Genomic DNA, 60948 nt, shown 5'->3' on the forward strand with positions numbered 1-60948 from the left:
TGTTTTTACTAAAATTCAACTGAGAAAAGTCATCCACATTTGACCTATTAGTCATTTCAGATGGACTTGTCTTTATTGTTACAATTTAAATCTGAAATATTCCTGTAGGCTCATTATTTAAATCCTTGCTCTTCCCGGTGGTACTACGTGTGTGGGTGTGGGTGTGCTATTGATTCTCTGGAAGGTGATTCCTATTTAGATGAAGTAGCTCATTGGAGATGGACCTGTGTAGGGCTTGTCTTGTCCCCAGGCTCCTCTCTTGCCTCCTTGGCTACCGTGAATTGAGCATTTTTATCCTCCCTTGCATTGCCTGCCACAATGCTCGGTCTCACCGCGTATAAGTCTAGTAGCAAAAAGGGCAAAGGACAAGTGACCATGCATTAAAATAAATCCTCGTGCTATGGGGTCAGCCAGATGGCTCAGCAGATAAAGGTGCTTGCCTCCAAGCCTGAGAACCAGAGCTTAATCCCTGAGGTCCACATAGTATCGGGAGAAAACATTCACAAGTTGTCCTCTGATTTCCACACATCTGTATATGTGTTTTGTTGTTGAGACAAGGTTGCACCTAGCCCAGGCTGTTCTCTACAACTTGCTAGGAGCAAAGAATGACTATGAACCCCTGATCTTCTTGCCTCTGCCTCCCAAGTGCTGGGTTTACAGACAGGTGCCAACCCACGCTCAGCTAATTTCATTGTTTTTTTTTTATTTTATTTTTTTTGCAGATTGTTGAAGTGTGCAAATACAGAAAAGTGTATGTCACAATTACAATTTGAAATATCACAAAGTGACCATATGTAACCAGCCCCAAGATAGCATTCCCAGCACCAAAGCTTCTAGTGCACTTTTCAGCCCACAAGTGTGTGCTCACACCAATAAACACATATTTCTGAATCTGTCTCTTTCTTTTGGAGAAACACAAGAAAGATGTCTGGAGAGAGCCTTCAGTGGTTATGAGCGTCTACTGTTCTTACAGAGGACCTCAGTTTGGTTCTCAACACCCACATCGGGCAGTTCACAACCGCCTATAACTCCAGTTCCAGAGACCTCATGCCCTCTACTGGCTTCTTCGGGCACCTGCATGCACATGGTTCACATAAACACACACACACACACACACAAATAAAAAAGAAATACAAGGAAGATAACCAGGAACTAACAAATTTTGCCATCTGTGGAAGAAGGCTGGGCAGGCAGGAATGCAACAGAAGGGATTCAGACTCACGTTTTTCATGGTTGGAGATGCTTCCTTTTGTGAGGGTAGTGTGTGTCAGTCAGACAGGGTCTCATGTAAACCAGGCTGGGGCCTCAAACAGAGATCTGCCTGTTTCTGCTAGGACTAAATGAACACACCTCCACCTGGCCCGCGTTGCTTTGGTTTCTCTGTTCTGAAATGGTTTCGTGGAGCCCAGGCTGGCCTGGAACTCGCGGTGGAGCTGAGGGTGACTCTGAACTTGGGATTCTCCTGCCTCTACCTCCAGAGTGCTGGGATTGCAGGTGTATTCCACACCTGGCCTTGCTTTTTCACTTGGTGTATGAATGGTCTGCAGTGGGATGCATGTGTGTGGTGTGTGTGAACGGTGCCGTGTGCGCGCGTGTAGATGTGCACAGACTACAGCATTCATGCAGAGGTCAGAGTTGCCCTAACTTCAGGCATTGGTCTTCACCTTCCACAATGTTGGAGACAGGGTCATCCTGTCCACTGCTTTAGCTGGGCTGTGAGATTATGGCTTGTCTGTCTTCAGCGCCCCCCCTTGCTGTAGCAGTAGTTGGGTAATTCAGGTGCAAGTGCTGCTGCATCTCCCCAGCTTGTATGTGGGTGCTGGGGCTCTGAACTCACCTGCTCAGGTTTGGATATCAGGCTCCCTTACTTTCGGAGCCATCCCCCTGGCTCTTGTTTTCACTTTTTATTTTATTTGTGATTTTTTTGTTTTTTGAGACAGCGTTTCTCTGTATAGCTTTGGAGCCTGACAGCCTTGTCTGTCCTGGGACTTGCTAGATCCAGGCTGGCCTCAAACTCAGAGGGATCCACCTTCTCTGCCTCCCAAGGGTGGGATTAAAGGCACGTGCTACTACACCTGGCTGTTTTCATCTTTTAGCCTTTAACATTTCAAGAACTGAATTTTTTTCTTATTCATTTATTTATTTTAATGCATATGGGTGTTTAGCCTGCACGTATATGTGCACGTGTGTGTGCCTGGTGTCCTCACAGGCCCGAGGAGGGCATCAGACCCCCCCAGAACTGAAATTACAAATGTGAATCACCATGTGGGTGCTGAGATGAGAACCTGGATCCTCTGGGAAGAAGAGACAGTGCGCTTAACCATTGAACCTTTGATCTATCCCCTAAGAACCGAAATGTAATCAGTAGGGAAAGAAAGAAAACAAATGAACCTCCCTAAGATGGGTTTCTAGCTACCTGGGGTGACACTTTGTTTGAGACAAGGCTTCCTGTTAATAGTTACAAAATAGTGCCCAAATCCAGACTCCAGACTGCATCCCACCATCTCCATCCCCAGGTTAAGTAGAGGTTTACTCCCTTCCCCCCCACAAACACACACCCTGTCCCAAAGTGATCAAACTGTTTTGCGCTAAGGTTCTCACAGGAGACAACTGACCCCTCAGCCTTTTCTTTCCCCAAAGCACTCTGGCCTTCACCCTACAGTGATGAACACACCAGCCCCAAGGCCTCCTTAAGCAGTCCTTTGCCTTTTATCGCCCTCTGCTGGTGGAAATGGATTATGCCGATTGGGAATGTAGTTGGAGCTACGCTAAATTTGGCTGTCTGATCCGTTTAAATGTCTTCATCCAATCTATGGAATCAAACCCCAGACTCCTTCTTTGTCTTTCCTAACACTGTTTCTTGTGTTCTTCCAAAACTCCTTTAAAAGTTTATGTATTATTGGCCTGTGTATTTGCCTGGTTGCTCTTTGGTTTATCTCTCACTCTGAAGTGTAAACCTGAGGGCCTCCCCATACATTGGATCTCCTTCAACACAAACACGGTGGTGCTCAGTGATACCTTTCCCCTTTCATCTGCAGGTGTGTGTTCTTCACTGTGTCGCCAGTACGGGGGCTCCGTAAACCCATCAGGAATTAAAACATCGAACTTTTAAAATGAAAATTTGTTCTTATTGGTGTGTGTGTGTGTGTGTGTGTGTGTGTGTGTGTGTGTGTGTGTGTGTGTGTGTGTGTGTGTGTGTGTGTGTGTGTGTGCATGGCACACTGTATACATGGAGGACTGTAGTGGGACCTTTCATCAGGACTGTCGGCTCCGCAATACGGAGACTTTTTTTTGTTTTGTTTTTTGTTTTTTGTTTTTCGAGACAGGGTTTCTCTGGCTTTGGAGGCTGTCCTGGAACTAGCTCTTGTAGACCAGGCTGGTCTCACAGAGATCTGTCTGCCTCTGCCTACCGAGTGCTGGGACTAAAGGCGTGTGCCACCACTGCCTGGCGAGATTTATTTTTAATATGAAAACTTGGCCGGGCGTTGGTGGTGCACGCCTTTAATCCCAGCACTCGGGAGGCAGAGGCAGGCGTGTCTCTGTGAGTTCGAGGCCTGTCTTCAGAGCAAGTGCCAGGATAGGCTCCAAAGCTACACAGAGAAACCCTGTCTCAAAAAACAAAAAACAAAACAAAACAAAACAAAACAAAAAACTTGGCCATAGCTTAGGCTTGTTTCTAACTAACTCTTATAATTTAAATTAACCCATTTCTATTAATTTACTTCCTGTCTCCTGGCTTTATTACCTCTTTCTTGCCCATCCTGCTTGCTCTGTCTCCTGGCATCTCTACCGTTTCCCCAGTATCCTCTCTGCCCGGAAATCCTGCCTAGCTATTGGATATTTAGACCCCCCCCCCCCCCCCGCCACGGTTTTTTCTGTGGCTTTGGAGGCTGTCCTGGAACTAGCTCTTGTAGACCAGGCTGGCCTAGAACCCACAGAAATCCACCTGCCTCTGCCTCCAAGTATTGGGATTACAGTCCTGTGCCGCTGCCGCCACCACCACCACCACCAGGTCCCATATTTTTATTAAGCCAATTGGGGTGACATATCTTCACAGGGTACAAAAAAATTATTCCACAACAGAGGACAGAGGACAACTTTCAGGAGTCAGTTCTCTCCTTCTACTGTGAGTTCCAGGGATCCATTTCAGGTCCACTGGCTTGTGAGGTAAACACCTTTACTGGCTGAGCCAGCTTGCTGGACTAAATTAATTTTTTCTTTTTGAGACAGAGTCTCATGTAGTTCACACTGGCCTCAAACTCGGTTGCTGTATAGCCAAAGGTAACCTTGAACTTCTGGTCGTCCTGCCTCCACCTCCAGGGTGCTGGGATTAGTGGTGTGTGACTTCTGATCTCCACAGTTACACACACATGAGCCTGCACCTTCTTACACACGTGCACCCTCCCATGAATGAAAACAATGGACGACAATGGGATGTAATGAGTCAGAGAGACTTCTCATTAGTCAGGAAGGCTTGGCCGATAGTTAGGCTTGTTTTTAACTAGCTCGTATAACTTAAATTAACCCATTTCTATTCATCTCCATTCAAGCTGCCCATCAGCTTCTTCCGTGTCTCCTGGCATCTCCTGTGCACTTAGATTCTCCTCTCCCTTTCTCTCCCTGGAAATCCCACCCACACCTCCTGCCCAGCTACTGGATGGACGTTCAACTTTCTATTACAACCATCACAGCAAACACATCTTCACACAGTGTACAAATATCCCACAACAGTGGGAAGTGAGAAATAAAACTCCAAGGGAGGAGGCTGGGGGTGCAGCTCAGTAGGGATGTGTGGGTTTTAGCATGCTGAAGGCCCTGAGTTCTATCCCTTAGCACCTTTTAAAAACAAAACCGGTTGAGCATGGAGGGGGTGCATTCCCGCGATCCCGGCACTTCAGAGATCAAGGCTGGAGGATTGGCACCAGCTCCAGGTGCTACATCTGAGTTCTAGGTTAGTCTGGGCGGGTGAGATCTTGTTTCAAAAAAAAAAAAAAAAAAAAATCCAGACCGAAACCAAACTAAAAGTCCGGGCGGGCGGAGAGGTGGCTCACTAGGTAAAGACACCAGCCGCCACTCCTAAAGATAATTCGGTCCTCAGTACCCACCCACACGAAGGGATAGGAAAACTGACTCCCGGAATAGTCTTCTGACCTCTGCCCGGTGCCCCTCCCTAGGTAGGGAGATTAAAAAATAAATGTAATAAAAGAAACCCACCCCCAAACCAGACCAAAACAAAACCCAAGTCCACAGAAATCCCGGAACTCTGTCAGTTCCTTCAAGAGTTAACAGGCGAGCCGGAAAGGCGGAGGGGGCGTGGCGAACCCGGGGTGCGGCGGAGCAGGGAGGCGTGGTTAGGACGGGAAGGACGCGAGGGGCGCGGCAAAAGAAGGGACTTTCTAGGGGCTGGGGCGGGGCGGGAGTGGGCGGGGCGAGGGCGTGAGGAGGGCGGAGTTGACCGGAAGCGGGGGCGGAGTCCCAGGAAGTGATGCCCCCGGCTGCGCCGCGGAGACTTTTGCTGTGCCGGCGGGCGGACGGCGAGCGGGCGACCTTTAGCGGGCGATGGACAACGGCGCGGTGTACAGTCCCACCACCGAGGCGGCCCCGGGCGCCGGCAGGGGCGCGCGCAGCGGCCTGGCCGCCTACTTCTTCCTGGGCCGGCTCCCGTGGTCGCGGCGCGTTCTCAAAGTCTCGCAGCTGGTGAGGCCAACGGCGGCGGAGGAGGAGCGGGCGCCGGGTCGGGGTCGGGGCTGGGGCCGGGGTCGGGACCGGGGCCAGGGCCGGGGCGGGGACCTGTGGGCTGCGGAGGAAGCCTCCAGGCTGCTGCTCGGCGGGCGTCCTCGTTCGGAAGCAGCCGTCTCCACACCCCAGTTCCTTCCCCCTGCGCTGGGGAAGGGGCGTTGCCGCCCGCCGCCCCCCGCCCGGGGCCCCTTCGTCGCTCGTCGGTCTTCCTCTCCCGGAGCCACCCTACGCTCTTCCCTTCCCTGCTCTCAGCCAGCACTCTTGGATTATCGTCCTGAGTGCTTGTGTTTTAGACAACGAGGTGCTTTCTGCCTATCTTTTCTGGCTTTTGCGGTTTTCCGGGTGCTAGCCCAGTTTAACTTGCCTGGCAGTTCGTGTTTGGGTTCGAGGTGGAGCCCAAGGGCATCTTTCTGGTTCGTGTGTGCGGGTGAGAGAGAGGACTAACTAGATCGCGGCATGCTTCCTTTATTTTTTTGCAATTAAGTTCCGTAAGCTTGGGCGTGGAAACATAGACACCTTTGATATTTAAATTACTGCGTTTCAGGGTCCTGACTCAGCTGCCAACGGATATTACTTTTTTTTTCCAAGAAGACAATTTTAGGGAAAACCAGATTGTTTAGAATGTTTATGGTTTTTGCTTTGTTTTGTGAAGCTTTTTTTTTAAATTTTTTTCTTTGTAAAAACAGCCCATGGGTTTCCTTGGGAAGATTTAAAATTCCTAAAACGCTGATAATCAGAACTTAACATTCTTGGAACTCAGTTGACCTACTTTCCTGGAGTAGAAAAACAGCCCTTAGAAAGCTGGCGCTGCGTTTTGTTGCTAGAGGAAGCTAGGGATGAGGAAATCATTTGGAGACAAGTTAGATAAGTGGCGTGTGCAACCCTAGACGATCTGGTCCTGTGTGGCCCTCCACACACTCTTGAAATGTCCACAGTGGGCACTTTTAGGTTGTTAGGCCCTGGGGTTCCCTCCTGTCACTGCTCCTTTACAGAAACAGTTCCTTTTACGGGGGCGGGTGTGTTTTGCCCCCTCCTTCACATCCCCTCCCCCTCTACCCTTTTCTCCCTCGCTCCTTGTCTCCCTCTCCCCCTCTAGCCCTTTCCCCTTCCCCCTCTCTTTCTCTTTTTCCCACTCCATCTCTCCCACTCTTTCTTCACAGGGTCTCAGTAGTTCAGATTAGCTGCAAACTAGTTACAGTGTTGTAGAGATGACCTTGAGCTTCTGATCCTCCTGCCTCTACTCAGTGCTGGGATTACAGGTGTGCTCCACCATGCAGTTCACATGGTGCGGATGTAGACCCCAGAGCTGTGTGCATGCTAGGCAAGCACTCTACCAATTGAACTATACCCATAGACCCAGATTCACTTTCTTTTGCTCTTCCTCTGTGTAGTCCTCACATATTTCCTAGATACCTGCTGTGCTTCTCTGCAAAACAACAACAACAACAACAACAACAAACAAAACAAAAAACAAAAACCACACTGTTTCTAAAGAGACTTTTTGAACGGAGAGAAATTTGCCTTATAACTTTGCTACTCCAAGGAAACCATCCCTATTGGGCTGCTGCTTATTAAATCTCTTATTTGCAGTTGCTTTTATTTTTCTTTCCATTAAGAAACGCTAAAGCCAAAGTAAAAATTCTCATTGCTTTATTATAACTCAGCAGGTCTTAGTTCTTTGTCTTCAGAAGAGAACCAGCCAGAAGTTTCGCTGGTCCTTTACAGTTGGACCAAAGTGGTCAGTTTGCCTTGAAAAGGTTTTTAGTTGTTCTGTGTATTTGCCATCATTCCTAAGGAGAAAGAGGAATAGAATGAAACACTATCTCTATGAAATTCATTTGTTATGGGAAACTTGTCATGTTACAGGCATGCTTTCTTTAACATGGAATTTTAAAACACATTTTCATTTTCATGGTTGCCTTTTGTTTCTGCTTTTTCTGTTTTAATAATGTCTTACCTGGTAACAAAAATATACTATAGTTATTCAAAAAGTCTTAAGAAAGTTATAGATGAGAGCTGTAGGCAAGACTTTCCTTGCCTTATACTCTGTCATTCTCAGTGTCTTTAGTCCATTAAAGTCTATAGAATTGCAGAGCTCTGATAAGAACACGGGGTGATCGGAAGAGGAGGCACAGTGTGTTAACTTCCAAACCCTGAGAAATGTATGTGTGTGATTTGTTATTCTGGGCCTATAAATCTTAAGAAGCCTGCTGTGAAACATGGGACTTGGGGGATTCTCCATCAGAGCTATGGGAGGTGGGGCTGGGTCACCTCTAGGTTCTTTCCATCTGTAGATCTCCCAGGCTGCTCCAGACTTGCTGTTACCAAGCTAAATATCTAGGGGCACAGGGTGAACCTGCAAGCAGGGGAGATTAGGATAAAGTGCAGAGCTTGCCTAGCTCTCGGAATTGTGCTGCTATGCTTGTCACTCAGATCTGACATGTGTTTTGTCAAAGGCTTGTCAAAAATTTAAAGGCAGGTCTCTCGTTTTCATACCTTTCCAGAGCTGAGCCATGAGTGAGTGGTTGAAACATTGTTGTCAGGAGCTACTGGGATCTTTTTTTTTTTTTTTCCTGAGGTAGAGTTTCTTTGTATAGGCTGTCCTGGTACTAGCTCTGTGTTCCAGGCTGACCTCGATCTCATAGAGATCCGACTGCTTATGCCTCCTGGGTGCTGGGACTAAAGATGTATACTACTACCAGTGGGCTAGAATCTTAAATTTTACGAAACTGGACTTCTGTTTTTTTTCTATTTATAGATTTGCCCTTATGTTCCTATTTTATTTGTTACCTTTTAAATGTTAGATGATGAATTTATTCAGGTTTTAATGTTTAAATGACTACATGAACCAGTCTATGATCTCATTTTTAACTTAAATTTATTGTGTTTGTGTGTATGGTATGTGTGGGTGGGTATACATGCCATGGCATGTGTGTAGAGGTCAGAGGACATCTTTGTGGACTTGGTTCTTTCTCTCCTTCCACCGTTATTTGGGTTCTAGGGTTGAACTCAGGTCATCAGGCTTGCATAGCAAGTGCTTTTACTCTGTGACATCATGTTGTCCTCACAGTCTGAAAAGTTTTTTAAAATGGATTCATATAATCTCTTTGTAGATTATATGAATGACTGTAAAACATTTACTTTGGCTAGCATAATGCTATTAAGCTGAATTGCTATCCAAATGAATGAATATTTCTTAGAGTTTATATTCTTTTAATATTATGTGTATTTTTTCCTGCACGTGTGGCTGCGTACCTGATGTCTCCAGAAACAACCTGGGGGTATCTGATCCTCTGGAACTAGAGTGGTTGTGAGCTGCATGAACTATATTGTTTGTGTGTGTGCCCACATGTGCTGTGTGTGTGGAGGGCAGGGGTCAACTCTGGGTATGTGCCTCAAGGAGACCAGCGTCTCCTTGAACTTGAAGTGTGCTGGTTGGACTGTACTGACTGGCCTGTCCCTGCTTCCCCATATTCTGGACCCAGGTGGTGTGTGTTGCTGCACCCTCCTTTTTCTCTTCTCTTTTTTTTGGGGGGGGCAAAGTCTCAAGTAGCCCTGACCTGCCTTAAGCCCCCATGAAACTGGGGGACAGTCTTAAATCCTCCCTCTGCCTCCTGAGTGCTGGGATTGTGGTGGTTCACATTCAGCTTCCAGATCCTTTTTTAAAATGTGGGTTCTAGGGAATCAAACTCAGGTCTTTGTAATTAGTCTGTGGTTTTTCTTGAGACAGGTTCTCATGTAGCCCTGTTTAAATGATCGGCCTTACTCAGAAAGTAGCTGAAGGTGTCCCTGAATTCAGGATCCTTCTTCCTGTACCTCCCAAATGCTGGATTGTAGGGTGTACCACCATGCCCAGCTTTTGTTTTGTTTGAGAGAGGATCTCACAGTGTAACCCAGGTTAGCCTGTGGCTTGCTGTATGGCTCAGGCTCACAGTGTCCTCCCACTTTGGCCTCCTGAGTGCTGGGATTATAGGTATGTCCACAGTTCCTGACTTCAGTGATATGTCTTTGTTGTTGTTGTTGTTCTGGAAAGATCTGTAGACCAGGCTGGCCTTGAACTCACAGAGATCCACCTGTTTTTGCCTCCTGAGTGCTGGGATTAAAGTTGTGCGCCACCACCCCCACCCCCCCTGCGAGCGTGCGTGCATGCGTGCGTGTTTTGTGAGGCTATGTGCAAATGAGTGAAGGTACCTGCAGAGGCCAGAGATGTCAGATACCCTGAGGCTGGGGTTGCAGGTGATTTTAGGCCATCCTGCATGGGTGCTGGGAAACTGAACTCAGATCCTTAGCAAGAGCAGTAAGTGCTCTTAACCCCTGAGCCATCTTTCCAGCTTCTTAAGTCAGTTTTTAATGGTGTGCTCTTTTCTAAGTACATGTAATTTTATAGAGGATGATGCCTTCTAACTAATGCCAAGCAGTTTTTCAGATGTTTAAGGGGATAGACTTTCATACCGTGTGGGACTAGCTCAAGTTCATCTGTAAACTCAGATGGGAAACTGCTCTCAAGATGATCCCCACTCTAAGCGCTCTGTTTCCCCATCATGTCCAGGTAGACACACTCAGAGAGCTGGATGCATCATCACTGTGTTCAGTGCTCACTAATAGTCTCTAGTATGATAAGTTCTTCCTGTAAATAGTGTGTTTACCAAGAAAACAGCATGGAGCCTTTTATCGAATTATTTCTTTGTGTGTAGGGGACTCTTGCTTCCTGCCCTTGACTACTTGTGAAATACTGGTGACCACTACTTCTTGAAATTATTTTTCTTTACTTAATACAGAAAGTATCTGTTTACCAAAACAAAATATGACTAAAATAAAATACCCCCCATCAGAGTCTCTTAGGTATTACTGTTGGATAAATTGTTTGAAGTCTTTTTACTTGCTTTAAAAGTTTCCCTTTTTATTTTAAAACCAAAACCAACATATCCTGACTTATTTACTCCGTGCTCTTCAGCTCTTTTTTTTGTTTTTTGTTTTGTTTGTTTTTTGAGATAGGGTTTCTCTGTGTAACAGCCCTGGCTGTCCTGGACTCACTTTGTAGGCTGGCCTTGAACTCACTGAGATCCACCTGCCTCTGCCTCTGCTGGGACTAAATACATGCACCACTATCACCCAGTTTACCTTCTACTCTTGAACTGGGGAACTCCCTCAATTCCCAGAGTCCTGTGTTTCTCATCACATAGGCACACCTACTCCTTTTGAATACCTTACCATTCCCAACCAGTTAGGGCAGTACCCCTTTGGACTCACCCAGCATGTTCTTGCCCTCATGAGTCTGTCCTTTCTCCTTCGACTGTGAATGTCCTCTCCTGCCCATGTGTGTCTCAACCCTGGTTTGAGTCTTATGTGTCCATCCAGCCTTCTGTAACTACTCTGGGTATTTCCACGAGGACTGCTCAGGTGTGTGGTGTAAAAGCACTGCTGCTCATTGTTTCTTGTGCATTGATCATATTGTGCATTAGTCATATTGTGCATTGGTCATATTGTGCATTGATCATATTGCTCTGCCATTGGCTGCTCATACACAGCCCAACATGTGGGTCATGTTGCTCTGTCATCCCATGCGCATACACACACCCATTGTTGCTGCATATTAAAGCACACTCTGCACTAGAGGGGGAATAATGCTGAAGGTGATTATAAAAGAACTGTTCTTGTCCTTTAAAACCGAAGTGTTCAGCCTGGATGTTAAACCCATTTATTTGGCGATGGCCAGGTGGAGTCTGCCTGTTGTCAGCAAGACTGATTTTTGCTAGTACATAGAGCAGGGCTGCTGGTGGCCTGGGACCCTCTGCTTCTGGGGAGCAGTCCTGCCCTTCTTCAGACAGGCAGCCTGTGTCTGTGCTGTAGGCCAGGCGTCACTGTCTTGCAGCTCTCACAGGAGTGTGTCAAGAGCAGCCAGACAGAACCCTCAATTGAAAGTTTTCTCTCTCTAAGCCAAGAATTACCTGCAAGTCTTGGTCTTCCTGCCTCTGTTTCTCAAGTGCTGGGATTACAGGAGTACCCACCACAGCTGGCTTCAACTGGCTTTCATACACAGGTGCATTTTTATTTTATGTGTATGAATTTTTTGTCTGCATATATTGTCTGTATTTTTTGCATGCTTGGTACCCAGGGCAGCCAGAAGGGGTGTTGGATCCCTTGGAACTGGAGTTAAAGGCAGTCGTGAGCCTCAGTATGGGTGCTGAGAATTGAACCTGGGTCCTCTGAAAGAGCAGCCTGTACTCTTAACTGCTGAGGCATCATCTTTCCAGCCTCGTGGAGATATGTTTTTCAGGTACTTCCTAGACTCTTAAACTTGGATAAACTTTTTAACTTTTTTTTTTGGGGGGGGGGGAGGCTTCGAGACAGGGTTCCCCTGTGGCTTTGGAGGCTGTCCTAGAACTAGCTCTTGTAGACCAGGCTGGTCTCAAACTCACAGAGATCCGCCTGCCTCTGCCTCCTGAGTGCTGGGAAACTTGGATAAACTTTAACATACTCAAATACAGCAAGTAAGACCTTAGGCGTTTAGGGTGCAGTGGACTCTCATCCTGAAATTCATACGGTTGCCCCCAGCACAGAAGGTTAAGGAAACAGTGAGGTGTGGTTTGTCTCAGTGTGTCCCTCCATATCCTGTGATGTAATGGTAGGGAATGCCTCCATCCGAATTGTTTGGCATGGGGGTCTGCTTTATGTCTGGCTCACTTCACAGGAAACCAGAGCAAAGAGATCTATTTTTGTTCTGGCATAAAATCTTTTTAGTTGTGAGGTGGGAAGTTTCCCTTGGTACACATGTGAAGGTCAGAGGATAGCTCTTGGGTGTTGGTTCTTTTCTACCATCTTAGTTCTGGAATTGAACTCCGGTTATTAGGCCTGCCGAGGACTGGCTGAGCCATCTCTTCAGGCTCCTAGCTATAACCTTTTAAGGTTGAACTAACTAACTAATTTTCTAGTGTTGTGTAGTGAATGAAGGGTCTCATGCATGGTAGCTATAGCCTCCCTCAGCCACCGAGATTTGGTTTTTATACTTTGTACAGTTATCTGGAGATTGAACTAGGCTGGACATTTTGTGCCTTAGCTTCCTTTAGCTGTGGAAGGATGTCTGCATTGTTTCTAGTTTGGGGCTGTCTGAGTAAGTCATCGTGAAGTTCCTGTACTTGTTTTTCCTCAAGGTAGGTTTTCATTTCTCTGGAGTGTACAGAAGTGCTTAGCTTTGAAGATGCTGCTAGTTTCCCTAGTGCTGTCTGTTGACGTTGGTGATGAAAGTGTGGGTGAGAGGTTCACTGCACTGAGAAAGGCAGCCCTTGATTTTCATTTCTCTTTTCTTTTCCAAGCTACTGTGTTTCTTTTCCTTTCTTTCTTTCTTTCTTTCTTTCTTTCTTTCTTTCTTCTTTCTTGTTTTGTTTTATTTTTTGAGACAGGGTTTCTCTGTGTAGCTTTGGAGCCTATCCTGGCACTAGCTCTTGTAGACCAGGCTGGCCTCGTACTCACAGAGATCCACCTGCCTCTGGCTCCCGAGTGCGAGTGCTGGGATTAAAGGCGTGAGCCACCAACGGCCAGCTCTTTTTTTTTTTTTTTTTTCCCCAGGGCTGGGAATTGAATCCAAGGCTTCCTGAATGCCAGACATTCATACTACCACTGAGCTACATTCCTAACTCCTGGGTGTTTTTTGGAGATAAGGTCTCACATTGTAGCCTAGGCTGGCCCGGAACTCCAGTGGATCCTGCTGCCTCGGCCTCCTGAGGGCTGAATGTGTGGGTGTGCCCCAGCACTCTAGTCTGCTTTGTTGTTTTCCTTGTAGCAGTTGGATGCTCCTCTTGTGTCTGTCTGTTTCTCCTGCCCTGGGGTGAGGTGGAATTTCCCTTTGGTTTTCACTTTGGGTCATCAATCCTTTTGATGGGTTGGGCACTCAGAAGGCCATTCCCCAAGCTTTCACAAAACCTGCTGTCATGAACAGTCTTCCCCTCTCTAAAGAGTTAACCCTGAGTGGGCGTCAGCTCCTCCCTGTACAGAGCGGCCTGGTTCCTCCCAGCACATGGTTTCTGCTTAAGGCAGTAAAAAGTGCTTCAAGCTGTCATCTTGAACTTCCCTTCCTGTGACCTCATCCATTGCGCCCCTGACTTGACTTGGCTCTTCTAGTCTGCTGCCATGTCTCCCCACCCCCACTCGCAAGTACAGAGTGATCTGACTTCTCTGCCAGATGGGAGTTTTCTTGCCTGCCAGGGTCACCGATACAACTGCCAGCTTTCTTGTGGTGCAGTTTAATTCAGGTGACCGTGTTCTTGACCTCTGAGTAGCAGTAGCATGCTTGCCGCCTTCTTCAGGTGGCCACACTTGCTCTCGTCTATTACCCTTTGGGCTGCTGTTTCTTATGGCTCTTGCTGGCTTCTCCCCTTAGGAAGGCTGCTCCCTCCCAGGGTGCTCTTGACCTCTCTCTCACTTGGCTGAGCTCCAACTATACCTCTGCTAACTTTCCCTCTGGCTCATTCATTACAGCACATTAAAAAAAAAAAAATTGCCATGTGTAGTGGCACTCAGCTTTCTCTCCTTTGGGCTGTTACAACACTCTCATTTCTGCGTCTCTGTGTTTGACACACAGACTAGTATTTCCCTTCAAGGCAAGCAGACTAAGTTCTGTTGATCAAGTTTGTTCACTAATTTTGCTTGCCCCAGTCTCTACTTTAAAAATATTAGAGTAAACAGATAGTCGTTTTAATTTTTTTTTTTTTTAAGGGGGTGTTCTCACAGTCTTAGCAAGGCACAGTCTTAGCAAGGCTGGTCTTGAACTTTTGATCCTTTTGCGTCAGCCTCCCAAGTGTCTGGTCTACAGGCACATGCCACCAGGCACAGCCTGCATGTAGTTTTACAGGTCATGGGTTCTTTGAGTCACTGAGGTCTATGGTTTTCTTCTCTAGCTGCTGTCTCTGCTGGCCTTCATCTGTGAAGAGGTTGTGTCCCAGTGCACGTTGTGTGGAGGCTTGTACTTCTTTGAATTTGTGAGCTGTAGCGCCTTCCTCCTGAGCCTCCTTCTGCTGATCGTATACTGCACACCAGTGCACGACAGAGTGGACCCTGGAAAAGTCAAGTCCTCGGTAAGTGTGTCAGGCTGCTGTCTGGGAGTCAGCCCGGTTTATTGTTCCATCAGTAACACTTTAGAGCTAAGCACTAGGAAGAGCATTGTCTGTGTTCTAGCTCTGCATCCCAGCATCTGCGGCCTGGTCTACATAGTAAGTTCCAGGACAGTTATGTAGAGAGAGACTGTCTAAAAAACAAAACAAAAGAAAGAAAAAAAAGCAAAAAGGATGTTTTCCTTATAAGGCTGGGAAAGCTTCATTTTCACATTAGCGGTGCTTAGCTTTCTAGTGGCAATCTGCTGACCCCTGGTATTTGCTTATGATTTATATTGAGGGATGACAGATAATTTATTTATCCCCTTAATTTAGGGAACACTTGAACAGTTGACTTCTTAGGTAGCATTTTCTGTCTCCTTTGTGGTGCTAGAGAACTGTCACATACGGCTCTGTGTGCCAGAGATAGATGATGCCTTGATATCAGGTGGAGAGCATCTGGGAAAGATGCTGACATCTGCCTCCGTTTCACATACATGTGCAAACAAACAAACACCACCACCCACTCCAAACTGACTGGGATATAATTCAGTTGGTAGAATACTTACTTGGTTTGCACTGAATCCTGGGCTCTATGAATTGGTGTGGTTTTACATGCCTGTAATCCCAGCAATCAGGTATGAGAGAAAACTTACTCTACAAGGTTGTCCTCTGACCTCCACGCACAGGCAGTGCCACTTGCAGGCCCACTCCCAACATTAACAATAAGAAACAAACAAGAAGCTGGGCAGTGGTTTTTCAATGCCCTCAATCTCAGAGGTAAAGGATCTTTGTGAGTCAGAGGCCAGCCTGGTCTACAGAGCAAGTTCAGGATAGCTAGAGCTACACAGAGAATCCCTGTGTTAAAAACCAAAATCAAACAAAAAAGAAACAAACAAGAAGTTACGTGAATAGAAAGTGGTATAGCTTGGATTTGAACTGAAGTAAACTGACTTTAGAGGCTAGTTTATTGAACACTACATCTTTTTTTTTTTTTTTTTTTTTCTTTGACAGTGTTTCTCTGTGGCTTTGGAGGCTGTCTTGGAACTAGTTCTTGTAGACCAAGCTGGTCTCGAACTCACAGAGATCCGCCTGCCTCTGCCTCCCGAGGGCTGGGATTAAATGTGTGCGCCACCAACGCCCGGCTTACATATTTCTTTTTAAAAAATATGAGGCTGGAGAGATGGCTCAGGGGCTAAGAACACCAGCTGCTCTTCCAGAGGACCTGGGTTCAATCCCCAGCACCCACATGGTGGCTCACAATGACCTGTAACTCCCTTTCCAGAGGATCTGGCATCTTTACACAGACATACATGCAGGCAGAACACCAATGCAAAAATAAATAAATCTTTACAAAATACTTTATTTTGTTCATATGTTTGTCTGCATGTATGTATGTATGTATGTACATATGTACATATGTACGTATGTCTGTACACTCTATGCATTTCTGGTAGCCTTGGAGGCCAGAAGAGAGTGACAGATCCTTGGAACTGTAGTTACAGATGGTTGTGAGTCAGTATGTAGGTGCTGGGAACTGAACCGGGGTCCTCTGGAAAAGCAGTAAGTCCTCTTAACTGTTGAGACATTTTTCCAGCCCCAGTAGTGCATTTTTCTGTTTGAAGATGTTTGTCCTAAGTAGGCATGGTGATCCCAGCACTTGGAAGGTAGAAGCAGGAGGATCAGAAGTTCATGGCTCGTCTGGGCTACATGAGAAATTGTGAGAGAGAAACCACCAAATAGAAGTTCAGCTCAGTGGCAAGTGTTTGCCTAGCATGCATAAGGCCATAGGTTCACTCCCCAGTAACACCGTAAACCAAAAGAAAGATCTGTTCAAAATAAAAATGTGCTAGGGATGGTGGCACATGCCTGTAATCCTAGCACTCAGGAAGCAGAGGCAGGTGGTTGGAGTGGTTGGATCTCTGTGAATTTAAGGCCATTCTGGTCCACATATTAAGTTATAGACCAGCCAGGGCTACATGGTGAGACCCTGTCTCAAAAAATTTTCTTTGTAAATAGATAATGTTTGCATGTAGGTTGCATTGTTGAAAAGGTACCAGGCTAGCATGTTTACATTAGGGTTGCACCAAGGAAATGTAAGTCATTCAAGGGTTTTTGAAATTAAAAATCTTAAACTTGGTGTCTGCTTTTCTAACCTGTGTTCTTGTTTTCTCTGCATGTGTAGGATTTTTACATCACTCTGGGAACAGGCTGTGTATTTCTGTTGGCATCTATCATTTTTGTTTCTACCCATGCTGGGACCTCAGCTGAAATTGCTGCAATTGTAAGTATTTTGCATTTTTTAAAAAGACTTATTTATTATGCATACAGTGTTCTTGCCGGCACGCAAGAAGAGGGAATCACATCTCATTATAGATGGCTGTGAGCCACCATGTGGTTGCTGGGACTTGAACTCAGGACCTCTGGAAGAGCTGACAATGCTCTTAACCTCTGAGCCACCTTTCCAACCCAGTACTTTGCATTTTTAACCTTAATCTTGTTTTCTTAGAAATAGAGAATTTAGCCAGGTGGTAGTGGCGCATGCCCTTAATTCCAGCACTTGGGAGGCAGAGGCAGGTGGATCTCTGTGAGTTCGAGGCTAGCCTGGTCTACAGAGCGAGTGCCAGGACATGCTCCAAAGCTATACAGAGAAAAACCTGTCTAGAAAAACCAATAAATAAATAAATAAATAAATAAATAAATGAATAAGCAAATAAATAATTTAGAAAGTCCTTGATAAGTTATATATAAGTAGTAATTATTATTTATTTGTATTAATGATGTATGTGTTTGTGTGGGGGTAGGCACCTGTATACCATGATCTGTGTGGAAGTAAGGGAAGATCTTTAGTTTGGTCCTGTTTTCATGCTGTGTAGCCAGGCCAAACAGCCCACTAGTTCCCACCCCTCCTTTTTGAGATAGGGTCTCACTGTGTAACCCTGGCTGGCCTAGAACTCACAGAGATCTGGGTGCTGGGATCTGGGGCATGAGCCATCTCACTTGGCCCCATTAGCTTCTTGGAATCTCATATTTCCACTTCCTGTAGGTTTCCTGGGATCTGCTTTTCATTTTGTGTCTGACTTTTTCTTGGGTTCCGGGATCTGAACTCATTTTCGGGCTTGTGTGCCAAGCACTTTTCCCCACTGAGCCATCTCCCCAGCCCAAGAGTAGTTTTTCTTCTACTTTTAAATGTAATATTGAGTAGAAGACCTAAAAGTAAACAGATATGGTAGGCTGACAACCCTATGAACCTGCCTGAATTTGACTGAGTTCTGTTTCCAAAGTTTTCTTTATGCTGCATACAAGCAAGTGTCTGTTAATGCAAGAGGCACGGTGGCCTTTGTTGTCATATACAGTTTTCTGCCCTTCAGTACTGCTTTAGGTACAGAGGCATTTGGGAGAAAGGGCTTGCAGAGTTAGCCAGGCAAGGTCTGAGTGAGCCGACAGAGTGCTAAAAGATGGCTCAGCATTGCGAGCTTCTGCCTTGTGTGCTGTAGATCTGGGTTCAGTGTCCAGTGCCCACATGACAGCTCAAAGCCATCCATAATACCAGTTCCGGGGGGGGCAACTCTATAGCGCCGGGCATCCATATGGTGTGCAGATATGCATGCAGGCAAAATACTCAGACACAGCAAAGAAAGAGAGGTAAAATGGTTAAAAACAAAGTGTTGAGAGAGTTGCAGATGGTGCTGTGCAGGCCTGGTTTGTAAGGGAATGAATGGATAGACAGATGCAATCAAGCCACAGCTGACTCCAAAAAGGGAACGACCTGGGTTTGGCAATGAGTTTATGAATTAGTTTGTGTTGGCTGTGCTGGGGACATCCAGGTGAATGAATAATGCAGAGCTCAGTTTACTGTAGGTGAGATGAAACTGTCTTCTTCAGGGTGGAGGAGGAGTTGAGGAAAGGAAGAACCCAGACTGCAAGGGGTGGCCTCAGACATGCAAGTGTAAGCCAGGTGTGGCACTGCCTTCAGTCCTAGCATTTTGGAAGCTGAGGCAGAAGATTGAGTTTGAGGCCAGCTATCCAGGACACCCCCCCCACACACACACACACACAGCGTGTAGTCACAGAGAAGGTGGTCTGGAGTTCTAAGAGACTTGGTGTTGTTTTCTTCCTGTTTTGGTCTTCATCAACTTCCTCAAGGTTTTGCTAGTGAGGAAGCTAAATTTGAAGCATGGTCTTTTGTATCTTGACAAAATTCTCAGAATGTTTGGTCATATGTTAGAATCATACAATGAGGAAGTGATTTGAGGAAGAGGAAGTAGGCTGTGGTGTTGTGTCCCTGTGTTACTATAGTGTGACAAGTGACTGGAAAAGTAATTTAACCTAGTAGTGTTTAATAAAATAGAGCTTTTGATATAACTTCATCTGTCTTCACCTAACCTGAGTTGTAAGTCATATGCTTCCCTTATCACATCTATGGGCCAGTGACACTATTGCTAATGAACATGTGTTTGATACCTTTTGTGGAATGTCATTTATCTGCAGACTTGAGTCTTAATGATTGACACCCACACAGACTCCTGCATACATGCTGGTGTAGCAGAGGCTGGGGCATTTCAGCTAGTAATGCTGGCCACCAGCACAGGGACTCTGAAGAGATGGGAAACAGGGTATTTTGGGGTGGGGTGCTCTAAGGTAAAATATGACTCCACTGGAGGAATGTGGGCTTTGTAGGACATAGATAAGAAGATCATACCTCAAGGCTAGCTTGGGCTGGCAGGGCTGGCAAGGCTGCAGACTGGTATGTCTAGGTCCCTTCCATGCTACCTTGACTCCTAAAGTGGTCAGGTCTTTTTTTTTTTTTAATTTATTTTGTATACACTGTTCTGTCTGCATGTATGCCTGCACACCAGAAGAGGGCACTAGATCTCATTATGGATGGTTGTGAGCCACCATGTGGTTACTGGGAATTGAACTCAGGACCTCTGGAAGAGCAACCAGGGCTCTTAACCTCTGAGCCATCTCTCCAGTCCCCAAGTGGTCTTAAAGCAGCTGGTCCCAGATCTAGCCTTTCCAGTCTTCTGTGTGTAAAGATATAGCTTTAAGGACATGAGGTGGAGGAGTTGGGGTGCAGGGGATTGAGATGTCGCTTGGGGTCTGTCCTGCTGTCGTCATGTATGTGTACTAGGGTTGAGACCTCTTGAGAGAATAGGAAGGGTTGATGTGTCTGTAGATAATAAGATGAAGAGGGGGGACCTTCTTTGTGTGCACATGTTTTATTTTTTTGTTTGTTAGTTTTTTCAGGCAGGGTTTCTTTGGTAGCTTATGTAGCCCAGCTCTGTAAACCAGGCTGGTCTCAAACTCAGAGATCTACCTCACCTGCCTCTGCCTCCTGAGTGCTGGGACTAAAGGCATGCACCACCACACCCAGCAAGGGGCGACCTTCTTACTGGCTAGATGGACTTCTCATCTTGAGGCAGCCATAGAAAGAGACAGGTGTGTGGCTTTGGGTATCCCTGATAGTATGGTGACCAGACGGAGTTTCTATTCCGCCTGGTCCCACAGCCATTCGGTCCATATTAAAATACACTGAGGCTTATATTAATTATAAACTGTTTGGCCGATGGCTCAGGCTTCTTATTAGCTAGCTTTCTCTTAATTATTAACCCATTTCTATTAACTATGTATTTCCAGGAGGCTGTGGCTTCCCCCTAATGCTCTGGCATGTTACTCTGTGGTGGCTACATGGCGTCTCTCTGGTGGCCTCTCTCTGCCTTCTTCTTCCCAGGGTTTTCCTAGTCTGTAGTCCCTCCTATACTTCCTGTCTGGCTACTGACCAATCAGCTTTTATTCATGAACCAATAAGAAAAACATACATTCACAGCATACAGAAAGACATCCCCCTATCAGAGCCAGGAGGTAGATACTTAGCTCAGTGGGGAGGAGACAGTTATGGTAAGCTTGCACAGTGAGGGATCTAAATGTCCTGCTTTAGTGCCCCCTTGATGGCTTCTCTGGTAAAGTAGAGGGTACATGGGTCACCAGAGAAGTATTGTGGTAGATGGGCCTGGCAATGGGGACTCTTGAGTTGTAAGTCTGGGAAAGTAGGACATGTTTTAGATCTATGTATCCTGTAAGTCTGAGGCTTTCTGTCAGAATAGCAGTGTCTGGAACCAGAGTGAGTCTCCCTAGGTCAGCAGGGAGGAATAAGAGAGGGACCTCTTTAATGGAGACTGCACAGGCATGGGAAGCAAAGAGAGAGAGAGTAAAGGAGGGGAGGTATACCTTGCTTGTGAGAGTAGGCCAAGGATACGGGGATAGACAGAGAACATAGTCTCACCTAGTGACGCCCGTAAAGTTGGTCTGCAGTCAGCTGTGCCGACCACACCATTGTGGTTGGTGTGGCTGTCTCCAGAGCCCAGTGAGGAGTTTGGAGGAACTCTCCCGTGTTAGAGGCAGGGAGGGCTCCGGGAGGAAATGGCTTCATCTGGTTGATTTTTGAGTAAGAGTTTGAGGTCCTCCAGCAGGTCAGGGGGCTAGCTGAGAGCTAGCTATTCCCCAGGGTGAAGCCAAGAGTTGGGCTGGTGTCTGGATTTAACACAGGGTGCTTGTTTTTGTGGTCTCTGAGCCTGCTTTAACCTGGAAAAGTGATTTTAAGAGCTAAGACCCAGTAATCCAGCAGCAGTTGGGGTGAGAAGGGCCAAGCTGGGTAGAGGGGCTTAGAGGAGAGGATTTTTAAGTAGGATTCGTTCCCCAGGTGGATGGGGAGAGATGGTGAGTCAGGAAGGCTTTGGTAGATGGTTGTTAGCAATGTGCCTTAGGAATGGTGGGCGTGTGACAGAGTGGATGTGATCACCTAGGGCTGTGTGGGGAAGGGAGAGTCACCTAACACAGGAAGCTTCCGTATGCCAGTCAGAAAGGACTTAGGCCATGTGGACCTGGGGTGCTGAGCATGCATGGTAGGGAGGAAGCTGCTGCGGTCGCTTCACCTTTGTACTGTTAGTACAGTGCTCTGCGTAAGGCCATTCATCTCTCCGTTCACTCTACCTGATGATGGAGGCCTGTACAGGACCCGTGACTTCCTGGTCATGGGGAGAGCTTTGCAGAGTCCCTGTCTGACGTGAGGTGTGTGTGTGTGCAGGGCCATTGTCAGTGTTCAAGGAGGCAGGAAGCCCGTTTGGGTACTATTTTAAGATTGCCATTACTAGCTGGGCTGTGGTGGCGTACACCTTTAATCCCAGTACTTGGGAGGCAGAGGTAGGCGGATCTCTGTGAGTTCGAGACCAGCCTGGTCTACAAGAACTAGTTCCAGGACAGCCTCCAAAGCCACAGAGAAACCCAGTCTTGAAAAATAGAAAAACAAAAAACAAACAACAGATCTCCATTACTACGTCAGCTGCCTTGGATGTGTGTGGAAGAGCTTCTACCAGTTCAGAAGGGCCAAGACCGGTACATGTGTGGCCTTTTTAATAGATGCCAAAAAGGTAACAGCCTCCCAATCTGGGCCAGAGGTTTGTTCTCTTGGAGCCCCTCCTCCCTGAAAAGTTTCTGTACCCACTAAGCCTCTCCACTGACACAGCAAACAAATCAAACGAAATCAAAGTGAATGAGGAAAAGCCCAGGTTTAATGGGTAAAATGCTCCCGGATGATTTTTCTGGCCCCCCCAGAGAGGAGACAGGGACATCCTGAAGGTCACACAGCTCTCCCCTTCCTGTCCTGCCACACAAGAATCAGAGACAGCTGGACTCTAAGCACATACTATGGACTGTTGTTCACCCACGAGCATACAACTTCCTCCTCCTGAAACCTATAGGGAGCCACTCACACTCTGCCTTGTAGGACTCACTCTTCTCACAGCCCCCATTTTTCCATTGCATTCATAACCCTTGTAATAAATCCACTTCATTGTCACCTTGGACCCCAATATCTGAGCCCTTTCAGCTTTTGTTTTTCTTCAGGAGAGGATTCGAAAACAGCACCTAGGAAGGGAGAGAGGTGTGTGGGTTGAAGTTCAGTCTCCATGCCAGCCTTGTGATTTCCTAGGCTAACAGGAATTTCTAGTGTCTCTTGCTGGTGGAGGTGGAGGTGGAGGCAGCCTGCCTCAGTTAGGATTGGGGGTCTCTTCTGAGTGACAGCTAGAAACTCTCCCTCCTTCCTGCCACATGGGAGTTGTGTTTGGAGTCAGCTAGCTTGTCTATCACGCACCAGGGTTTAGCTGGGAAGCAGAGATGGGAAAGTGGTTTTTAAATAACTCCAGCTGGGAATGCAGGGAATTCCTTTCATAAGTTTCCAGAGGAGGTAGATAGCATGCGAGGAGACTCCTGGCTGTCCTACAGGGACTATCGCTTGGAGGTGTCAGGTAGAGGGGGTGGGACTGGGGACTTGTGCAGTAGCTATGGAGACAGGAGCAGGGAGACCAGATCTCTTCCTGGGCTGCCGTCTCTTCCAACTGACAGCACCTACGCCTGGGACTGGGCCTGCAGCTCTGTGGTCGAGTGCTTGCTTAGCATGCAGGAGAACTGGCCTCTGTGCCTAGCACCACACAACAGGAGAACTGGTGTTTGTGTCTTGTGGGACTTTGAATAGTATCTGTTACTCTGGAAATTTTTCTGTCACTTCTTTTCCTCTTTTAATGAATTTTAAATTCTGTTAAAGAATAGTAAGTGTGGGGCTGGAGTTAGAATAAATATTTGCTGCTCTTCCAGGGGACCCTGTGATCTCTTTAGGCCGCCAAACGAACCCCCACACATGTGGAATTCATTCCCTCAGACAAACACATGCATGTAGGTAAAAACAAAACGTGTTTTTAAGAAAGTGGTTATGATGTGGAATGGATATAGACTCGCAGGCTGAGTAGCACATGTGATTGTACCCCGCACTCCCTCATCTAACTCCCCCCTTTTTTTCCCCAGGTGTTTGGGTTTATAGCAAGTCTGATGTTCCTACTAGACTTTGTGGTCATGCTCTGTGAGAAACGGCAAGAGAGCCAGCTGAGAAAGCCTGAGAACAACGCCAGGGCTGAAGCCCTCACCGAGCCGCTCAATGCTTAGGTCAGGAGCAGGCGCTGCAGACCAGAGGAGTGCTCCTTCCGTGGGACCTGTGTCGTGTGTGCACCTCGTCTGTTGGAGAGAAGGGAAGGGACAGGAGGGCGGCTTCTCACTGCAACTGCGGGGTGGCAGCCCTGCCAGTTAAAGCTCAGAGGAGTTTAGTAACTGTTGGAACTTACCTTAAATGGAGGAGGTTGTGGTGGTGTTTGTTTGTTTGTTTGTTTGTTTGTTTGTTTTTAAAGACAAGGACTGTGGTCTGTGAATTGCATGTCTGTTGTTTGCTACAGGCTACACCAGGGTTAGCTTCCAGACCGTTCATTCTCCATCCTTTCCGGAACTGTTTCATTTTAAAGTCATTTGCTTTGCTATTAGTTTTTGCTGGTTAAATTCTGTTCTGTTGTTGGAGATTTAATTGTGTTTAAGGTGTCGGTGCAGGCTTCCTTCCCTAATAATAACCCTTGTCTTTATCTCACTCAGCCTTACACTTATGTGCTGACTCCCAAAGGCAGTTATTTTTGTTCTTTCTGATCCATGCATTGCCTAACAGAAAATGCATAGTGGTGGTGATGTGTATAAAAGCAACAGTATCAGCCGCCTTTGGTTTTTACATTGCACTCTGGTTGTTAAGATTAAGTTTAAAAGAAAAAAGACTGTTACAGAATACAGAAAAATTGAAGAAACTGATACTACATCTAAAGACCAAAGATAGAATAGACTCTGTGTCCTGTCCAGGGGACATAATTGCACAGATAGGCCTTCACCACCTGGCAGTGAGTGGAGGGTTGTGCTGTGTGCACACACAGAAACATCTGATGGTGGTTGTGTTGTGTGTACACACAGAAACAATGGATGGTGACTGCTGCGTGCACGCACGGAAACACAGTTGATGGTAACTATGCTGTGTGCATACACAGAAACAGACAGTTGATGGTTCATCCTGTGAGTTGGGAACTGGGTCTCCCTCCTGGCAGGCGGTCCTTCCTGCTCAAGGGCACACTGCTCTGCAGGCTTCTCCTCAGAGTCCTGGTGGGCTTGCTCACCCACCTGAGTCTCGATGGTCGCTGGGCCGCATCACCATCTTCAGAGGAAGCCTTCACTCTTGCTCTTTCCCTTGTCTCCTCACTCTAGTTCATTGTCAGCTATCTCCAGGCTGGCCAGAGTGTTGTGCTCTCCTTGTCACCAAACGAGGCAGGAATGTCGATCAGATAGATTCTTGTTCCCACAGGCCTCTGCTTGAGTTTCTCTCCAGGGGAGGTGTCTTGAGAAAGCGGATCCTAGAGCCCCTGCTAGTGAATACTGTTGGTAGTATAAGGAGGCTACAGACTGTTCCATGCTTTGGAAGGATTGCTTGTTGCTGCAAGGCTATCTTAGAGCCACTGGGGCACCTGTGTGCCCAAAGGGAACCTTTCTTTCTTGTCTTCCTTCTGAGGTTTGACTGAGACTCGGATATGTCAAGGCCTCTGCCCTAGTGGAGGTTTCCCAGGCTGGGGTTTCTCTCTGAAGACGTGCGATCATGTTTCCAGGGATTTTCTGTGAAGTTCCCCCTCCTTTTCAGTTTCTTGTCTGCCATTGTACATGGTAGATGGTTTTGGTTACATGAGTGAGGCTATTACAGTTCTCAGAAGTGGATGAATCTGCTGTTACTGACTCACTGCCTGATCTGCTGGGTTACCTGCTTGGGAGATCATGAAACCAATCATGGATGTTGCCTCACTGGGCATTCCATCTAAGAGAAAGGACAGTAGGCTCTTGAAACCAAGAATAGAATAATTCAAAAGGAACCAGTTTATAGCAGACAATTTTAGAATTTTACATCAAGCTGTGCTATGGTCTGGAACTATCATCTAGACCTGTTGAGAATTAACAGCAAATCAGGGCAGCTTTAGTGTAACTATTAGTCAGCTGTTTGGTATTGTAACAAAATACCTGTGACAGTCAACTTACAAGAGGAAAGGTTGGGCCTGGAGAGATGGCTCAGAGGTTAAGAGTGCTGCTTCTTTCTCTTCAGAGGACTGAGTTCTGTTCTCCAGTGCCAGCATGGGATGGCTCTCTACTGCCTGATACTCTACCACCAGGGGACCCAGTGTTTTTGGTCTCTGGCACCCAAACATGTATGGCATACATTCACACATACATAAAGTAAATCTTTAAAAAAAAGAAGAAAGAAAGAAAGAAAAAGAAAAAAGAGGGTTTGTCTTGCTTGCAGTTTTGTAAGCTTCAGCCCATGGTCAGTCCTGTTCTGCTAGATGGCAGTACATCATGGTTGGGGCTTGGTAGAGTAGGCTGCTCATGCTGTGCATCCAGGAAGCGAGGAATGAGTGGGTGGGTGTGACTTGAGGTCCTGAGTTCCCTTTGGAGGGTACGCCCCACTGACCTAAGACCTCACACCAGGTCCCACCTCTGAGGGTTTCTGCCATCTCTCAGTAGTGCCACCCAGGCCTTGGGAACAACTCATCCCAACAGTGCACCTCTTTGCCAGTGTTGGGCTTGTTGAGGATGGACAGACGTACTCTGGCCTGTCTCCACACATGCAGAACTTAGCATCTAGTTGTTTACTGTGGGTTTGCTTTGTTCCACAGCTGAGGGCTTCCTTGACTACTCCATTTCTTCCTTGTAAGAAGATAATTTGGTCACTATTAGAACTTTCTCTTTTGGGGGATCTGTGACTGGTTGACTTCTGCATCCTCTGGGGAGTGGGGGGATGGTGTGATGGGGTTAAAGACTGTGGCACCAAATCAGCTCAACAAGAGCTGGGACCAGAGACTGTCAACACAGAAAAGATGTCTTTATTAGCAGCTCTAGCAAATTTGATTTGCTGTATTTTATACAAATTGTTTAGAATGAGTTTTGAGACTTAGAAGGGAAATATAGCACAAGACTTCTATAATTACTATACTTAAATTATGCTTTATGTGGGGACTGGGAAATGTATGTTTACATTGCTTATATCTGATCACTTTTGTATTTGTTGATTTAAAACCTGTGGGTCTTTTTTATCACTCTTAATATAACTTTTATAATCTTTTAAAATAAACTCTCTTAATTACAGTGTGGATGTCTTGATGTCTTCACAGTTGTTCATTGCAGAGACTAGTTTAGATAAGCCCCTCACTTGAGGGGGCTAGCTGTCTGTGTCCGTGTCCATGTCTTTGTCCGTAGGGGTCTGGAGGAACGAACCTGCTGCCCTCTGGAGAGGGAGAGGACATACTCAATGCATGCTTGTCTCCTATGGCAGCACAGGGGCCTCTAGTGCCAGCACTTGGGGCTGAGGCAGGAAGATCACCACTTCAGGTCAACCTGGCCTTTGAAGTAGTGAAAATATTCTTTTTATAAAAGATTTTATTGACTTATTATGTATACAACATTCTGCTTCCATGTATATCTACACACCAGAAGAGGGCACCAGATCCCATAACGGATGGTAGGGAGCCACCATGTGGTTGCTGGGAATTGAACTCAGGACCTCTGGAAGAAGAGTCAGTGCTCTTAACCTCTGAGCCATCTCTCCAGCCCCAGTGAAAATATTCTTAGGATCAGCTGTGGTAGAGGCAGATCTCTATAAGTTCAAGGCCAGTCAGAGTTATAGTGAGTTCCAGGCCAGCCAGATAAACAAAGACATTTTTAGGGCATCACATGGGATGGGTTGTAAAAGAATGTTCAGCACTACATGGCTTTAAATCACTTTTGCCGCCTCTTTCTCTTCCTTTCCCCTCTCCTCTCCTTTCCCTTCTGTTTTTTTTTTTTTTTTTTTTTTTTTTTGAGACAGGGTCTCATGTAGCCCAGGCTGGTGTAGATGAGGCTGTCTTTGAACTCCTGATCCTTCTGCCTTTGTTTCCCATGTTCTGGTATCATGGATGTTTGCTGACTCCACATAAGTAACCCGAAGGAAGCGAGTTTGAGCTCCACTTGGCACTCTAGATGTGGCTCTGGAGCTGTAGAGAGAGAGCTGTATCTGTTTGGGCCAGCTTGGTAACTAGACAGTGGGAAGCAAATCTGGGAGGTTCTGCTGAGTCAGAACTATTTGTGGAGTGTAAAATTCCTGCCTCCAGTCCCTAGAGAATAACAGGATCTTTATAGTCATCAGGAACTCACTGGAATTTGTACATTCTGCAGGATTTTTCGTTTTATGTTGATAAAGAACATTGTGTATATAATGCAGCTAGCTGCAAAGAGAGAAAACCTACTGCAGTGTCCTCAACAGTAAGAGTAGGCTGGTCTCATCTTTAGTCCCTGAGGCTGCTTGTGAGGCTGAGGCAGGGGATCTCTTGGGCCCAGGAGTTGGAGACCAGCCTGGGAAATTCAGTGGCTTGATATTATCAACCCAGACCAACTTGTGTCCAGGGTTTTCTACCTAGACACCATTGCTCACAGGAAAGGTGAGAAGGGTTGTTTATTCTCCTGCCTCCAGGTGTTCCTTTCCCTTGAGCCCTTAGAGAGCCTGGCTCATCTCACTGAGGAATCAAGGTTATGCTGACTATGACGAATGCACAGTGACTGGATTAATGTAATCCAGCCCTTCCCCACCCCCCACTCTCGGCCAGCATGGTGTGAAAATACCTGGCCTTGAAGCTTCTCAGCTTCCAGTACCTACCAAAATTGGTCCTGCTGGCAGAGGAAGGAATTATCACATTAGAGTGAGGAGAAAACAAACATCGGGGTGCACTGGTGAGAAGCCAAACCCCCAGTTTATAAAGCATTCGTTAAGGACCAGGGAGATGAGATGGCCCAGTCAGTTAATTGCTTGAGCTTGAACCCCAGAACCAACACAGAGCTGGGTGTGGTGGCACCTGGAGCACTGGGGAGACACAGGGAGGTGGATCCCTGAGGTTTCTGACCAGCCAGTGTAGCCTGCTTGATGAGCTCCAGGGAGAAGACAAAAGGTGGACGGGTCCCAAGGAACATGGGTTTCTTCTGGTCTCCACACCCATGTGCATATGTGTTCTCATGCACGTGTGTCAGCACACACACACACTTGCAGTACCGGCTGCCCTGAGATGCCCACAAGTAATGGGCATCATAGAGTTTTAGGTTTTGTTTTTTTATTTTTGAGACTGGGTTTCTCTGTGTAGCCCTGGCTGTCCTGGACCTCACTCCTGGACCAGGCTGGTCTTGAACTCAGAGATCCACCTGGCTCTGCCTTCCAAATGCTGAGATTAAGGATGTGTACCACCACCACTCAGAAAGTTTTTTTTTTTTTTGTTTTTTTTTGTTTTGTTTTTGTTTTGTTTTGTTTTTTCGAGACAGGGTTTCTCTATGTAGCTTTGGAGCCTATCCTGGCACTCTCTCTGGAGACCAGGCTGGCCTTGAACTCACAGAGATCCCCCTGCCTCTGCCTCCCGAGTGTTGGGATTAAAGGCATGCGACACCAACGCCCGGCTCAGAAAGTTGTTTTTAATAAAGGCAGCTTTAAAAGGCAGTGAGTGGCGCCACCAACGCCCACCTTTAATTCCAGCACCCGGGAGGCAGAGGCAGGGGGATCTCTGTGAGTTCAAGGCCAGCTTGGTCTCCACAGCGAGTGCCAGCATAGACTCCAAAGCTACACAGAGAAACCCTGTCTCGAAAAACAAACAAACAAACAAACAAAAAAAACAACAAAAAAAGGCAGTGAGTAACCCCAACTTATTTTAACATTATGTTTCCGTTCATGCGTGGTACAGTGCTGATAGAGGTCAGAATTGTGGGAGTGGGGGCTCTCCACCCATGGGAGGTCAGGATCCAACTCAGGTGGGCTGCATTCACAGCAAATGCCTTTATCTGCTGAATGAATTCAGCAGCCCTTTAAAAACGGTTTTTTTTTGTTTTTCATTTGACTACTTGTATGTTGTCTCGTGTATCCTAGGCTCACCTGGAGTGAGCTTGTTAAGTATAAGTAGTAGAATGAACTTGAACTTCCAGTCCTCCTGCTCCCACCTCCCAAGTGATGGATGGGGTGACAAGCATGCTATCACCTACATGCTATCTCACAGCTGCTTGTCACTCTAGTTCCAGGCCATTTGACACCGAGCTCTGGCTTCTGCAGGCACTATGCATGCGTATGGGCACACATATATATGTAAGCAAAACACTCATACGCACAAAATGAAAATAATAAATCTCTTAAAACTAAGAGAGGCGAAGGAGCCCCCAGCATGGTGGTGTACACGTAAAATCCCAGCATTTGGAAGGTTGAGGTAAGAGGATCACTATGAATTCAAGGTCAGCATTGTGCGATACATAGAGTTACAGGACAGCCTTGGGTACAGAGTGAGACCCTATCTTTTATTTTTTCCTTCTTGAGACAGTCTCACTATATAGCTCTGGCTGTCCTGGAAATCACTATGTAGACCAGGCTGGTCTCAAACTCACAGAGATCTACCTGCTGGCTGAGACCCTATCTTAAAACAAACAAACAAAAAAACAAACAAACAAGGGTGTGGGAGAGAAGGTGTGTGGTGTCAGGCCAATGGAATAAAAAATGTACGTTGCATAATGACAGGTGAAGTCACCAAGGGTTGCACAGTGGTGTCCCCACTGACATATGAACTCAGTCTCAAGCGCTTTCAGAGTGCAATATAGCCATAGTGGAACCAGCGTAAGAAAAGCAACTGTGTGCTGATTGGTAGCTCTGGATGTGATGGGGAGAAGGGAAAGGCGGGTGTGAGGGGAAAAGCATGTAGTGGTGGCTAATCGTGGTTGTCACCTCTGCTAGGTCTGGAACCAAGTAAACCCCGAGAACCTGGCTAAGCCTGGGCCCACAGCCTGTAAGCCACTCTGATAAACCGTGTGTGTGTGTGTGTGTGTGTGTGTGTGTGTGTGTGTGTGTGAGAGAGAGAGAGAGAGAGAGAGAGAGAGGGAGAGCTATCACTTCTGTTCCTAATGCCAAGTAGTTATAGAATAGTTGGCTGTTTTCTTGATTCTACATAGTAAAGAAATTAATCTGAAGGAAGGAAGGGGAGGGAGGGAAGAGTGGGAGAGACCAGTGGTTAGCGCATGTCCAGTGTTGAGGACTATGACTAATCACGTTGTAAGAATGTATTGCGCCGCCGGGCGTTGGTGGCGCACGCCCCTTTAATCCCAGCACTCGGGAGGCAGAGGCAGGTGGATCTCTGTGAGTTCGAGGCCAGCCTGGTCTTTAAGAGCTAGTTCCAGAACAGCCTCCAGAGAAATCCTGTCTCGAAAAACCAAAAAAAAAAAAAAAAAAAAAAAAAAAAAAAAAAAAATGTATTGCGCCCTTAGGTCTAAACCTCGGTTACTGCTCTGGCGGGGCCGGGGCGGCACTGCGTCCCGCTGACCGCTAGGGGGCGCGCGCTGCAAGTGGGCTCAAGGCCTTGGCCTCCACCTCCTCATGGAGTTTCGTTTCTGCAACTGGGATGCAGAGTGCTGTTGGCAGGAGAGGTTGCTGCAAGCATGCACAGCCGCGGCAGGGGACGGATCCCATGGGAGGTCTCCGCCCTGCGCGGCTGCGAGAGGAAACAGCTGGCAGCCCTGCGGGCCTCGCCTTGATTGACTTCCCCACTTTACCCCGGGCCTCGCCTTGATTGACTTCCCCACTTTACCCCAGAACTGCCAGGACACGCGCACGCGCACGGTGGACTAGCCGCTACATCTGCCCCCACACAGGTTTTGTTGGGACTCAGCTGTGTTTCTAGAAGGTTTCTTTGGCAACGTTTCAAGATCGGGAGATGCTTAGCCAGAAAGCCCAGATTTCTAATTTTCTGGGTCACTGGGGCATCTGGCAGCACTGAGCGGTTGGCAGGTGGCAACCCTGGGCCAGCTGCCACCTCCGGAGCACAGCACCCAGCAGACAGGGTCAGGGTCGGTCAGGTCTTAGAGAGCCCTGACTGATCCAGACGGCACTCCTGCCCTCGTGGTAGCCGGATCCTTTTTGTGCAAGTGTATGTGGAGAATATTTTTGTTTTTTGCAGTTTTTCTAGACACATAGGAAGGAACCCATCGATTGTCCCAACTTCCCAGGAGACAGCGAGTATTTTCTGGTGGTCTTACTGAGGGAAAACCTCTTGGAGCTGGCCACCCTTCCCACCCGCCTGGTGCTCTAGCAACATCTTTCATCCTGTGGGCTTACAAACTTGAAAACATGTTTAAAATTTATTTGTACCTTTTTATTTATTTATTACTTTTTTTTTCTTACTTATGTAGCTCATGCTGGCTTCAAACTTCTCATCTTGCTGCCTCAGCATCCTGAATACAGGAGTTTCATCACACCTGCCTTTGTTTTTGTTTTTGATAAGGATTCACCAATCCCCACCTGACCTTGGTTGAACTCCTCATCCCCCTGCCTCGACTTTGGCCTTGCTAGGATTACGACATGTACCACCATGTCCTGTTTGTGCAGAGAGTTTTTTGCATGCTGGGCTACATCTCTAGCACTAAACTTTTTTTTTTTTAAACAGCAAAAATACCCCCTCTTTTCAGTTCAGTTTATTCTCGCAAATTTATTATATAAAATAGGGGATCTAGCACAAACATCCATGACCAATACAAACAACATCAGCTTATTGTCACGCTAGTTGATGAGAACAGAGGATGTGTGCATCACACTTGTAGCCCCAGCATCTGGTACTCGGAGGCAGGAAGATGAGCAGTTCAGGGGCCTCCTTGGGTATGTACAGAGTTGAGGGCTAGCCTGGGCTATAGAGACCCCATCTTATAATAGAAAAAGGGAAGAAGGAAACAAGGCAGGGCTCTGCCTGAGGAGCTAGCTGCCTTGTGGCTGCAGATGTGTGTTTGTGATGGGTTGGTCTTGGTGAGCTTGGGAGCCGGTGGAGGATCTCCACAGCCATGCCTCACCGTGGTACAGGGAGGCCATGCCGAGGGCAGCATCCCCCAAAGCCTAGACAGGATGGGGTGCCCATGGAGAGGTTTGCACCATTGGTGTTTGCTCCCGTGGCTGGCCTATATGAACTGTAAGGCGATAATACCACATTTCTCTTTAAGACTTATTTTTATGTGTGAGTGTTTGCCTGCATGTGTGTCTGCACCACATTCATGCAGTGTCTGAAGAGGCCAGAGGAAGGTGTTGGATGCCCTGGAAGAAACTGGAGTTAGAGATGGCAGTGAGCCACCATGTGCATGCTGGGAATGGAACCAGGTCTTCTGCATCTCTCGACCAATGCTCTTAAGCACTGAGTTGTCTCTCTAGCCCTAGGTAACATCTGCAGCCCTGCAGTGCCTTTTTGGGTTAATAGGACATGACTCAGCCACCAAAAGAGGGGGGTAGTAGTGTTGAGCAGGGCCCTAAAGACCTGCTAAATGTGAAGTTGGTCTCTCATGTTAGCAGACACCTTGGGCCCCCCAGTGTGAGCAGACTCTGAGTCTCTGTTCCCCACTTTTGGCCAGCTGCTCTTGAAGAGGCTGGGACTGTGCTGTCCTGTCTGGGCTCAGGAGATAGCCAGACTTGGTGTCAATCTCATGTCCTTCCAGCTTCCTTCTTGGGCCTTGCAGGCCTACTGCTAGTCTGTCCTGGGCTTGTTGCCTTCCCTGAAGGGCCTCAAAGGCAGCCAATGCCAGAACCTTTCTGAGCAGCACAGAACTTGTTTGTAGCAGACGCTTGCCATCCACAGCCTCCTACTTTATCTCCCCCTCCAGAGCCCAGTCAGGCCCAGAAAATGCTGACCACAGTGCAGTATAGAGGCAGCCCAGCCATGACCTCATCTTCAGGACCCTGGGGCTGCTGGGGAAGACTGGGCAGGCTGCACATGCACACTTGGCCCCACCTAGCTGCGGCTAGGCTGTCGTTTGAAAAGTGAACCAGCAGGAGGCAGGGGAAGGCTCTCTTTGTTGTTATGTAGTCCTGGAACCTGCTGTGTAGACCAAACTGGCCTTGAACTCATAAATATCCCTCTGTCTCTGCCTCCCAAGTCCTGGGATTAAAGGTGTGTGCCACCTCTCCTCCTGGCTCTTGTTTTGTTGCTGTTGCTCTGTGATTGATTGTTTGTTTTTTAAATTAGGAGCTCATTTAGCCCAGGGTGACATTGAACTTTATATGTAGCTGATGACCTTGGTCATGATCCTCCTGTCTCTACCCTCCACAGGGCTGGGGTTACAGGTGTGGGCTGCCATGCCAGGTAGGGAGGTGGCCTGGGATCCAGTGATGGCTAACAGGCCACTTCAAAAAGCTGCTACTTGGCCACACTTCTCCGCTCCTTCTCCCCTAGTGATGCCCATACCCAGGGCATCAGACTCATACCCAGGGCTCTTCCAGTCCAGCAGGACTCCGCAATGCAGAACACATCGAGGCCGTGGGTGATGGTGTGCCTGGGGCCTGGGTCTCACTGTTCTAACACAGCCCCTAGACCCGCACACAGCCCCCAGACCCGCAGACTCCTCCCTTGCAACACATCTCTGTTTTCTTGGATGGAGCTGGTCAGCACACCCAGGGCACCTTGGGGGATCAAGGCCTGGGCTCCAGTCTTGTCCCTCTGCATCAGCCTGCTGGCCCACAGCACAGTGGCCACTACAACATCCTCAACCTACTCTGTCACTCTGACTCCTCTCGGCTTCTGTTGGTGTCCCTGTCATATGCAGTGACTCACCCAGTAACTCACCAGACTTTTGTTGTTGTCTTGATGTTTCAAGACAGGGCTTCTTTGTGTAGCTTTGGCTGTCCTAGAATTCACACTGTAGACCAGGCTGGCCTGGAACTCAGAGACCTCTTCCTGCCTCTGCCTCCTGAGTGCTGGGACTAAAGGTGTGCGCCACCACTTCCCAGCACCACCAGATTCTTACAAGGGTTCTGTCCTGTGTTCACATTGTCCCAGTGCACTCATGGAAATGTCCTAACTTGGAGAGAATTTAAGGTCCAGGAAATTAAAAGTCAAAGCTGGACGTGGTAGTACACAGCTAGAAGCCCAGTGCTTGGGAGCTGGAGACTGGAGGATCAGGAGTTAAATGGCCACCCTTGCCTGCAAAGCAATTTCAAGGCCAACCCAGACTACATAAGATCCTCCCAACAAATGGGGATGGTGTGTGTGTGTGTGTGTGGCTGGGGATGTCGCTCGGTTGGTAAAGTGGTTGCATGGAGCCCGGGGTTCCATCCTCAGCATCACACGAAGCTGCGTTTCCTGGATCAGCTGTAATCTCAGCACCAGGGAGGCAGAGGCACAAGGATCGGGAGTTCAAGGTCATCCTCAGCTACAGTTCAGTTTGAAGGCAGCCTGGGAGGGAGAAAGGGGAGATAAGGCATTTAGCATGGAATACATACAGAGCATAGGGGTTGAATGTGTAACAGACACAAACTGGCACAGAAAGGCCTAGTGTTACAGACATCTCATTTGATAAAAAAGCCTGCTGCAGTTGACTGATGTTTTATTAAAAACCACACTCTCCCACTCACACACACACCACGACAAAGGCAGAGAAAGGGACCGGAGAAACAGAGTGGCCATATAGTGTTTCTGCTGGCTCCTCACTTAGGACAGAGGCTCTTCAAGACCAGATTGATAGATAGGCCAGATAAATTGGGCTCCGATGCTTCCATGAGGACTCTGGTCCTGAGGGGTATGAACAAAGGCGGGTCGTCTATGCAGGTGGATCCAGAAGTCTCTCCACTGTACTCAGTGCAGTCCTTGGTACCTGAGTGTCTGTGCTAAGAGCCCAGAGTGGAGGAGTGTCCTCTGTGGCAGGCTGGAAGGAGGCTGGAGCTGCTTGATGCTCAGGAGCCCAGTGTCCTGGCCAAGCCAGGGAAGGTACAGGCCTTGTCACCTGAGCAGTCCATAACCATGCCTGGGGTCCTCCTGGGATGAGCCTGCATCCTGCAGGCCCTTTTGAGGGAACAGAGGGCGATGGCCTTGTCAGGCAGATGCATCTTGAGAGAGAAATGGAAAGGTAGGTTACCTTCCCAGGAACAGAAATCACCCTGAAGCCATGGGCTTCTTCTGTTCTGTAGCAAGCATTGTACTGACTGAACCCCAGCCCTCTAAATATGTTTTCTAAAAAGGAAAGAAAGAGGGGAGCAGAGAGATGACTTCCCAGTGAAGGGCACCTGCTGCTCATTCTCCTCGAGAGGACCCACGTTCTGTTCCCAGCACCCATGCCAGGTGGGTAACAACTGTCTATAACTCCAGTTCCAGGGGATCAAATACCCTCTCCTGTACACAGAAGCCCCCCACCCCTCACTTAAATATTAAAAAAGAGAGAAAGGAAGAAAGAAAGAAAGAAAAAGTAAGTCGTGGCTTGAAGAAAAGAGTGAATTAATCAAAACAGTTGTGTTGGTTTGGGCTTTTTGAAGTCTAATGTTTCTGTGTGATCGTAAAGTGTAGTCTGATGGCCTTCAACTTTGGATCTCCCTGCTGCAACCCTAACTACTGGGATCACAAGCATTTACCACCAGCCCCATAATGTCACAAGAACACGGCTTATTTCGTGTGGTGGTACACACTTGTAAACCTAGCACTTGAGAAATCGAGGCAAGAGGGCTGCCAAAAGTTCAAAGCCAGTAAAAACCATTGAGGACATATAGCAGGGTTAATTTGTAAGGGCATTCATTGTAGCAGTACTCAGTAACAAAAAAAATTAAAACCAAACCCCCCAACTGAGTAGGAAAAAGGGTGAGCATCCCCATCACTGAAAAATAAAATAAAGATTGAGAATTCTTGCAGACACCAGGAAAACGTCTGGCACATGACGATGATGGAGTAAAAGGCAGGCATGGTTCCGTGTTTTGAGATAGGGTCTCACTCTGGCATGACACAAGCCATGTAGACCAGGCTGGCCTTGGACTCACAGAGATCCACCTGTCTCTGCTCCCCAGTGCTGGGATTAAAGGCACGTACCGCCATGCCCCCTATAATTTCATTGCTTTGGAGGCTGGAGCAGGAAGATTGCAAGTTCAAACCTACTCTGGGCTTCATAATGAGACTTTGCTTAAGAAAAAAACAAAACAATGAAAACTTTGCCTACATTTTGTAAGAGTTTGAAATGCTTGTAGAATCCCAGAACTTGGGAGGCAGAGGCAAAAGGATCAGGAGTTCAAGGTCATACTCGGTCATACAGAGAGTATCCCAGGATGTATCCCTGTAGAGATGGGTAGGAAGGCAGGCGGGGTCCTTAGGTCCCACCCTCCCTCCTTCTGTGCCCTGCCCTCCAACTTTACTTGCTGAGCCAAGGACAAACCTCCCACCTGTGTGCCTGCATCTCGATGGCCGGTGCTTACCTGTCTGGGTTATATAAGTGATCTTGTAGGACAGCCACAAGCTTGCCAGGCAGAGGAAACTTGCCAGGAACCCAAAGACCTACAATGGGAGAGGAAAGGAAGCTCAGCCATCTCTCATTTTCTTCTGTGTCCTGGGAATGAAGCTGGGGAGCCATTTCACCTAGCTCCCTAGTCTGTACTCAGTTGCAGGGGGGACGTTTGGAAAGATCCATCCTTGGACTTCTGGTCCCCTGTTCAGGCCCAGGAGCCAGGCCTCTGGGTCTGTGGCCTTGTCCTTATTGCTTTAGGTAATTCTGGCCCCTGGCTTGGGTTTATATTTATAACTTAGTTGGGGCCAAGCCACTGGACTTTGATGATCCAGAACCAATAAAAAAACGAGAGAGGTGGTATTATAAATTTTAATTTGGATTTAAAAATTGGAACATTCCAGCACATTATATGGCTAGCGTCATTGGGTTTCATTGGCCTCTGGTCTCTGCCAGCTTTATAGCCATGGAAGAGCCAAAAGCCGAGGCCTTGGAGTTCAGCTTTATGTCTGCACATATTTGTTTTGTTTTTGTTTTTGTTTTTTTCAAGACAGGCTTTCTCTGTGTTGCTTTGGAGCCTGTCCTGGAACTCGCTCTGTAGACCAGGCTGGTCTCGAACTTACAGAGATCCAACTGCCTCTGCCTTCCAAGGGGATTAAAGGCATGCATCACCAATGCCTGGCTGTCTGCACATATTTAAATAAGAACAGTAAAAGTAAGTTAGGGCCAGACTCCTATCCTTTCCAAGGTCCATCTAGTGCTGGGTTTGAGGAGGGTTGAACTTGCCCTAATAGGCTTTTCAAAGATGGTTGAGGGAGAGCAATCATGGCCCTGGTATCTTGGGACCCAGGAAGCTGGTGGCCACGCACCCACCTGTGACCCCCTCCAGTAGCCACTGGGGAGTAATTACACATCTGCCAGGTTTCTAAGCCTCCGGGAAGCTGCCTCTTGAAACTACAGCCCCTTAAGGTGAGGATGGTGCTCCACCCCTGCCCTTCCTGTTTCACAGCTAAGCCAGGAGAGGGACAGGATGCTACCACTTTTGCTTAAGACCCCCGAGCATACCAGAGCCAGGTACAGGGTCTGACCCTTGGCAGTGGGCTCCAGGACTCAGGCTCTGCTAGCCTGTGGCCCAGGTGTCCTCAGACCCACACAAAGGCCTCGGGTCACCATGTCCCCACTAGTGTAGCACTGGTCTGCAGCTGACAGTGGACAGGTGTGGTCCAGGAGCAGCCCAATGAAGGGTAGACTTCCGAAAGGGTTTGGTGTTCTTCCCAGGCCCAGGTCCCTGGGTTAGGTACCCGGCTGTCCCCAGCAGCCTGTGTCCAAAAGCCTTCTCCTTGGCTGTCTCTGTGCAGATGGTCTGAGCCACATAATCAGCTCACTAGAGCCAGGCCTCGCCTCCCATTGTCTGTACTGCACAGTCCAACAGTTTATTATTACATCCCTACGGAAGGCTAGTCTACACCACAGTGCCTGTCTGTTTCATAACTGTCACATGGGCCCTAAGCTAGAGGGCTACTTTCTCATGAACAGGGACCTCATTTTGTTTTTTGTTTTTCTGGCTTCCCTGTGGTGTGATAAATGTTAGCTACTGGGGCTGACACAGTTTATGTGTGGCCTGATTATAAAACTCAGTGTGAATCCCTCCACGTGTGCCCTGAAGCACAGTGTGTTTGGTGACTGGGTCAGGGGGTGTGGGTTCCTGCACTCTTCCCCCAGCATGCACTATTGTCAGGCGGGTACCAACCTGCAGGTGGCAGCCACCTGTCTGCTTGGAGGTCACATGGAGCATGAGGAGCACTGCTGAAGGTCCATGGGGCAGCATTGTTTATGTGCGTGCCACCCCCCCCCCCCCCCCCCGCAGTCATGTTTGGTTCCCACTGTGTGCACCTGAGCACAGAGTCAGTCTAAGGGAAACTCTAGGGGCAAACTGGATGACAATCCACGGTCTGGAGAATTCTGGTGATATTTGTAAGTGAAACTCATTTAAAAGTCTTAGCTCGGGGGCTGCAGAGATGGCTCAGAGGTTAAGAGCACTGGCTGCTCTTCCCGAGGTCCTGAGTTCAATTCCCAGCAACCACATGGGGCTCACAACCATCTGTTATGAGATCTGGTGCCCTCTTCTGGTGTGCAGATATACATGGAAATAGAATAAATAAATAAAATCTTAAAAAAAAAAAAAAAAAAAGTCTTAACTCAGTTGGTAGAGAGCTGGCCCAGCATGCAGGAAGTCCTGGGTTCCTTCCCCAGTACCACATAAACCAGGTGTTGCACACTTAGATCCTAGCACCGGGGGACTGGAGTCAGGAGAATCTCAAGTTGGAGGACAGCCTGGGTCTAAAGAGACCAAGCCTTAAAACACACACACACACACAAAAATTCTTGCCTGGTTACTGGACTAAAGACCACTCAGATGTGAAGTTGGCAAAATCACATATCAGACAGACCACAAGAATCTATGGAACTTTTAAAAATGTTTCAGCCATGCGTTCATATGTGTGTATACTTTTATATGTACCACAGTGTTGTGTTCTGTACAGTCTAGCTAGCTGTATACGTTACTGGAGGGATCATTGTCATCTCTGGAAGAGATAAGGGTGCCCCTTCCAGACCTGAATACTGACAAACTAAAAATGGGGACTGGGACAAAGCTCAGTTGGAACAGTGCCCGCCTACCACGCAGGCCACCTAGGATTCAATTCCCGGCACTGCAAAAAATATGGACATGGGTGGAGCACACCTGTAATCCCAGAACTGGGGAGGTGGAGGCAGCAGGATCAGAAGTTCAAGGTCATCCTCAGTTACAAAATGAATTTGAGGTCAGCCTTGGCTATGTAAGAGTCTGTATTTTTTTTTAAGGTATCTGAGCAGGGTGATGCATGCCTCCAACCCCAGTTCTCAGGAGACAGATGCAGGAGGATCTCTGGGATATGTAGTATATTCTAGGCCAGCCTGGGATATTCAGTGAGACTCAAAAGAAAAGACAAAGACTCATGGCCATCATCACTAACTGATCACAGTACCCTTCCCTCTAGAAGCAAAAAGATGCCCAAACACTTCTCTGCAGAGCACACACTCTGCCATGAGGGATTGAAACCAGTTTGCTCCGATGTAAGCAGTGGCTGTAAGGGAGACAGGCTGTAGAGAGTAGGCCCAGCTGCTGCTGGAGCTGTTTAAGTTTGTCAACTGTCCTCAAGTCTACCTTCCTGGACCCTCTGACGAGATCCCAAGTGTCAGGCTCTTTGGAGAAAGTGGTTGGCTGGATTGAGGTAGGTATGGTGCTAAGAAGAAAGGCCCCCAAATCAACCTCTTCCCTGGCCCTTATCAGGGAGAAAGGTTGCTAAAAACATCTCACCGCTCCCGCTACCAGGCCATTCTGGTTGTAACTCTTGGAGGCTGCCACGATGGAGGCGATGAGCAGAAGCAGGGTGCCGATTACATAGTGCAGGAGTTCCTGGAAGCCAGGGCGGAAGAAAGAAGACGTGAGCGAGCGGGAGCTGCACTGGGGCAGCGGGTAGGGACGCCACACCTGTGGGACACTGAGGCTGAAGGAAGTGCCAGTCTCTCAGGCAACCAGTGTAGAAAGCTGGGCCGGGAGAACCACGCTGGAGAGAAAGGATGCTGGACAAGCAGAAGGAGACGTCTCTGATGGACAGAGCCACTCACTGAGGACTGCTTGGGTCCCAAGATCAATTTGTAGACCTTTTCCTTTGTGCTAGGTTTAATCCAGCATAAAACAAAGAACAATGATAATAAATATCAAAAGTGAAAAGCACCGAGGTCGGTGTGTCTGTCTGTCTGTCTGTCTGTCTGTCTGTCTGTCTGTCTGTCTGTCTCTCTCTCTCACACACACACACACACACACACACACACCCCACACACACACAAGTACTTACAGACTAGGTTGTCTGTCTGATGATGCATACCTATAAAAACTCACACCTAGCCTCATAGTCAACAAGGAAGAAACAGTACTTCCCTTCAGAGGTCACAGAAAAGGTCGTGACATGTGACACCTGCTCTTGTCATTTCTATCCAACATTCAGCCCCTCTGTTTGGCTAAGTCTTCACAATAAGGCAAGACAATCAAATGAAAAGCATCCACGTTAGCCAGAAGTGAGCCATTGATATTTGTGGATGATGTGATCTGGCACATAGTGGACCCTGAGGAATTCACTAAGTCCCTGCTAGAACTGATGAAGGAGTGCATTTATGCTCAGGTAGAAACCAAGGCACAAAATTAAGAATATTTGCCAGGGAGGCAGAGGCAGGAGCATCTCTTCGAGTTTGAAGCCAGCTGGCCTACTAGTAAGACACTGTCTTCAAAACAGATCCCTCTGGTTTATCTTCGCAGCCTCTGCCACCAAGTGTCACCAATGAACTCTCTCTATAGTGTACATACCCTCACCAGCTCCTTCCTTCCGGGCTTTTCCTCCTACACTGCGCGCACACACAGCAGACAGGAGTCCCAGCCTTCTAATGCTGGGAAGTGAGCTTGAGAGACCCTCAGAAGGCCAGCAGAGATGTCCACCCAGCCGTGAAGAGCCAGGGTCAAAGCAGCCATGTCCCAACCCCTGCATGCTGCCTGGGGCCAGGCCCTCCTTACCGACAGGGGCCAGCTGATGCAGGTGAGCACACGGTAGAAGCGGAAGAGATGGACCAGGTAAAAGATGAGAATCATTATGAGGTCGCAGATGGTGACTACCTCAAAGAAGCTGTAGGCGCCATAGTCGATGGGAGGGGCGGAGCTTCGCACACAGATGAAGGCAATCAGCAGTGTGACCTGTGGCAGACATGGGGATGCTGGCACACATCTGCCCAAGACAGGCACCCAGGGGGAGGAGGACAGACAGGAAACCAGCGGAGCTGGCCCCTGTCAGCCTGAATTGGCACTCGGCTACCATTCAGGTTATTCCCCACACAAATTGGCTGGGAGGCTGGAAGAATTTGCTTTCACATAACACAGGCTTTAAAAATACATTCGGGGGAGCCAGGGCTAAAGCTAATATTCAGCTGTTTCAGATGGCAAAGATGGCAACTCATCCATTGTCCTCATCAGTGGACAGCAAGTTATTATTTATTGACATGTGGCATACTTGTTCCAATTGAAGCATTCAAGAACTCTGTCAGGTACACAAAAATTGTCCTTTGTTTCATATAGGGAAATGGAGGCACAATGAGCCATTAATTAGTCCATCTAGCTCAGCTTGTTAGCCATCACATATTTGAATCAGTGTCTGTGTGCATGCTGTGAACACACACACACACACACACACACACACACACACACACACACACACACACACACACACACACACACACGGAACCAGAAGTTGACATCCCATAAACTCCTCCAATGCACTTCACCTTATTTTTGGAGACAGGGTCTCTCACTGAACTTGAAGCTCCCTAATTCAGCCAGACTGGCCGGGCAGCAAGACCCAGAGATGATGTGTACATGGCTGGCATTTTCACATGAGTGCTGGGGAGCCAAACTCGGAGTCCTCATGTCTGCCTGGCAAGCACTTTACTGAATGCCATCCCCCCAGCCCTCTGCTCTGCCCCACGCGCCCTTCTTCAGGAAAAGCCTACTTGGGAGAATCTAGATTTCACAGTATTCAGTGTGGACCTGGGTGGCTCCAAGAGGTCTCTGTTCTGTCTAAGGAGTTAATCATCCTAACTGGTAGAAAGAAACAAGACACTACCTGTAATTCAGGCTCTTTGGAGGCTGAGGAGATGCCTAAGAGTTTGAGGCTAGGCTGGGCTGCACAGGGAGTTAGGGTCAGCTTTAGGTACATAGTAAGGCCCTGTCTTAACACAAAATAAATGCAAAGAGCAACAACAGAGTATCAAGGTATTAAAAGTCTGATGGTCCGAATTGGTCCCTGGGACCCACACAGTGGAGGGAGAGAACGGATTGACACAAGTGTCCTCTGACCTCCGAAACATGTTCCTGGAATAAATAAACCGATACAGTAATAAAAATGTTTTCAAAGAGCAGTAACAAGAGCTGGACAGTGGTGGTGCATGCCTTTAATCCTAGCACTCAGGAGGCAGAGGCAGGCCGATCTCCAAGTTTGAGGCCAGCCTGGTCCACAGAGTGAGTTCCAGGACAGCCAGGACTACACAGAGAAACTCTATCTCAAAAAGCCAAAAAAGGGAGGAAGGGGCTTAGTGTGTGTTGTATTTGAATAAATTGGCTCATATAAGCCCATAGAGAGTGGCACTATTTGGAGGTGTGGCCTTGTTGGAGGAAGTGTGTCACTGTGGTGGTGGGCTTTGAGTCCTCATATATGCTCAAGCCATGCCCAGCGTCTCAGTTCAGTCCAACACCATGTCTGCCTGCAGGGCGACATGCCACCATGATGATAATGGACTGGACCCTCTGAGCCATAAACCATCCCATGCTTTCCTTTGTAAGAGTTGCTGTGGTCATGATATCTCTGCACAGCAATAGAAACTCTAAGATCGTCTGGCTCACAGTTCAGTTCAGCTCAAGGGCTCCCGGCCATCAGTTCTACTTGATGGCCGGGAGCTCAGGGCAGGAGGATCCTGAAGCATTGCTTACATCTCATCCCCAATCAGGAAGCAGCTTCCGCCTCCACTTACACAGTCCAGGGTCCAACCAGTGAACAGTGTCCCTACACTGAGCAGAACATTGCACTTCATGTGTGTGGACTCATGGCGCAGTGCAAGTGTGGAGGTCACAGGACAAGTTTCAGGGGTCATTCCCCTCCCTTGCACCATACGAGTTCTGGGGACCAGGCTGAGCCACCTTGCTGGCCTTGGTTTATTTCTGAGACAGAGTTTCATTATCCCAGCTGGCCTTCGGTTCCCTTTGAATGAGGATGACTGTGAACATCTGGTCCTCCTCTGTCAACTTCCTGTACTGAGATTACAGGCATGTGTCATCACATTCCAGTTTTATGTGGTGCTGGGAAATGAATCCAACTCCCCAGCCCAGGGACAGCCACTGGAACTAGCTCTTGTAGACCAAGCTGGTCTTGAACTCACAGAGATCCGCCTGCCTCTGCCTCCCAAGTGCTGAGATTAAAGGCGTGCGCTACCACCACCCGGCTTGGCAATAGGCACTTATAAAAGAGGCCTGAGCTGTGGTAATGCAGGCAAGGCAGGCAGATCTCTAAGAGTTCAAGGCCAGCTTGGTCTACATAACAAATTCACAGATCCTGTCTCAAAATAAATAACAACAGAAAACAAATCAACAACAAAAACCAAAATAAATAAATAAAGAAAAACCACTCAAAACACATACTTGGCATGTTTTGAAAGTAAGAGTTGTTCTAGGCTTTATGTTTTGAGAGCTGAACTCTGTCAAAAGACAATGATGGGCACAGGTGAGGAGAAAGACATCTGACACCTGGGCCTAGGGTTCTGTCTGACAATGTCCCATGGCCACAGGCACCACAGGGGAAGGCTTAGCTGAATCGCAGCTGGTGCCACCAAGAGCCTTGTTCCGAGGATGACACTGCAGCCTTGTGTTAGGGACCTGTGGAGAACAACGTGGTAAATCCCCACCTCGGGGCCACAGCCCTGGTGGGTGAAGTCCGAACCACCTGCTGCCTGGAGGCAGGCTTCCAGGTCTGTAGAATGGAGCTCTGCTGTGGGCAAATGACAGCTGCTGGTGACATTCAGGAGCAGCAGGAGGACACAGCGCCTCCAGCATCCTCTAGACTCCCATGCATGCCCCCCAAGGAAAAGAAGGGTCTAGAACCAAATGCTGTCTCACACTGCACTTCTTAAAACTAAATGTGACCTCTCCTTGGACAGCTGAGATGGCTTAGTGGGTAATGGTGACTGCTGCCAAGCATGATCTGAGTTCAGTCCTTGGGGCCCACATGGTAGGGAGAACCAAGCCCCCATGGGAGCTTGACCTCCACATGTGTACTATGGCATGTGTGTACCCACAGACATATCACACTCGTGCGTGCGCGCACACAGGAACACACACACACACACACACACACACACACACACACACACACACACACACACACACAGAGGATTGCAGGCTTGTCCTGCTAGGCCTGGTTTAGGCAGTGCAGGGGATTGAACCCAGGACTTATTGCATACTAGGTAAACACTCCACTAACTGAGCCACATCCTTAGCTGTCCCTACCCAAGCTTCCGTCCTGCTGGATCTAGGGCAAGCCACTCCAATTACCCCACTGGAGGTTGCCCAGAGGAGGTGACATTAGCCAACCCTGATTCACAGCTGCTCAGACTTGCAGGGTTGGCCCTTAAGAGTCCTGTCCAGTCAGCAGTAAGTACTTACTGGATGTTATTAAGAATTTTTTTGTGTGGGACAGGGGTTGGGACAGGGTTTCCCTCTGTAGCCCGGGCTGGCCTGGAATCTGCTTTGTAGACCAAGCTGGCCTGGAACTCACAGAAATCCACCTGCCTCTGCCTCCTGAGTGTTGGGCTTAAAGGCATGCGCCACCACTGCCCAGCTAAGATTTTAACTATTTATTGTTCAGAAAGCTAATACATCTGTTTTCAGAACTGGCTTGGCTTCAAGCTCAGACTACCCTTGCTTTTAGTTTATGCTGGGTATAGTGGCACACACCTTCAATTCTAGCACTGGGGAGGCAGAGGCAGGCTGATCTCGATGAGTTTGAGGCCAGCCTGCTCTACAGAGTGAGTACTGGGACAGCCAGGACCACACAAAGAAACCCTGTGTTGGGGGAAAAAAATTATTTGATAATTATTCACTGAGTACCAACCACATCCCCAGTTCCCATCCTTGTCAGTCAGGACATAAGATTACACTGAAGCTAAGCATGGTGGCCCTTGCCCTTAATCTCAGCACAGGCAGAGGCAGAAGGATTGCTTCAAGTTCAAGTGCTACAGAGTGAGACTTATCTCAAACCCAAACTAAAACCAAACCAAACAAACAAACAAAAAACCAGTGTAGGGAGGGACTGGGGTATACTTTGGCAGAGTGCTTGCCTAGTGCTCACAAAGCCCTGCATTCAGTCCTCAACCCCTTATAAACCAGGCATGGTGGCACAAGCCTACTCCTAGCCTTTGGGAGGAGGAGAAGGAGGAGGAGGAGGGGGGGATCAGAAGTTCAAGGTCATTTTTGTCTACACAGTGCAGTGAGTTAGAGACTAGCTTGAGACCCCATCTCAAAAAACAAACAACTGGCCTCAGGGCTGGTGGCACACTTTTAATTCCCGCACTCAGGAGGCAGAGGCAGGTGAATCTCTGAGTTCGAGGCCAGCCTGGTCTCCAGAGCAGGTTCCAGGATAGCCAGGGCTACACAGAGAAACCCTGTCTTAAAAAACAAAAGCCAAATAACTGGCTGATGAGATGTCTCAGCAGGTAAAAGCACTTGCCATGTGAGCCTGATGACGGAAGTCCATCCCAGGACCCATGTAAAAAGTGGACAGAGAACAGACTCCACATGGTTTCCTTCTGACCCCAAAATGTGAGCCATGGAACACATGCCCATGACACAGTTGCATATACATGGTAATAATAAAGTTTAAAACAAACACCAAAAAGCTCACACTGGCTTCCATTTTGCCAGGGAGAGTCTTCAGGAAGCTTGGACAAAGGGCACAGAGTGGGGCTGGTACTTTGGCCCGTATCATGGGAAATCAACTTTCAGAAGACTCAGCCAGGCTAGTCAGACCCTGTAAGAGGCCTGGCACGCAGCCTTGGGCAAGTGCCAGAAGTGTGGACCCACTGAGTCCCCACAATGAGGCTGCAGGATGCCTTGATTAAAAACTGAAGCAGCCCTGGGCCAAGCCTCTGCCAGACTGAAGAGAGCGTCAGTCTGGGATGAAAAATGACCAAGCAAATACACAAGAACCATGACGGGCCTGGGTCACAAACTGTGGGGACCTGAAGAGGACCAGGGGAGAGGGGTCAAGGCCCCCTGAAGACAGGCCTGCAGTAAGAACACAGGAAGCCAAAGGGGCGGGGGTGGGAGTGGGGGTGGAGGGGGGCTGGCAAGATGTTTACAAGTGCAGGCTCTTACTGGCAAGTCTGAGGAATGAGAGAATCAATTCCATAACAGCCAGGGGAATGCCGGGAGAGGGGAACACAGGTGTGGGAAAGGCAGCAAGGGTCCCACTCAAGACCTCCAGGGCTTTGGGGGCTCTGCCGCATGGTGATGCAGGGAGCCCTGTGGGTACACAAACAAGAGGGTCCATGTGACTGGCCACAGCAGCACCTCCCCACCCCTCCCTCACTGCTACAGAGTCCTCAGATTTCTCTCAACATTTTGAAATTGAGTCCAGGTCCTCCCATAAACCAAATACTAATGAAATTAGCTTGGGCCTCCCCACTTCAACCCTGCAGGCAGCCTTGGTCCTTGGAGGAGCAGCTGAGGAGCAGGCAGCCTGTGAGAGCACTTGGAGCAGCAGTTCTCTCCCTTCTAGTGCTGCGACCCCTTAGTACAGTCCTCCTGTTGTGGAGACTCCAACCGTAAACCTCTTTGCTACTTCACAACTGTAATTTTGCTACTGTTATGAATCATAATGTAAATATCTGTGTTTTCCGACAGTCTTAGATGACCTCTGTGAAAGGGTTGTTCAACAACCCCAAGGGATTGTGACCCATGGGTTGAGAACCTCTGACTTACAGGAAGAAAAGATGGGTCTGAGTGCTGTCATCTGTGCTCAGGCACAGTGGAAGGTGGACTCCCCTGGCCTGTATTCTCCTCAGTGTGTCCATGGTGAGTCATGTGGAAACAAAGGCCCTCCCTTCAGTGAGGTCCCTGCCCCCCTTAGCCTCCACTTATTAAAAAATAACCTGGGACAGCTGACCTTGGTGGACTCTTTCACTGGTCTGCAGGGTCACACTGAGGCTGCCTTGGCTACTGTGGAAGCCCATCAAGGGAGAAAGACAAAGAAGGCTTTTCTTTCTGTACAGAAGGGCCCCGCCCCTGGCCTGCAGGCCCTGGGAGGAAGTCAGGAGACCCCGAAGCCTCTGCTCCCAGTAGTGCTCACACTCATCCACCTGCCTAGACCTGCACAGCTCAGGTTAGCCAGACACAGGCTGGCAGTCCTCAGGGGGACAGCTGAGGTGACAGCTGGGGGAAAGCTCCATGACAAGGGCAGTTGAGGTCTTCATGAACCTTTCTACCAAGAGCAAAGACTTCCTTCTAACCCCTGCTTCAGAATTGGGTTGCAGGATAGTCTCTCTCCTAAAGCACGGCAGGTTAAAAATTAAAAAAATTAAAAATTAAAACGTTAAAAAAAATCAGAAGGGTGGTGGAGGTGCACACCTCCTAACACTCAGGAGGCAGAGGCAGAAGCATCTCTGAGTTCTAGGCCAGCCTGGTCTACAGAGCGAGTTCTAGGATAGCCAAGGCTACACAGAGAAACCCTGTCTCAAAAACAAACAAACAAACAAAACAAAACAAAAGTAAGTCGCAGAAGGAGAAAAGGATATAGATTCTGAATAACCCAGAGTGGACTGTTCATTTGCAGACATCTCAGAAGGAATGGCTGTAAGCCTCGGACACAGCGCATCTCAGAAGGGCACAGCTGGTTTAAAAGTATTTGAATCCACACACTAGAGAAACAGCCATGAGAGGCAGCCTCACGTCCCTGTCAGGTGAAGCAGAAAAAGTAGACGGCCAAAATTTCAATATCCATTCATGATAAGAACCAAACCTGAAACCTCTCAGGAAGCCAGGACCAATCTCAGCTTGAATAGAGTGTGGTCAGGAGGAGCCACGGCTGACTGTGCTTGATATGGGAAATGGCAGGCTTTCCCCTCAGGACAGGAAGTGACAAGGATAAGATGGTTTCTCATTCCTCATAATCAACTGTTTGAAGACTGGAAAGGGAAGTTCACAGCTTTATTTTAGGCAATACACTCATGTCTGCAAAACATCCAGTGGAACTCAAAAAAGGTTCTGGAAGGAATATGAGTTCAGCAATGGCCCAGGCTGCAGAGTTCAACTTATAAGAGCAGTCATATTTCTATATGCAAGCAATGAATACTGAGTTTACACACTAAAAACAAGTACCGCCTCCTTTTTGTTTTTGTCTTTCGAGACAGGGTTTCTCTGAGTAGCCCTGGCTGTCCTGGGACTCACTCTGTAGACCAGGTTGACCTCTAACTCAAAGATTTGCCTGCCTCTGCTCCTAAGTGCTGGGATTAAACGTGTGCACTACCACCTACCTAACAAATACCACTTGTAACAGCAGCAAATCGGAAGATACTTACTGAATATATAACATTGTCAATAAGTGAATTCTCCCCAGCACTGATGAGCCAGTTGAACAGAGCCTCATGCAGGCTTGTGTGTGTGTGTGTGTGTGTGTGTGTGTGTGTGTGTGTGTGTGTGTTGACAAACTGATTCTAAAATGTATATGGGAAGGTAAAGTGGGAATAATCCATCATAACAATTTTGCAGATGACCACTATCCAGTAATCAAGAGAATGTGGATTGGGCTGGAATATAGACCCATGTTGGTGACACTGAGGAGGAGATGGGGACAGGAGGGAAGGGAAGAGAAGAGAAGGGAAAGGAAGGGATGAGACTCCCCAAGAATACAGTCAACTAATGTTTTGTTTGGCAGAAGTACAAAGTAAGGGGGTGGGGAACAGCTCAGTTAGTGAAATGCTTGCTACACACTACTGTGAGGACCTGAGTTCTATTCCCAACATCCACGCACAGCTGTGCACACCTGTGACCCCCATGCTGAAGAGGCGGGGTTGACAGCCAGCCAGTCTAGCAGAATTAGTGAGATCCAGGCACACTGAAAGACCCTGCTTCAAAAAATAACAAGGTGGCAGGGGCTGGAGAGATGGCTCAGTGGTTAAGATCACTGACTGCTCTTCCGGAAGACCTGGTTCAGTTCCCAGCACCACATGGCAGCTCACAACTGTCTGTAACTCTAGTCTCAGGGGATCTGACACCCTCACACAGATACACATGCAAGAATAACACCAATGCACATACAATAATTAAAAATAATAAGGTGGGCTGGTTGTGACAACTGCCTGCTTTTAATCCCAGCACTCGGCAAGCAGAGGCAGATAGATCCCCGTGAGTCTGAGCACAGTGTTGTCTCCAGGTGGAAGGCATTGATAGTGACCTCTTCGGAAGGTAATGCTACAGTGGAAGGAAGTTCAATGAGAAAAAGACCCTGCAGAGAATATAGGTCAGTTAGCACCAAGCCCCGAATTCTAGTTCAGTCTCCAGCACCACATAAACCAAGCGTGATAGTGAACACCTGTAATTTCAGAAAGCGTCTAGACTGAAGGGGGAAGAAAGAGGCCTGACCTCGTGTGATCACATGACCCTGGGGCCCTAGAGCAGAGTTAGTGGGTTGTGGTGAAGTCTGACTAAGACCTGTAGATATCATCGTCAGTGCCATTGACTACTTCTGTTAGCAATGGGACTGCAGCATGTAGAGAAGGCCCTTTCTGGAAATGTACACTGGGAACACCACATGGTAGCGCGCTCCCAAAGGTTCAGAGAAAACACAGCAAGCCAGGCTAGCTCTCGCCGCCTCCCACGTCCCGTATAGGCATACTGCTGTGATTACAGATGTGTGCTGCTGGGTCTGGATTTTCTGTGGGCCAAAACTCATGTCGCCAGGCTTGTATTCATGCAAGCACTCTCATCCACCGAGTCATCTCACCAGGCCTGTGAGCTCATCTTTAAAAGAAGGCGTCAGAATGGTATGTAAACTTAGCACTGAGATAGGGAAGGTTTATATGCTATCTAATGGTTTGAAGGAATCTGGGTGCAAACACTGTCCAAGGCCAGGCACAGCACTGGTCTGGAATGTATTTCTTATCCTCTGTCACCACTCTACCATCTGGGAGTGGCTCTCTGGTGTTTTCTTTCTTACTGGGTTCTCAGCAGACAAAGGGAGTAGCATGCTCCAGGAGGGCTGAGAAATAATTGCCATTCAGAGGGGCTGGGGGCTGGTCAGCGCTGCTCAGCAGGCTTATTCCTGGGGTTGAAGCTGTTTAGAACCTGGCCACACTTGCAAGTCTTTCATGGGCTGTGTGAGCTTCCCGTGGCTTCTGCAGCCAGTGACCCCAGCAGACGTTTATCCCTTGCAGCTCTGGGAGCCACATCTGCACCACTGGGTGGAAGTGAAGATGGCAGAGTCTTGTTCTCTATAGACCCCAGCCCAGGACTCCTTCAGCTCTGTGGGGCACAGGTCCTCACAGCCACACTGCCACACACCCCTTCCTCTTTTCCTTCTTTTGCCCTCACACTGAGTTTCACTAGGGCCACTTCTGGGAGCACTTGGACTGGGGATTACACCACTGAGGAAGATGTCTTTCTTTTCTGCCTTCCAGACATAAATTTTAAAATCTGATGGATCATTTTCAAAAATGCCTTGGACCAACTTAGGTTCTGCTACAAATGAACAGAAAACACAAGACCCCTGCTAATGCCTGCTGGTCTAGCTATTCCTCCCCACCCAAACTCTGCTAAATTTACCCCACACACAGACACACACACACTAGAAGTTTAGAGTAGAAAATTACAGTTAAGCTTCCCTGCTGAAGTAAGACAACTGTGTGTTAACGTTGCAGCAACACACACACCAAAAAAAAGAGATAAATCTTAAAAAACAGATAAACACAAAACCCACCTCAACCAGCCAGGGGCTGGGGAAGGATGGCTCGGTTGGTAAAGCATCTACTAGCCAAGCAGGAACCACAGCACCCATGCTTGTATTCTCAGCACTCTGGAGGTGGGGGTGGGAGGGTCAGAAGTGCAAGCCTATATTTAGGTACATAGCAAACAGAGGCTGGGATACATGAAACCCTGTCCAAAAAAAAAGGAAAAAAAAAAAAGCTTAGTTTTTGGGCTCTGACGTGGTCAGAACCCAAGTGTCACTAGTCATGGCTTAAGACAAATGTCAGCTCCTCTGCCTCAATACTCATCTGTAAACAAGGGCATAGGACCCAGCTCCTAAGACAGTGAGACTTTAGCCAGGAAACACCCAGTGCAGCAGCTCTTACCTGCCCTTGCTCAGCCTGTTACTATTTAGTTAACTAACACGTTTCTGCTTGGGGTGGTGTTGCTTGTCTGCCTTTGCTTCCTCTTATGCAGGATGGGCAGTGGCAGACAGTTGCTCAGGGAGGTTGGAAAGAAAGTCTGGAGGTCCTGCTGCAGATTCTCATTTCCCTGCTTTCCATCTTCCACTGCACGGCCTTGGGAAGAAGGGGCTCCTGAGATCCCTGTCCTTTAGGAACATCTGGAATGCTCGTACCAGCAATGTCTCACTTGCTCCATCCAGCCCTTGTCCTAACCTGGGGGCACGGAGGGGGCCTGCCTCAGGACACAGTCAGGTCTCAGCCTTGCTGACAGCCAGCAAGGAGTGGAGTGGGGTTCACAGAGTATTGTCACATCCTGGAGTTCAGGGTTCCCTTCCAACTGGGTCCTGGCCCTGGAATGCCTTTCTTGGCCTGTGAGAAATTCAGGGGAGTGCAGCCAGCCAGCCATGAGGACCTGCAGAGCCAGTCTGGTGACAAGGGAAGCAGCAGCTGGCAGGTCAGAGGGGGCTTCCAGGGCTGAGGCTGGCCAGCAGCCCAGGTGGTAGGCAGATGGCAGGGAGGAAACAGATGCACTACTCACAGGCCATGCAGGAAACGGGGCAGGGGAGGAAGGAGAGGCCTTCTCTACAACCAGAATTTGAAGAACTACTCTGTTCCCGGGGTGCCACTCCCAGCACAGCCAGGAGGGCCCTGGAGGGTCTCGGGAACCCACTGGACAGTTAAAAAACAAACAAAAAACTGTGGGAGTATTGGCACACTAGGGGACCAATCACTGGCACTATAGGGGATCACATACCCTTTCCCCTCTGTGGCCCTACAGCCTGGTGCCCCCTCCTTATGGTTTCCAGGCAGTGTTACCTTACCAGTGGTTCTCAGCATAGCAGCAGCTGGCTCTTCAAGGTGCCTGGCACAGGGGTGAGTGGGTGGGGGATACTGGGCTCTGCCTAAAAAATCCTTTGGATCTGTAGCTTGAGGATATGAAGTCTCCCACTTGTGAGGCTCTACCTTCTAGAACTGTCTACAGTCACTGTCGCCATTAATTAAGTACAGGCACATTTCAAAGCATGCCTGGGTGGCCTGTCATTGTTCTTTTTCCAAATGCCAGGCACCAAATTCACTATTACAATTATGATTACTATTCTACTTGGCACCTTGAAGTTTGTGGACAATAAAGGGACAGCCATTAACTTATGGATACTAGAATTCTAAAAACTAGGCCCAGGAGGTTGATAAATGCAGCCTAGGAGAGAGGTGCCAGCTGTGTGAGCCAGATGACTCAAGCCTAGTCTCCAGAACCCACATGTGCAGATCAAGTTTGGATGTGTGCAAATGCACACGTGAGTTCTTGCCAGTGCACACACACAAATTCACACACACAAAGTAAGTGAAATAAAAAATATTTTAAGTCTAGAAAAGTCTGGGCTGTGGTGCTGCCTCTAATCCCAGCACTCAGGATCTCTAGGAGTTTGAGGCCAGCCTAGAAAAGTGTTCAATGCCATCACCTCCGAGGGGCATGAAGCTCTCCATTTCTCTCTGCAGAAGGCAAGTGCGTCTATGCCAAGGAACTACTGGCACATTGTTCAACATGATTCCTCTACAAGGAAGGGTACTGCAGCCGTGTTTACACAGACAGGTCAGGAAGCCTGCAAGCTTGAAAGTGGGGCAGGGGAGAGGCTGTAACATGAAGCAGTGCTCCCATGCCTGGCTGCAAACTACACTAGGAAAAACCAAATTGCAGCTGGGCCTGCTGGGCCGGCCTGTCATTCCAGTACTCTGGAGTTGGAAGCAAGAGGATCGTGAGTTCAAGGTTGTTCTAAGCTACATAGTGAGTCTGAGGCTAATCTGGGCTACTTTGGGGAAGGGGCCATGACACAGCTGGTAAACTACTTGCCACACACTCCATCATGGAGTTTATTTAAAACCCTCATCAGCAAGCTCCAGGTCCCAGTGTGGGACCCTGGCTCAGAAAACCTGGCTGACTGGCTGGCCGAGTGGTGGTGGTACACACCTTTAATCCCAGCACTCTGGAGGCAGAGGCAGAAGAGACAGATCTCTGTGAGTTCGAGGCCAACTTAGTCTATAGTGTTAGTTCCAAGACAGTTAGGGCTGTTACACAGAGAAACCCTGTATCAAAAAAACCAGAAAGAAAGAGAGGAAGGAAGGAAGGAAGGAATAAGAAAGAAAGAAAGAAAGAAAGAAAGAAAGAAAGAAAGAAAGAAAGAAAAAGCCAGATTGGCAGCTCCTAAGGATAACACTGAGGTTGACTTCTAGCCTCCAGACACAGTATGCTTGGGCACAAACACACACACACACACACACACACACACACACACACACCCCAAACACATGCACAGACAAGCACCCCATAAAGCCAAACAGCAGGTAAATGTAAGTTGTATTCAATAAGCCCAAAGTTGGCATCTCATAGCATGTGTACATTGACATTCTAATTTTGTTGTAAATCAACACCAAAATTATATGTATTTTCTACAAAATCCTAAGTTTTACTTATCACTAAGATTGGAGGAGGGTGAATGGGGGAGTTTGTGTTCTCTGCACTTTGGATGATATGGGTTATGAACAAAGAACAAATCACTTTAATTAGGACAGATAAAGCCTAGTTAGTTTTATTGTCAATTTAAAGAAAGATTTCTTTTTCTTCCATATGATGAGTGTTTTTCCTGCATGTATGTCTGCATGTATGCCTGGTGCCAACAAAGGCCTGAAGAGGGTATCAGATCCCCTGAAACTGGAGTTACAGACAGTTGTGAGCTCCTGTGTGGGTACTGGGAATAGAACCCAGGATCTCAGGAAGAGTAGCCAGCGCTAAGCCATGTCTCCAGTCTGATCCATTTTTAATTTGGTTTAGCCTGTAACCGAAAGTGGCTTCCTGTTCTCAGGTCAGGATTGGGCAGAATCTTAGCAGTGTGTTTCTTGGCTGCCCTTTAGTCTCTGTATTTCTAGAGGGAGAAAATGAGGGCACAGGCCACACTTGAATGGGGTCTGAGTGCACTTTTAACTAATATAACAAAAGCTTTGAGGGACGCTAACATTTATTTATTTATTTTTCTCTTTTTGAGGCAGTCTCACTATGTAACCTTGGCTGGCCTGGAGCTTGTTATATAAACCTCATGCTGGGAATCTGGAGTTCAAGGTGTGTGACAACATGCCTCCCCCTCCCCCAGGCAGGGTCCACTGTAGTCCAGGTTGGTCTTGGACTCTCTATGTAGCCAAGGATGACCTTGAACTTCTGATCCTTCTGCTTCCACCTCCTGAACAGCAGGGATTATAGAAGATTCCAGAAGGTTGTCCTCTGACCTCCATGTCTATTCTTTTCCTCCCAGCTGTGGCCCCTTGGGCACCCAGGTGACACCAGAAGACTGGCCTATCAGCCTACTCTCTGTGATGCTGGGCAGCCTGGGGGTGTCCCTGAAATACATTCCTGCTTCCCATACCTGGAGGCTGCCCAAATGCTCTTTGCGCCTGAACTGCTTCTCTAAAGCTATTTTTTCAAATGGCTGACTGGGCCTTAATTCTCATCTCCTGTAAGTCCAGTGGCCTTTAGTATAGTCTCAACAGTTGTCTAACCACCAACCACAACTTGTAACCGTTTCAGTCACCACCCCTAAACCTCTACCCGTCAACAGTCACTTCCGACTTCCTTCCAACACTGCCCCAGGCCCAGCCCTAAGCAGCCACTGATTTTTCATCCGTGTCTATACATTTGTCTATTTTCAGCATTTCACCTGTTCTTACCCATAGAATATGATCTTTTGGTGGGTGGCTTTTCTACTCCACTTAGCCCAATGTTTGCACAGCTCCAATTCAGTTGCATTTCTCAGTAGCCAGCCTCCCTTTTCTTTTGCTGTATAAATACATAAGTGTAGTGCTTTTATTTTCCTATTATTAATTCATTCATTTGCCATTTAGTGGGTTGTCTATGTTTCTAGCTTCTGGTTATTGTGAATAATGCTACCATGAAAATGAATATATATGAATGTACATTTTCACTTCTAGACTAGCAGGAGTAGTGGTCACATGGCACTGTGTCTGTGTGTGTGTGTGTGTCTGTCTGTCTGTCTCTCTCTCTCTCTCTGTGTGTGTGTGTGTGTAGCAAATTCAGGTCTTCTGAGGCACAACATGCAAGCTACGGGGGCATACTGCATCCTCAGTGTCATTTTACACTCCCAGAGTTCCAGCCTCCTTACACCTTCCACATCGTAGCCACTTGTCATCTGTCTTTTTTATTATCATCAACTTCAAGAGTGTGACATTGTCTCACCATGGGTTTTGATTTCTCTGGGTAGTTTGCAAGTTCAAACTCTGCCAGAATTGTGTGTTCTGGGGGTGCCAGGTGACACCTGTGCAAACCAGACTTCAGCTGCTCCCACAGGCTGTGTGGCTTTAGGTGCTCATAGCCTTTCAGGTGGTTTCCTCACTAGTCAGTGACTCCATTCCTTAAAAGCGTTTAGCGAGATGAGACGGTCATGGTGTACAACATGCAATTCCCTGCACATTATTGAAAGTTGGTTTAAAAAGAGAGAGAGAGAGAGAGAGAGAGAGAGAGAGAGAGAGAGAGAGAGAGAGAGAGCTGGGTGTGGTAGTGTGTGCCTTTAATCTCAGCACCCGGGAAGTAGGGGCAGGCAGATCTCTGAGTTCAAGACCAATCTGGTCTACAGAGGAGTTCCAAAACAACCAGGACTACACAGAGAAACTGTCTGGAAAGCCAAACAAACAATAAAATGCTTTTAAATGAATTCCTTCAAGAACAGTGATCATATCACTAGCCCATCGAGAAAGCTGAAAGAAATCGATCACAGGAGTACAAGAGCCACACCTGGGTCAATAATGCCATACCAAGCACCAGGGCCACATGAGACTTCATTTCCAGAAGTGACAAGCCCAGAGGAGCCCAAGGCAAGTTCCCCTAAATTGTCAGGTACCACATAGCCCAGGCTGGCCTGGAACTCACTGAGTAGCCGAGAATGACCATGAGCCCCTGCTTCTCTTGCCTCTACCATCTGAGTTCTGAGCCCTGAGATAAAAGGCAGGAACTGCCACACCCAGTTTTATGGGGTGTTTGGAAGCAGTCACAGGGCTCCCCATTCTAATCCAGTACTTCAACCAGCTGAGCTACAGCCCAGCCCTGGGCTTTGCAGTTTTTAGTTTTTAATTGTGTATCTATGAGTGGGCAGGTCCATGATAGCCAGGGAAGCCAAAGGCATCAGATGTCCCCAGAATTAGAGTTATAGAGATGCCAAAGTGGGTGTGGGAATTGAACTTGGGTCCTCTGGAATGGAAGTACCAGTTCTTAACCACTGAGCCATCTTTCCAACCTCAACCTTTGTGGTTCTTAAGGTAACACGCTAAACAAATCTCTTGGTTGGAACACACTGACAACACTTCCCACAGAGCTGAGAAACAGAGGTCTGTATGTCACTGAGATGGTGGCCCCAGAGGGTGCTGTCGGGGTGGCTGCTTCTGTTCACCCACGGCTGATAAGCGAGAGGCTTCTAACAATGAAGATCCCACGTCAGAACACAGTCGCTGAACAGCTGGGCAGAGGCAGGAGCCAGACAGGAGGCCCAACAGGCAGCCTCACTCCCGGGATTTGATGAGCCAGCTGCCCGCAAAGGAGGGAGACTCCTGGCCTGGCAGTAGGCGGATGAAGTCACTGTTAAGATCTTTGCCCTCTGATTTGGAACAGGCCCTTTCACTGTCGTTCACAAGCGGGTACAGTACAAACCCATGGGCCAGCATTAACGTCTCTCCCCTCCATCATTAATTTTGTGCACCAAAATCGCAGGCTAGAAGAGACATTTTTCTTCGGCTTCACTTGTGGATCCAGGCAGAGACCTCTGAGCCAAACCTTTGCCCCTGGACCTCATCTCCACCTGTGCCATCTTTTACAGATCAAAGAGGTGGCCTCTCGGTTTTGTTTGGCTGGGACCCTTACCCTGGGTCCTGCACACCGCTCTGCTCAAACCAAAACTGCCGGGCACCAGACCTTTTTAAAATGCCGCTCTGTCCCAATTTTGGTCCATCCAGGTACCCTTCTTAAGAGAGGCAAGAGCTTCTCCCTCCTCCCTTTCCGCAGGGAAAGCCAGTTGCCTTTCTACACACTAGGCAACAATTACGGATGGCAGAAAGCCCTGGCCCTATACCCCAGCCCCTGGGGGCTGCTCCAGCTTGGCAGGCAGGTCCCAGCTTCCGGGTTGTGACCTTGCACCCGGGTCCCTAAACTTCTGTCCTCACAGCTTACTACAAAACTACTACTCCCCTCTCCACCCATGGTAAGGGGGGCATCAAACGGCCCAACCCAATTTCAAAGCACACGACACAAACAGAAAAGGTATTGAAGATGTTTCAAAGAAGTTGAAAACAAAAAACAGGAGGGCGGAAAGAATGGCGTGTGAAGAGCCAAGTGGAACAGGCCTGGAAACTTCTGGCGGGGCCATCCCTGCCTCTCTCAGAGGCTTTTGTGCTGCCCTGGTCACACTAACAACCAGCCCCCTCACCCTTCCTGGCTCCAAGTGACCACCAGAAGCCCCTCAGCCACAGGCCTTTCCAGTTAACCATCTGCCTTCTGAGAGCCCCTGAGGCCTGGGGGAGCGCAGGGGACCCGGCCATGGTCTTAAAGGCGGCGCTTTTCCCGGTCCCCAGCAGAGATCGGAAAGCCAAGCCGAGCCCTCCGCTCTCGGCGTGGCCTGGGGATGGCAGGGGACAGCGGGGAACTCTCCCTCCCCTGCCCGGGTGCGAGACGCGCGGCCTGGAGAAGAGGAAGGAAGACGAGGAGGAACTTGCACCCCAGGTTTCGGTGGGGAAGCGGACCGGGCCCCGCAGGGCGGCGGCTGGGGAAGCGAGAAGGGGGTTGGGGATCCTGCGGGCTGCTCCAGGAACTTTCTAGCTGACGCTGGGGACACCAAAACGGTGCGCGGTGCTCCCGGGGTCCCGGCCAGGTGCAGCCCCCTGTACGCGTCCCCAGGCCACTCCACGCTTCTTACCATCTGCGCCACTTTGAGCAGGGCGCCCTGGGTGCGCGGGTACACCGCGTCCAGCAGTCCCTCCGAGGGCTGGCATGGCCCCGGCGCGCCGCCGCTGCTGCACGTGGTCCGAATGAGCCCCGATCCATGCGACATCGCGGGGGCCCAGACCGGCTGGCCGCCTCCGGGGCCCCGGGACCTCTGGCCAGTAAAGCTGGGACGGCACGGGACGGGGCGGGGCGGGGCCTCGGGGGCGGGGCGCACCGCTCCCTCTTCCCAACTGTGGCGGGACACAGAGAGGACCCGCGAGCCGATGCCCCGCAAGCTCCTGCCCACCAGACACGCGGAAGTTCGACTGGCGTGGGCAGGAAACCGGACGCCTGGGGCCCTGGCCTCTCCCAGGAGCGCACCGCCCAGGTCACAGCTGGTGACGAGCCTCCAGGGATTTTTTTGTGTGGGTGCGGCTGCCGTTGGGTGCTGACACCAGAAGAGTGAAATGCCCCGAGAGTACCTTGCTGCACGAAATGAACACACACACACACACACACACACACACACACACACACACACACACACACACACACACACCTTCCTTCCCCCATCCTCCCACCCCCAGCCAAAGGCAGGCTCTTTGTAGCCGGCGGGGTGGCACATAGTTTCAATTCCAGCGCTGAGGCAGTAGTAGGATCTCTGCGAGTTCGAGGTCAACCTGGTCTACATAGTGAGCTCCAGGACCACCAGGACTGTACAGAGAGACTTTGTCTCAAAAACAAACAAGTCAGGATTTCACTATGTACCTCTGGCTAGCCTGGACTCACTATATAAACCGGGCTAGCCTCAAACTCAGAGGTATCCTGCAGCCTCAACCTCCCCAGAGTTGGGATGTAAAGGTATGCACCACACCCCACGACACTGCTCCTTTTAGCTGGCTCTAGGCTGTGTAAAGTTGGCAGTTAAAGCCAACCAGGAAGTATCTTCTTCGGTATCATGGTACATCTTTTTAAGTGTGTGTGTGTGTGTGTGTGTGTGTGTGTGTGTGTATGTGTGTGTGTGTGTGTGCGCAGGAGCACAGAAGCCAGCTGAGGATGGCCTGTGTCCTGTTCTGTCACTCTCTGCCTTCATCTATTTCTCAGAGGCCCAAAGCCCTGCTTGTGTTAGTTCTTCTTCTTCCAACTGAGGAAATACCTGGCAAAAGCAACCTAAGGAAAGAGATTATTTTGGCTCATGTGAATTTTTTTTTCTGGTCTGTTATTAGACCTGGGTGAATAGATGTTTGTTCATGTCTCAGAAGTCACATAACACAGGCTTAGTCCTGGTTCTCTTCTCTCTCTCTCTCTCTCTCTCTCTCTCTCTCTCTCTCTCTCTCTCTCTCATTTTTTTTTTTCTTTTCCTTCCTGAGACAATTCTCTGTGTAGCCCTGGCTGTCCTGGAATTCGCAGTGATCCACCTGCCTCTGCCTCCCCTAGTGCTGGGATTAAAGGTGTGTATCACGTGTTACATTGCTTATTTTATAACAGACTCATGACCTTGCAGGCAAATTTGGCTGTGAGTGGAGTTTTCCACTCTAAACTAGTTTGGGCAGGAAAGGGTGGGTAGGTAGCTAAGCTGAGTTTGGGTGGGTGGAGGGAGTGTGGGTGGTTAGCAAGACCAGCAGGGGTTAGCAGGGGTCTGGTGTTTTCTGTTCCTTTGTACCAGGACCTACGATGGCTCCAGGCACCTTTGAAAATGAACTGTTAGATTTGATTTTTAACAGGGCTTGTCAAGTAGCCTAGACTGGCCAACAAGTCTCCGAGATTCTCCTGTCTCTGCCTCCCCAGTGCTGGGGTTGTAGGCATTTGGGTGCAAAGAATCCAAACTCAGGTCCTCAGGTTTTTGTGCAGCAAGCACTTTTACCTGCTGAGCTACCCCCACCCCCACCCCTGAAGGGACCAGCTCCCCATTTCAGCAGCCATAATGGC

The 60948-nt window shown here is 48.4% G+C and overlaps 2 protein-coding genes across 4 annotated transcripts; one reads left to right on the forward strand and one right to left on the reverse strand.

Annotated features, from left to right (window-relative positions):
* The first annotated feature begins 5471 nt into the window (after positions 1-5471).
* Cmtm6 (CKLF like MARVEL transmembrane domain containing 6) lies at positions 5472-26872 on the forward strand. Its single transcript, XM_027415306.2, has 4 exons — positions 5472-5697; positions 14634-14810; positions 17011-17109; positions 23685-26872. The coding sequence occupies exons 1-4, from the start codon at positions 5560-5562 to the stop codon at positions 23820-23822; spliced, it is 552 nt and encodes a 183-aa protein (XP_027271107.1). The 5' UTR covers positions 5472-5559; the 3' UTR covers positions 23823-26872.
* Positions 26873-35106: 8234 nt separating this feature from the next.
* On the reverse strand, positions 35107-59304 carry Cmtm7 (CKLF like MARVEL transmembrane domain containing 7). Of its 3 annotated transcripts, XM_027415309.2 has the most exons (6): positions 59012-59143; positions 51599-51774; positions 41605-41781; positions 40354-40452; positions 36970-37048; positions 35107-35622 (listed from the first exon to the last, which is right to left on the reverse strand). In XM_027415309.2, the coding sequence occupies exons 2-6, from the start codon at positions 51674-51676 to the stop codon at positions 35609-35611; spliced, it is 447 nt and encodes a 148-aa protein (XP_027271110.1). In that variant the 5' UTR covers positions 51677-51774; positions 59012-59143; the 3' UTR covers positions 35107-35608. The 3 variants fall into 3 exon arrangements, with proteins under 3 accessions (XP_027271110.1, XP_027271109.1, XP_035299929.1); XM_027415308.2 differs by lacking the exon at positions 51599-51774 and having other exon boundaries at positions 59012-59242; XM_035444038.1 differs by lacking the exons at positions 40354-40452; positions 51599-51774 and having other exon boundaries at positions 59012-59304.
* Between the last annotated feature and the right edge of the window lie 1644 nt (positions 59305-60948).

This window comes from Cricetulus griseus, chromosome 4, assembly GCF_003668045.3.
Source record: "Cricetulus griseus strain 17A/GY chromosome 4, alternate assembly CriGri-PICRH-1.0, whole genome shotgun sequence".
NCBI lineage: Eukaryota > Metazoa > Chordata > Mammalia > Rodentia > Cricetidae > Cricetulus > Cricetulus griseus.

Bases quoted from the DNA above. Each gene is read 5' to 3' on its own strand.
- Cmtm6 (XM_027415306.2), top strand. From the start codon at position 5,560: ATGGACAACGGCGCGGTGTACAGTCCCACCACCGAGGCGGCCCCGGGC. The intron at 5,698-14,633 runs GTGAGGCCAACG...TTTCTTCTCTAG, and splicing joins TTCTCAAAGTCTCGCAGCTG to CTGCTGTCTCTGCTGGCCTT. The intron at 17,110-23,684 runs GTAAGTATTTTG...TTTTTTCCCCAG, and splicing joins CAGCTGAAATTGCTGCAATT to GTGTTTGGGTTTATAGCAAG.
- Cmtm7 (XM_027415308.2), bottom strand. From the start codon at position 59,146: ATGTCGCATGGATCGGGGCTCATTCGGACCACGTGCAGCAGCGGCGGC. The intron at 41,782-59,011 runs GTAAGAAGCGTG...TGTCTGCCACAG, and splicing joins TGCTCAAAGTGGCGCAGATG to GTCACACTGCTGATTGCCTT. The intron at 40,453-41,604 runs GTAAGGAGGGCC...CCTGGCTTCCAG, and splicing joins GCATCAGCTGGCCCCTGTCG to GAACTCCTGCACTATGTAAT.